Source organism: Prosopis cineraria, unplaced genomic scaffold (assembly GCF_029017545.1).
Source record: "Prosopis cineraria cultivar Desert tree isolate PC_DT_omini unplaced genomic scaffold, ASM2901754v1 PC10, whole genome shotgun sequence".
NCBI lineage: Eukaryota > Viridiplantae > Streptophyta > Magnoliopsida > Fabales > Fabaceae > Prosopis > Prosopis cineraria.
In genome coordinates, this window is record NW_026555341.1 from 12,640,336 (window position 1) to 12,712,039 (window position 71,704).

The 71,704-nt window shown below is 30.7% G+C and overlaps 4 protein-coding genes across 11 annotated transcripts; 2 read left to right on the plus strand and 2 right to left on the minus strand.

The window, feature by feature from the left end:
• Positions 1-14,367: 14,367 nt before the first annotated feature.
• LOC129323154 (polygalacturonase 1 beta-like protein 3) lies at positions 14,368-22,168 on the plus strand. Of its 2 annotated transcripts, XM_054969737.1 has the most exons (3): positions 14,368-14,382; positions 19,745-19,843; positions 19,947-22,168. In XM_054969737.1, exons 2-3 carry the CDS (start codon positions 19,796-19,798, stop codon positions 21,795-21,797), a joined length of 1,899 nt encoding a protein of 632 aa, XP_054825712.1. In that variant the 5' UTR covers positions 14,368-14,382; positions 19,745-19,795; the 3' UTR covers positions 21,798-22,168. The 2 variants fall into 2 exon arrangements, with proteins under 2 accessions (XP_054825712.1, XP_054825711.1); XM_054969736.1 differs by lacking the exon at positions 14,368-14,382 and having other exon boundaries at positions 19,693-19,843.
• A 15,108-nt stretch (positions 22,169-37,276) lies between these two features.
• LOC129322815 (uncharacterized) lies at positions 37,277-40,242 on the plus strand. Its single transcript, XM_054969220.1, has 4 exons — positions 37,277-38,216; positions 38,502-38,711; positions 38,907-38,998; positions 39,269-40,242. Exons 1-4 carry the CDS (start codon positions 37,446-37,448, stop codon positions 39,987-39,989), a joined length of 1,794 nt encoding a protein of 597 aa, XP_054825195.1. The 5' UTR covers positions 37,277-37,445; the 3' UTR covers positions 39,990-40,242.
• A 4,908-nt stretch (positions 40,243-45,150) lies between these two features.
• LOC129321950 (RNA-binding motif protein 25) lies at positions 45,151-51,680 on the minus strand. Of its 7 annotated transcripts, XM_054967963.1 has the most exons (10): positions 51,541-51,678; positions 51,090-51,241; positions 50,908-50,983; positions 50,666-50,713; positions 49,929-50,188; positions 49,625-49,777; positions 47,799-48,207; positions 46,929-47,600; positions 46,245-46,846; positions 45,151-45,562 (listed from the first exon to the last, which is right to left on the minus strand). In XM_054967963.1, exons 4-10 carry the CDS (start codon positions 50,688-50,690, stop codon positions 45,311-45,313), a joined length of 2,373 nt encoding a protein of 790 aa, XP_054823938.1. In that variant the 5' UTR covers positions 50,691-50,713; positions 50,908-50,983; positions 51,090-51,241; positions 51,541-51,678; the 3' UTR covers positions 45,151-45,310. The 7 variants fall into 7 exon arrangements, with proteins under 7 accessions (XP_054823938.1, XP_054823937.1, XP_054823936.1 ...); XM_054967962.1 differs by lacking the exon at positions 51,090-51,241 and having other exon boundaries at positions 51,541-51,680; XM_054967961.1 differs by having other exon boundaries at positions 50,666-50,983.
• On the minus strand, positions 51,613-52,107 carry LOC129322414 (vegetative cell wall protein gp1-like). Its single transcript, XM_054968742.1, has one exon. The coding sequence runs from the start codon at positions 52,105-52,107 to the stop codon at positions 51,613-51,615; it is 495 nt and encodes a 164-aa protein (XP_054824717.1).
• Positions 52,108-71,704: the final 19,597 nt, after the last annotated feature.

A 71,704-nucleotide genomic window follows, 5' to 3' on the forward strand; every position in this document is an offset into this window, starting at 1 on the left:
ATTTCACGTCCAATTCCATTTCCCTTTTCACAATTCTGATGTACCAAACATGGCCTTACTCTTTTTTCTTTCTTTCTTTCTTTCTTTCTTCCCTTTTTCTTTATCTGATATCTCTGCAACTTTCTCATCTTTTTACATGATTTCACTATATTTGTATGCGAATAAAATGAAGCTTCTCAGTGAGAGATAACTGTGAGTCAAATATGATAGGGACAGAATATATAGAAGATGAAAAGAAAAGGTGAGTGAATAATAATCTAATAGCTTTTAAAGCAACCTGTCAAATAATTAATGGGATTCTGAGAACTTGATCATTTTCTGCTTTAACTTTACAGCACTGTTTAAGATAACAAACAAATACATACTAAAGAAGAAACAAAACATGCCGATATTTCTCTCTAGCTCGCAAGGATACTCATAGGTAAGCAAAACGCTAAGATTGATCAAACATGAGTAATCTGTTCTTTAACCTAGAAATTAAAGAGATTATGCATGTGACGTCACATGAGGTTAAGAAGAGCTCCCTCTCTCTCTCTCTGTGTGTGTGTGTGTGTGTGTAAACATGAAGAGTCAGCCACATGGCATGGAGGCTTATATACTGAGCAGTCGCTTGCAGAAAAGAAGCATCATCATTATCCTTCACACGCCTGTATGTTGTCATTTATAATAATAAACATGACCACCAGAAGTTTGATGATTATAGGATCAGTTATCTCTGCTTAAAAAATATTGACCATTTAATTATCATTCAGTTGCAGAATATATATGTGTGTGTGTGTGTGTGTGTGTGTGTGTGTGTGCACGTTTCTCTCAGAGAAATTGGACTTGCTTTTTTGATGTACGTGAATACCTAGAAGAATCTCAGTTTTAAACAAATAAATGACAGTTGTCTTGACCTAAATATGTGAGATTAGGTTTATGATTAGTTATTTTCACTTGTATACTCATTCATCGTTTTAATTCATTATTCAATGTGTTTCTCCTCACTCATCATTCAAATTTTCAAAACTTGTATTAGTCAGAAACAAACAATCGAGATAAAGAATTTGATCTGTTTGAAAAATGAATGACTGTTAGTTATATATTGATCCGTACATATATATCTCTATTTTAGTTTACACGTCTGAAAGAGATTCCTATCTCTCTAGATTCGTTACAATAGAACTGAACATGAACACATTATTAACACATGAAGTATCAAACATACGCTTGTTAATCATGATGATTAACCAGTACTTTATTTTATGAATTTAATTAATGATCCATATCTAGAATCTAATCAATCTCCGCCATGCATGCAATACGGCTTGTGGGGTCTAATTAAACACACTGCTGTTACTGATATGGTAACTAAGAGCTTTCTGTGCATGTGAAAATCGAGCAGCTTCCTTTTTCACGTAAAAAATAGAGTTTCTGGGGACTATAACCTACAACTAACTCTATAGGACGTGTGATTAATTTGCTCCATGAAAGCCCATAAACAAGAACTGAATTAACATCAATGCATGCATATATATGCAGAAATTAAAGCTATATTTTGCCCTCATCGTGCATGTGTGGTCCAACACTAATAATGCTAGACAGAAGATGCCTTTCATTATTGCAGAGTCTATATATTCAAAAGTATCACTCCACAATATATTAATAATGTGATTCTCTATTATCTCCATCAGTCTCAAGCATGTTTGGTATGTGGGGTTTTTCACATTTCCAAATTTGATATGGGCACGAGAGAGGGAGAGAGAGATTTGTTTGGAGGGAAATTATAAAGATGTGTAGAAGAGGCATGGGAAGGTACTATCATGAATGTTTATCTTCAAAGTTAGCTTCTCTTTTTGCGTATGGGAAAACACTATGAAGCTAGCAGGACCATTATTCATATTATTGTTTGGAAAACACAGTTTCTGATGAAAAAAGTGGGAATCAGTAACGCAGAAATATCCATGATGCTCGCCACACCCACAGACACAGTCCCAAGTTGTGCACTTGAGAGTAATCCTTACGTTTGCAGGATCACATTGTGTTCTTGCATTATTATGTGTCCCACTCGTATTGAATGATCATAAGTTTGATATCATTGAATCTCAGTAGGATACTTGAAAGTCTAAAATATCATAACATTATTTAACGTACTCTTTTTCTGAGGTACTTGAAAGTTGAAGTAAAAAATTGATGATACAGTCAATATTTTATTTTAGACTTAGGTTAAAAGATGTTATGCCAATTCTTTATGGTATATAAGAACCCTTTATTTTTTAGGTATGCGGATATATATATATACATATATATATTTCTCTTCCACACACAAATATCTCGGACATCGTTTGACATATATTCAAGAAATTATCACGACCGATCAAGATGACGGTATATTTATCTGTAATTTCAAACATTGACTGATTAGTGCTAATCTCAGTAGGTTTTGGTTAAACTTAAATCTTTTGTTGTTTTCTGTACATATTTCTCTTTCTCATGAAAAGATAATCAGAGCTATACGTAGCAGTAAATGAAAACAAATAGAAGACGACTATATATCTATATATATCAGTTGGTAGAACTACCTTGTGAATGAAACAAAATTACAATCCAGCAACAAGTCGAAAATGAAATATAAGGATCCAATAATACAAGCTCTCGTATCTTAGTCGGCTGAAAAAAAATTATCTCAAACCTTAATATACGGATATATATATATATATATATAAATATATAAATGTATGTACGTCGTGGTCTTATTATAATGATGACCAGCATGGGGCAGCATTTAATTTTTGATAACTGAATCTGTGTCGAATTTATTCTGCCATGTGCACCTTACATACATATACTGATACACATTGATTGGTGACTACCATGAAGGTTGTTATGGTTATAGTGTCCTTTGACATGAAAGGTTTCGTCATGATGATACATTAATTAAAAGTCTTTTTCATAGTAAGTTTCAGAAAAATGGACACATTTTGTGTTAATAATGTATTTTCAACGTCTAGGAATTTCTCCACTTCCCATGTGCAAGAATGGATAATTTAAAATGTAAAAAATGAAGTTAGCAGTCTGAACACAAGAAGAATGCTTTGAAAGAAACTCTTCTCCCATACATGTTGGAACATATAGAAGAAAAGATACAGAAAAATCTACTCTGAAGATGATTTCCAGGATAATGACATTGCTTTCTTCAGCACTCAATAGATAATCAATAACTTTAAGCTTCAGTCTAAAACTAGATATAAAGTTAAATGGAGCCCTCGAGCAGTGAGATGGGTTAGACTCAATATTGATAACTCTGCCAACATCAATGGTGCTGTTGCATGTAGAGGTGTCATCAAGGATGAAAAGGGTAGTTGGATCAAAGGATTCACCAAATATCTAGGATGCTATCTTAACAAGAGAGCTGAGCTAATGGGGATTTTAGAAGGCATCAACCTCTGTTGGAGTGCTAAACTTTAGAAAGTCAATATCTACTCGATTCAATGGAAGCCATATCATTCATTAAACATGACTTCTCTTAAAGATATCCATTTTTTGACATCATTAGGAATATTAGAGAGATTATTATGAAAGACTGGGTAATTACTTTCAATCATGATTATAGAGAAACTAACATACGTGTCGATCTACTTGCTTGACAGCCATCTTAGGACAACTTAGACATTACGATTCTTTACCATCCCAAGCCTGAATGTAGAAACCTTATAGTTCTTGACATAACTTAATTTTTATCAATCCTACACGACTACTTTGTCGTGGCCTTGTGTATTCCGAAAAAAAAAAGGTGTACCCTTTGTTAGATGTATGTATTAATAAATATGGTATGGTATATACTTCAGATCTTATTAATTGTGTCGTAATTTCCGTGTCAGGATGTGGGGTGAAAGAAAACTGACTCTTAATTAATATTCAGCAACTTTAATATTAAATATTGAATGATGGCTTTCTGTTGTTTTAAGGTTTTCTTCCTGCAAATTACGATTGGTTTGAGGAAGCTTAGGGCATGCTCGTTTTCTGTTTTAAAAACAGAAAAATTTAAAAATTTATTTGGATAAGTATTTTTTTTTCTTTAGTTGTTTTTAAAATTGCTTTTATTTTTTGATAGAAACAACTTAATTTGTTTTCATTTTATTTTTTATTTTTAAAATATACTAGATTTGATTATTAAAAATTATAGTTACCTTGATCAATTTTTATTATTAATCACCATCATTAATTGCCTATAACTATTACTATCAGCCTATTTTTTAATTCTAAAATTATTTTTTAATTGACATAATCAAACAAATTTTCATTTCATTTTATTTTAAAAAAATTTAAAAACTATATTACAAAACAGTTTTTAAAAATAAAAAATAAGAATAGAAACCTAACAGGCTCTAAGTTTCCATGTGGGATTGCCTGTTCCTAGGAAAATATTGAGAATCAAAACTTTGGCCGATGACAAAGTTGGTTAAAGATATACTCCCTACCGTCTAAGTTATAAAATACTTTTAATTGATTCAATTCATACTCCCTCTGTTTTCTAAATGTATGAGAAAATAATCGTGTCATACTATTTTAAAAAAAGTGGTTAATTATAATAATTGTGTTTGGAAATAAAGAACTTGGATTAAAATACCATTGTCTTTAATTAACATAATGTTGCAATAAATGTTTCTCATGACATCAAATTATCAGTTTATGAGGGGGAAAATTACAAAATTTGTAATAAATTCTTATTAAGAAATGTGTTTTTTTGCTTATATAAAAAAAACAAAACAATTCATGATAGTTTCTCCTATATTTAGAAATGGAAAGAGTAAGAATTGAAAAAAAGTAGTTAAAAGTATCACCAACTTTTAAAATTTACTCCAAACCACAATATAAATTGTTGTTAATTAATTTATGTTTCAAAAAAAAATAGTTAGTTAAGATTTTGATTTTCTAAAAAATTTTACTTTTCAAATCATGCCCTTAAGCATGATAAATATAATATTTGATCTATTGAAAACACTTTCATTAATTATTTAATAAAGTAAAAGTGTAATTAAACGTGTGTGTAATACTTATATAGTGTCTTATATTTTGAAACAAATAAAATTTTTAAAAAACAATTTTAATTAGGTCATGCATGTAGATGGAAAGGGTCGCTTTCTGTAAGGGATTGTTGTTCTAATGTTTATGGCACTGCCAACTCATGGAATCAATCATGTCCCAAAATCAATCACCTTGTATTCTTTTATTTTTTTTAAAAAAATATTACTAATTTGAAATTAAAAAAGACTCAATTTTTATAAAATATACCCCAAGTCTTAATTAGAAGACATCTCTAGTCAGTCTTTATAAACATATGAATATGCTAAGCATACTTTATATGCTTATTTTTTATCAATTTATCTAATCTCTTCTTCTTCTAATTAATACAAAAATAAAGAGAGCCCAGAGGAATCCGATTCCTTTAAAGGAAAAATATCGAATTCTCGGTCCTTTTAAGCAAATTATATGCCAAATATATGCGCTTATATTTAGTATACCCTTTTTTTTGTTTCTTTTGCGTGAGCTCCACTGTCCTAACTCTTTGACTCTAACTCATCTGATTGGCAATCGAGAGCACCTCTCTAAAAGCATACTTCCTGCCAAGAATTTAATCACTACTGTATATTCAAGGTTAGAACTTGAGATCACTGATTAAGTTGAACCAACCCCTTATCAATTGATCAAAGTACTTGGTGATTATATTTTAAAATTTTTAAGCAAATTAAAAACCGCATATCAATATTAATATAATAATAGTAGTCATAATAATAATAATAATAATAATAATAATAATAATAATTATTATTATTATTATTATTATTATTATTTTTACAATCATTATTAAAGATGAGACAGGATCAGGGAGAGTGAGAAGTCATGCACAATTAATGAGGTATCTCATGAAAAAACCATGAGCCATCAAAAATTTTAATTCTGCACGTCTTGACGATGATTTTTTGGGGGTAAAAAAGGAAAATTTTGAATGAAATTAATAATGGTAATAGTAGTAGTAAAATAAAGTGACCTTTTGTTTTACTAAAATTACAGAGAACTTCCTATATTTTCGAAACCTATACTTCTTTAAAAAAAATTAAATAATGTTGAAGTTGTTTGTCGCTTATTCTTCCATATTCCAATTTCAATTACTAAACAAATACATTTATGTATAAAGAATTTAAACCATAAATAAAAAAAGTAAAAAATAAATGCATTGATTTTTTTAAATAAGGTGAATTTTTTTAGACAACATATGTATTTTATTTAAAGAGGAATATTTTGATTTAATATATATAATTTAACAATCAACTAATAATTAGATGGATAGAAATAAAATTTTAAAAATAGAGTAAATGTTTATGTTTTATAACCATTCATACGAAGGTGAAACTCATATAGGTTTCAGAAATGGAAGATAAAGGTAAAACAGAGAAGAGGTCAAGGTATTTTACTCTAATAATAATGAGTTTCTAAAACTTGCAAAGTTAAACATTTTTAATAAAGTTAATATGCAATTTAAATTTCAAACTCTAAATCTAAGGGCAATTTAAATCTTAAATTTTTAAAATGTACATTTTAAATACTAAACAATTAAAGTTAGGGTAATTTTATCCCACCATTAAATTTAAATAAACATCCATTAAAATAAGGCCTAACGTGCAATTTTCACCAAATAAGGGTGGAGAGAGAGGGAGAGTTGAATTTGATAAAAATTGCACATAAAGCCCCAATTTTTAAAAAACTAATAAATATTTGTTAAAATTTAATAGTTGACGCAAAATTATCCCAAATTTTATTATTTAAAGTTCAAATCATCCTGGATCTACAAATTCAAGATTTAAATTGCATATTAACTCATTTTTAATACTGAATACTTCAAATACATCATTTATAAATTACAATAAAATTTTTTTTAATATTTTCAGCAAATTATTAAAAAAATCAACAAATTAAAGTCATATATTGTATTATTTATTCTTATATATCAGTAATAATTTACATACAACATGATAAATATTAACAGAATTTCAAGTAAAAGAAGCACCAGAGAACAAAGTGAGACAAAAGTGGACAGAAAAGGCACAATTGTGCTCAAAAATTAAAGAAAGCTCATGAATGAACATGAAGTTTGGTGTCTCATTTACCAAATCATGTTTGTCACACAATTATTTGACGTCATGCGTGTTATTAATAAATTAATAATTAAGGGATTGATATTATTCCTGACATTTCTAAGTTATTATCCATAATTTTGAATATATATATATATATATATATGATGTTTTCCATATTGTAAGGATGTTTTAATGTTATAATTTTATAAAATATAAGTAATAATTTTGAGAAATACTGATAAAAATTTCAACTAAAAAAATTGTGTGTTCGTGTAAGACAATCGAACTATTTAATTAATTATCATCCGTGAAAAGTATTTTAACCTTTGTAATGAAATTTAACTTAAAGTTACAAATTCTTTAAATTTATTTATTTATTTATCAAATTTAGGTCATTATGGATAAAAAATTCCTGATAAAAATTGACTAAAAATAGGGTGCATCTCACATGTGTCCTAATTGACAAGACAAAATTTTCCCAATCATAATCTTTCCCTTTTGTGCCGTCTCCTTTGTCGTCTTGCTTCTCACAGTTATTCCATTTTCTTTTCATAAAACTAACATATTTACATGAATTTGAATTCCGTAAAGGATCTAAATATCACTTAATGCATATCTCAATACAATTAATAAATTTTGTCAATATTTAAAAATTATTAAAATATATTTTAAAAAAAATTAAAACAATTATGATGATTAAAGCACTCTTTACATATGTTGTCCCATCCAAAGAAATGAGATTTAGTACTTTTTAAGTATTATTATTTGAAAAAATATTTTACAATCAATAATTGTTGTTGTGCTACATGAAATACCCATTGAATGAGTAAATTTAAATCACATATGTTATATTTATTTATATGATTTTTTATAAATCTTTTAAAAATTTATATTGTTACTAAAAATACATGTTTTATCAATATATTTTTTAGGAATAAAAAATAATAATTAGGTCATCTTAATTTAGACAATAAATTAAACTCTTCCAAATTTACTATCATCCAAACTTTGGACTTGATGTAATTTTCATCTCCACATGCTCAACATGATTGCATTAGTCAGACCAAACGCTTATTAGACGACCTTTGTTTACCTTATTATGTGTAATTAAATCATATTCGTGCACTTTAATCCACTGCATTTAAACTAACATTAATATTATGTTTTTGAACATGTTAGATCAATATTTATAACTCTTATCAATATAGGTTTAAAAATTATTAATTACATTGGCATAACTCAGTGGTACAATGTGTGATTTTTAATTTCATGTTCTGAATGTGATCTCTGACCAGAATTTATTATTTGTTGGTAATTAAGTTGATGCAACATGTAATTTTTTTTAAAAAAAAATAAATCTTATTCTAGCATGCAGCATTAAACAACTTAGGAACATAGAAGTTTGGTCACAATCGTAGGCGACATAATTCAAACAAAGCAATTCAGCAACAGCAAGTAATTGACCCAAAATCATCCAAAGGCATAAAACGCAGCCGTATGAAATCCCTAAATTGGCCTTGTTCGATGCGCTAAATTACGAGTAGTGCCATTTTCACGAGCCTTGTCCCCGTCCCTCACGATAATAAAAGCCTTGTTGAAAAGAGCGAGGCGTCACGAAAAGATTTGTATTAGTAGTTACAAAACAAAATCATTAGCGGCTAAACGCGTCTAGCTCTGCATTAAGTACAACCCTCCAACCAATGCTTGTCTGACACGTGTACGCAAGTGACATCTCGTATTCAGCGCAAAGGAAGCACCGCTTCACTAAAAGCCACACAAATTGTCATTGACAAATCAAATAATAAGGCGTGTCTTCGGTCATACTCTTATAATCTTATTTATAAATTAGAAAAAAAATTTAATTTTATTTATAAAATATTTTTTAATTTTTATTATATTTTTTTATATTTTTACTCTTATTAAATGCATTGAATAAAAATATAAATAATAAAATTTAAAAATATTTATTAAGAATAAAGGTAAAAACTTATTAAATTTTAAGATAATGAGGTTTAAGATTTTTATTGATTTTCGTAAAACGTACTGAAAGTGACTTATAAATAGGATCAAAAGGAGTATATTCTCAATATACTCCCTTTGTTTCTATTTATAAGAGAAAAAAATTGTATCACGTAATTTTAAAATTAGTTAACTATATTAATTTTGTTTGAAAATAAAATAATTAGGCTTCAACACCCTTTATTAATTATTAATTAAGTCTTTATTAATTGCTTCTAATGACTATGAATAATAAAATTATGAGAGATAATTTATTACATTTGTAATAAATGTCTATTGAAAAATTTGAAGTGAATTTTTTTAAAAATTATATTTATAAGTTACATAAATAATTTTTATTAATTTTGTTGACCTTTCATCAAATACTAGTGAGAGAAAGAGAAACTATATTATTAAAACATATATAGAATTTTTGATAGAGTTAATGAATTTTAATTTAATATATTTTATTAGTTACAAGAAAAACATAGACATTAGAAGGGAGTTGTAAATAAGAATATAAAAGTAAAACCTTTTTTAAAAGTCATATTTAGTCTAGGATATTATATACTCCTTTAGTTTTATTTATAAAATAGAGAGTATTTATTATGGTCCTATTTATGAAGTACTTTAATAAATAATATGTCCATCTTAAATGTTAAAGTATTCTATTTTAAAAGTATGTATATTTAATAAAGTTAAAATTGAAAACTTATTGAATTTTTAAATAGAATTTATGATATTTAAAGTTCTTCTTAATTTAGGTAAGAAGCTAAAAGTGACTTATCAATAAGATCAAATAGAGTAATTTTTATAAATATTTGCCTAACTATATGCCTACTTCATTTTACAATCTTTTTAAAAGAATGATGTATTTGAATTTCAATCATCATTATTAAGTTATTTATATAATTTGATGAGATTATAACTAGAAAGATGTCAAAAAAATTTAACAAATCAAGGTTTTGCTAAACTTTTGTTGGGAGTTGTGAAGTAGTTTCCAACGCGTTTTATTGTGGTCTGAAAGAAGTGAGTGTGTGTAAATGTAAATCTATGTCTATGTTATGAACAGTCCAAATCTTTACTTACTACTAATTTCGATGTTGATGACTGTGCAAGTGTGACGGATTTGGCATGAGAATGAGATATGTTATATATAGAAATCAAAGTTGGTACTCGTATTAATCAGACACGAAAAATTGTGAAGGATTCACAAACAAATGACTCAGCTCATATACATGCTTTAAATAATTAAATATATAATTATTTGTCAGATCAATAATTTAAAAATAATAACCACCAGTCAAGATGAAGCGTGTGAGAATGCGAGAGAAAATGATAAGGGCAACTAATATATTGCTCATAGATATCTTCGTATTATAAATAATTTTATTCAAACATGGTTTAGGATTAAATGTTGGCACTTTTTTCGATAAAAATTTAAACTTTAATTTATCATGTTCTAAAAGATTAACCCTTTTTATTAAATCCAATTCTTATTAGTTCAAATATAATTTTTTATCCATGATTACAAGTAACTCACGATGAAATTAATCAATGTCAAATATAAAATTTAGAACATGTCATGACACTTATAAATTATGAATAATGTACTTTACTATAAAATTTTGTACAATAAATAGTGTCTAGTTGTTAACTAAATACCAATGTATAACATAAGAGCTTTAAGTGTCTAGTAAGCACAAAATTGCTGGTTCAATCCTCCATATAGGTGTAGTGTGCACGTGAGTTCTTTTTGTTGGGTGAAAGATGACAAACACACACACACGTATATAAGAATTTTAATTAAAATATTTTATTCATAAATCATGAACAATATAATCTAATGAAATAATTAAACTTTTTAGTCATTTAAGTTTACTTCGATTATCAATTTACTCCTTCAAATTTAATATTTGTTGATTTGATCCCTTACATTTTTTTTAATTTATCACATTAGTATTTTAAATTTTAAAATACAATTGATTCTTAGACTAATCCAATATATAAAATATATTGACGATGTGCATGCATACATATCGCCTATTTTGTGTTTATCTTTGTTAACAAGATTGAATGTATATAGAGAAATAACAGAAAATCGTATTCAAAAATTATGAAACAGTAATAAACTTACAACAACTTACATAAAATCATTTAAGGCATAAAGCACTAATAATCCCATTATATAAAAAGGCATAAAGATATAAGAATGACTTTTTAATCATAAAATCATTTCTCATTTAATTTTTATTTCATGAAAGTTTACCACATAGTCTTAGTGGTTTTATTTAATAATACCTTTTCAAATTAAATCTTCAACAACGAGCCTTAATTCAATAAGTCATGATCTACAAAAATCACATAATATTATTAATATGCTCTATCAACAATCAATTTTTCACGGAAAAACACAACACATGAGATTTGATTGATTTTAATATTGATTGTTGAGTGCCTAACATATATAATTATCATTCTTTGTTCAGCAAGCTTGGGATTGGTCATAAAGCATAAACGAGATGAAAAATTTGCCATATATCAAACAAATTTTTTAAAGAAAAAGTATTAATATTTGTAATATCTATTATATTCTAACAAAAATTCGCCAAAAATTTTTTTAATCAAAGTATGAATTTTATTTTTCATTCGCAAAATTATAATTTTGTTTTTATATGTGTGTTATGTTTCATTCTGTACATTGCAAGAAGTCAAGAACCCAAGTATTTATGTAAATTTATTTTATTAATAAAAAGTAAATTTTAATATAAATCACCCCTATACATAAACAGCATGATGGATTTCTTATTGCCGCACCAAAAAAACATGATTTGGAGTTCTAAATGCACAAAATAAAAAAGTTGCATGAAAATTGGCTTTTTGCCTTACCGACACGTACAATTGACACATTTTTAATATATATATATATATATATATATTCCATTCATTAGAAATATAAAGTATTTTTTATAGTTATGTTCAAATATACAAGACTTTTTCATTATTTTAAGGTGTAATTAATGTCTTTTTTAAAAAATACTCATAATAAATAAATTATTTTATATTTATTTTAAAGTAAAAAGTCATATTAAAAAGAAGTGAATATGAAAAGATGATATTAATTTAAAAACAATAATCTAATATATATATTCAAAAGGTATACACACAGCCCAACCAGAAAAAAAAATATATGAAAAGTTGAGATGAACAATAATTTTTCATCAAATCTATATCACCAATCTATTAAATTTTATTATATTATATTGATATATGGCATAGAATTAATCTTTGCTTCACCTATACCAACAGCATATATATTTTAATGTATAAACATTAGTTAACTTGAAAAATAAATATAATTTAATTAATTCAAAAATTCATCATAAAAAATAAATAATGGTATATTCAAAAGAGAACAAAATAACTAAGGGAGTGAAGATGGGCAAAAGGAGCTAGAAAAGCGATGTAACGTATAGCGTGTTTGGTATTTTTTATGCCAATTGGCCTTTCTTATCTTTTCATTTCTTTTATTTCTCATGAGAAAATGATTGATATTGATGTATTTGATATCAAAATTTTATATTAGTGCTTTTTCTCTCTGGCGCATATATTTTATTTTTCTTTTTCATTTTTGGCTAATCCCACTTCTCACGAGGCCAATTGTGTTGGTCTATATATAATATTGTAGCTTTTTGATATGAGAATCCATGATGAATTTCAAAGTTATAATTGCCCAATCCATATCTATGATGTGATTTGAAAGAATTGGAACCTTCTTTCAAGCAATCCACCTCTCAATTTACTATCCTTATTTTAGCATAAACGTTATGTAATTGTCGCGGCAGAACCCAAAAAAAATTACTAAAAAAGATCTAGATGATAGAGTGAATATAATAATTGAAGAAAAATTATATTTATGTGTGTATTAACATAATATAAATATTTCAATGTTATAAAAAATATGTATACCTTTATTTTTTAAGTTTTACTTATTAATTTTTTGTGGCATAAGAATAATTAATTATTACGTCTATGATAAAATTTTTATCTATTTCTTTCTCAATATGAACTATCATTATTCATATAATAAATTTTAATAGCTTAGTTATTATAGGAAAAATAATTTTTTTAGAAGAACATATATTAATCATAACCTCTTAACTTTTGGATAAGTCATTTTTATGGTAAATATCAAGCATATGGCATTCAATATATTTTAAAATTTTTATTACAGTGCTTGACAAAATTTGTTAATAGTAATTCTCAAAATTTATTTTATCAAGTGTAAAATGAAATTAAAATCAAATGATATCAATACTTTAAGAGCAAGTGTATCATTATCTTGTTGAAAATAAATAGATTATATGATAACTATATCTTCAAGCTATTGAAACAGTTAGAACATATATGCATAAAAGACCTCATATAGAATTAAAATGAGAATTTTATATAGTGTCTCAAGACTTCTATGATGTGCCAACTTTGGAGGATCAGAAATATATAACTCCTATATTTTATTCAAAAAAATTAAAAAATTGGGGAGTCATGGCCTTTGCATGTTCCCCTATCTTCACCTCTAGTAATTGCATTCCACCTCTAGTAATTGCATTCCTAACTATAAATGGATTCCATGAATTGTAGAGTTAAAACAAGGACTAAACATCATTTTTATTCTTGAAGTATTAACAACCAAGAGTTGTAAACTTGATTGAGTCATTTTTCTCCTAAACATTTAAAAATGGGCCAATTTTACCCTTGTCGTTGATTTGATTGCTAGTTAACAAATTGCCTAGTGTTCAGGTTCCTAGTCATGAATTGGATTTGATCCCAATTCAACATGCGATCTAACATGGTCTTTGAGAGTCGAGGCTAATTAGTATATTGAGTATAACTGAGCTTATTGGGTTATAGGTATGTTGGATTCCCCTCTCTACGTCAGCAAATGGAGAAATCTTTAGATTGTCTTGATGCACCATATCATTCATAATTCATTTAATAAAAATATAAAATTAAAATGACATTAAATATAAATAATTTTGACATTACTGATAATAGAGAGAGAGAGAAAATGTAAGAAATTAAATAGAAATTCTATTATAAACATAAAATCATTAAAAATAGTGACACACAAGATTTTATTTGATTGAATCAGTGCAATTTTATTAAATATATGGACCATGGATGACATACTACATTGGGTCTCTATCCATGAAATATAAAATTGTCTATGCCTTTTTCATTGCAAAGCTTTTCTTCTCTCTCTCTCTCTTTGTTTTTCTCAGGAACACTATGAAGAGGACATTAGACATAAAAGATGACTCTTTATTTTTTAAAAGCAGAACACTAAGTTGGAATCTATTATCTGTCATTAGATTTTCACCATTTTCAAATCTCTTCGTAAATCAAATTTTTTGCAGACTGAGTTTGATTCATTTTGGACAAATGATTATGTATTTTTTGTGTTACTTATCTACGATACTACATCATTGATATATGTATGTATATTAGTGATAAATAAGTTTATATTTGATTGTCTAGTTATATTGATCTGCGATAATATATCGGTGATATACAGCAGTACATCAATGATGTAGTATCATAAATTAGTAATACAAAAAACACAAAATTATTTGCCCAAAATAAATCAAACATAGTCCATAAAAAATTTTAGACTCTTAGTTTATCACAGAGAGTAAAATATCTAAATTAATAAAATAAAAAATCATGAATTTGTAGCTCTATTTTCCCATCGACATGCTTCATTCTGTCAAGTATCATTGATGTATCTCACCTTGCATTTGTCTCTTAAGATTGTGACTGTGGCTTGCTCACACTACTGTGCATTCTCATGTTCGTTTGTCGCATCTGGTTCCATCTTCTCTCTTGCATTCATCTCTAAAAAAGATCATTTTAAATTATATATCTCGTATTCATTGTGTTTAGTTCTAGAGATTTCTTGTATTTTTAATCAATTTGTATTTTTAATCAAAAAAAAAAAAGATATTAAAAGGGTAGTTTTGTAAATTAATTATAAACTATATATTAAAAAGGCCATTTTTAAAATTTAAGAAGGGATAGGCTATTTTTTTAGTTGATCTTATGATATGAGTTATATGTGCAAAAGTCCCTATTAAAATGGTCAGAATCTATATTAATCTATAATTAGAAATTACTTGGTATCCATGGAATAAAAAAGAAATTACTTGTTATCCAAGTTATACAATTATCAATATATTAACTTAACTTTCCTACACGTACTATAGTATAGATTGGCACAATATTTATACAATTAGAAAGTACTTGTCGTCCAAGGGGATAGGATTTTTGGAATAGGTAAGTAATGAGTATGTAGAATTTTAATTATGTTAACATTCATTTAATAGGATTCAAAATATATATTACGACATTTTTTCTAAGTTCCATGTTTAAAAATATAAAATATTTTAATTCTTTTAAGATGTAATTAATAAGATTTAATTAAAAAATATTAATCAAGGGATGTAGTTAACAATACTTTTCTATATTATAATATAAATTTTTGTTAATTAATAATTGATGTTTTGAAAAATGATTAAAATTTTAATTTTTTTAAAATTTTCACATTTTTTATATTATTGAGTGAAATAAATATAACATTCAGCTTATTTAGAACTCCCACTTTAATTTATTGAGTTGAATATAATAAAGGGTATGATTGAAATATATATATATATATATATATATATAAAATACCTACAACAAGCATTATATTTTGAATTAGGCAAGACTTTTATGAAACACCACATATCATGGTCAAGAGAAGTATGGCTTTGTAATTGAGTTATCTTATTAAATAAAAGTAAATATAAAAAAGTCTCTAATTTTAAAGACAACTGGCTAATTTATAAAGGTGTAATTCAGTTAAAATGACTTAACTATAATATAATGCATAGAATAATCGAGAAGTATTTACTTTAACTGATTGAAAAAATTAAATTAATTTATCTTAAACTTTTAAGTTTAAATCTTTGAATATACATTACATTGAATAAATATATTAAAAGCATTCTTAACATACTTATAAGATTTCGGTTGATAATAATATTTTTACATAGTAGAGCTTAAATTGATTTGAGTTGGTTTATATATATATATATATATATATATAAAATATTAAATAAATAAATAAAATGACGCGTGCATGGACAGTTGTGTTGCGTTGCGTTGCGACATTTATTGCAGTATTGTAATAGCAGGTGAGAGAAAATGTATCGCAGTTGAAAACGCGTCATCCGGGTTCAGACTCAGCGGGCCCATAATAGGCCAACACTTTAGGCTCTGACACATTATTATTATTTTCCTTAAAGATGTTATGTTAATTTTTAATACAGAACATTCTAACAAACAAATAGTTAAAATACAGGAGTCGGCTTTTCTCTTTTTTTAAAAAAAATTAATTTTTTAATCTATCAATTTTTAACTCAATTGTAACTCAATCTCTTAACTATGACTCGTAGTGATTCAGTCTCTCAATTTTTGATTCACCTATAATTCTTATTTTTTAATTTTTTAAAATTCTTATCAAATAAGAGGGATAAAAGAAATGCTCATATATTATTCTAAAATACTCTGATCTTGCTTATTAATGTGAGATCTAAGCTAACATAAAAAAATTAACAAAAATTTAGGGACTAAATTGTAAGTAATTTAAATTTGAAGGACTGAGTCATAGGCGAGTCACAGTTGAGGGATTAAGTTACAAGTAAATTAAAAGTTGGAGGACTAAAAGATTAATTTTTTTCAAAAAAAAACTACTTTGCCTCTCTTTTGACGCAATAGCATAATTTAGATTGTTCAAATTTAATATTTTTTTACTTTTAATTTATATTTTTAAAATAAAAAATATAAAAATTATAAAAAATTTAATAAATATATTTATAAATCTAACAGTTTAAATTTAATATAAATGCTTTAAATTTAGTATTAATTTTTTTAATAAATTTATTGTTCTGTTTAAAATATATTTAAACTGTCCAAACTATGTTTAAAAAGTTAATTTAATTTTTTTATATTAAATTTAGAGCATTTATGTTAAATTTGGGCTGTCAAATTCATAAGTATATTTATTAAAAAATTTAAAATTTTTATATATTTTTATTTTAAAAATATAAATAAAAAATAAAAATAAAAATATTAAATTTAAATTGTCTAGATTTAAACTCTGTCTCAAAGGAGAGACAGAGAATGATTCTCTCAAAGGAGTGGAGAGAAGCCGACTCTCAAAATACACTAGTATATGATTGGAAATTATAATTTGTTTCCTAAGTTGACAACTTGACATAGTAATAGCAGTAACACTGGCAGTGGACTAATAATAATACAATAAATATGATATTTTATTGTAATATTAATATATTATTACCATAATAATATAATATTATAAATATGTAAGTTTTTACATACGGTATTTTCAAATTGGCACGATATTTATATAATTGGAAATTTCTAAAGATACTATTTTTTAAGACACAATCATATGTAAAGATACACAACCAATTTTTTTGAGTAAAAATATAATTTTACTTTTAAATTATAAATTTAAGAGCATATGATATTTTAAATTTGTTTGTACAATTTTACCCATTAATATTTGAAAACATTACATCCTCTCACATTAATTATAAAGTAATGACTTTCACAGGACTTGGCTGTCAAAGGAGCTTAACTAGAGGGAGCACATTATGACATTTTAAATGTTAAGGAACGAAATTGTACCAAAAAAATTTTAGAATTTCAAATGCTCCCACCATAAAATTTAAAGATAAAATTGTCCATCACACCATTACCATATTTTGATATGTGTGAGCATTATGGTAATAATAATTTTTTAATGTATTTTTTATCCTCTTTATAAATTATTTCTACCAACTTCATCAATAATTTATAAAAAAATAAAAGTAATAAAAATATATAAACTTTTAAATATACTCTTATATAACAAATATAAAAAATGATATTATGTTACTTTATCTCTATTATGAAAGATAAATTTAAAAATATTTTTAAATATTATTTGAAAGAATATCATGATTTATAAATAAAATTAAATAATTTTTTTAAAATATATTTTATAAATAAGATCAATGAAAATATTTTGATTTGTGAATACTTATAGAGGGGCAAAGAGAGGAAAAGAAATTAATGAGACAAATGTGTTGTTTATTGGGAGAAGATTCTCTCCTCTTCACTCCCATCCTCCTTTTTATTTATAATCATTACATCAAGATTTGCATGGTCAAGATTTGCACTCTTATAAAATATTTTATTTTTTATTTTTTATTTTTTAATTGTCGATATTAGCGTATTTGTTGGAAAATTGGTATTGATGGAGGAAAGCGCGTTAATAGGGTATGGAGATATATATATATATATATATAACCCCTTTTTCTCTCTTCTCTTTTTCATTGAGTCAATCTCCTCATTAAGTTTATTTCCTTTTTGGTTTTTTGCTCCATTATTCAGTACGCACAAGAGATTCCTATATATCATGCACTGTTAATTTATTTTTTTTTATATTTTAATATATGCACAATCTACAACACACACAAACACATTTACATTTTCATCCCAAAAAAATCTAAATTTATTCATTTAAAAAGTATAACTGAAAAAACCTTAAATCTAGGCTAGTCAAATTGTTGTGGAATAGTATAAATCAATTTTGTTTCTTCTAAATTCCAAACTCCAATTACAGCTAGCTAAAGGAGTCTGAGTTGGATCACAATATTTTTAATTTATAAACATTTATGTTGTTATACATGCTTAAAAGTTACCCATTGAACTACTTTGATTGGCTCCTCAATATCTCAACTTATCGTGCATGAAATAAAAGGTGAAAAGTCCTATATTACAGATTCACAATACACATCCAAAGAACCCTCCATGCTTGGTTAATGCCTTACAAATATTTTACCCATTTGATCTTATCTACAATTTTTGTTTTCAAATAAAAAAGGGTAACTAATATGCAGCAAATACCACATGAGAATTGACAAGTAAATGTGGGCATAACCATCATTAGTCATAACTCATTGCCTCCAATTTATGCATGATTGAGAGAGAATAAAGGTGGAGTTAAAAGAGAGACTAGAAATAAATAAATAATAATAGCAATAGTAATAATATAATATTAATAATTTTTTTGTACCACTATCTAACTCAACAGTATTTTGAGTATTGTTGTACTCAATGAATATTTTGAGTAAAAGTTCATAAGTAACTCTTTTTACTAATATCAATGTTCGTTTGTTCAAGCCTTTGATTTTTTTTTCATTATATATAAATATTCTTTTATATAGATAATTTATTCTAAACAATCTTACATTAAATGTGCGCATCTCAAGAATTTAAATATTATTTATTATATTATAAAAAACTAACTCTTTCTATCAACTTCAACTCTAATCGGTTAAGTCATCAACATATTTCACAGAAAAGCATTGGAGTGTCAAAGTTGAGTTTGCACACAGAAGAAGATTGAAGGCCCGATCCCATCTGAAATCGTAATTTGCTTCACTTTCCTCACAGTATAAATTTGCGCTTACAACCCAACAAATCCACCAACATTCTCGACCCTCTCCTCCTCCTCTTCTCTCTCTCTCTCTCTCTCACAAAATACTACGCAAAACTAACTCAGCCATATGAGGAGTTCCTTCTTCCTTCTCTTTATCCACTTATCATCCTTCTCTGTAAGCTCTCACACCATTTACTCTCACGCTTCTTCTTCTTCTCCTTTCCATTTCTCTCTTTTATTTTTTGATCTTTTATGGATGATGTCATTCGCTAATGCAGGCTGGCTTTGCCGGAGCCGTTGGAACCTCCGGCGATGATGTGGCTCGGGGTACAAACCCATTCACTCCTAAGGCATTCTTGATTCGGTATTGGGATAAGGAGATCCGGAACGGCCTGCCTAAGCCGGAGTTCTTGCTCTCTAAGGCGTCCCCATTGACCGCCGTGGACTCGGCGGCTTTTGCCAAGCTCGCCGCCAGCAACGCTCTTTCCACGCGCCTCCCGGAATTTTGCTCCTCCGCGAATCTACTCTGTTTTCCTGATTTGGGTCAGAGCCTGGAGAAGCACTCTAAGGATGTGAACTTTGCTGTGTACCGGAACAAGAACTTCACCAACTATGGGACGGATCGGCTCGGTGGGTTGGACTCGTTTAAGAACTATTCCGAAGGGGAGAATATTCCGGTGAACGATTTCAGGAGATACAGCCGCGACTCCACAGGCCATAAGGACAATTTCCTCAGCTATGCGAATGATGGCAACGTGGTCGACCAGGGCTTCCACACCTACGGCGCCGCAGCAACAGGCGGCGTCGGCGAGTTCAAGAAGTATGCCGATTCGACCAATGTCCCCAATCTCCAATTCACCTCCTACTCTGATGATGCCAACGGGAGAGAGCAATCGTTCACTAGCTACTCCGAGAACGGAAATGCTGGGGGCCAATCTTTCTCCAACTATGGAAAACACGGGAATGGGGCTGTGAGCGGTTTCTCAAGCTACGGGACGAACTCGAACGTCGCCGGGTCGGGATTCTCGAATTACGGTGAGACTGGGAATGCCGGGAATGAGACATTCAAGAATTACGGTGTGAATATGAACAATCCCACCAACACCTTCAAGAACTACGCCGGCGGCGGCAATGGAGCCACTGACAGTTTCGCTAATTACAGAGACCAAGCCAATGTCGGAGAGGATTCATTTCAATCATATGCTAAGAGTGCAAACGCAGCTGAAGTCGATTTCTCGAACTACGGCAAATCCTTCAACGAAGGGACAGATAAATTCACCGGCTACGGGAAGGGAGCTAACGAGCATAAAATTGGGTTCAAAGGCTACGGAGTGAACAATACCTTCAAGGACTACGCGAAAGACGGCGTCACATTCACAGGCTACACCAATGTGAGCACCGCTCTCAGTGCTTCCATGGCAAAATCTGGTTCTGCCATCAACGGCAATATGGTAAAAAGGTGGGTGGAACCAGGTAAATTCTTCCGCGAATCGATGCTGAAGCGAGGGACGGTGACGCCGTTCCCGGACATCAGAGATAAAATGCCCAAGAGGTCGTTTCTTCCCCGATCTATCATCTCCAAATTACCATTCTCGACCTCGAAAATCTCAGAGCTGAAGCAGATTTTCAAAGTGTCTGATAATTCCTCCATGGACCAGATCCTATCGAGCTCCCTCAGCGAGTGCGAGAGGACTCCGAGCCCCGGCGAGACCAAACGCTGCGTCGGCTCCATCGAGGACATGATCGACTTCGCGACGTCGGTGCTGGGGCGCAACGTCGTCGTTCGGACCACCCAGAACGTGAACGGGTCGAAGAAGAACGTGGTGGTGGGTCGGGTCCAGAAGATAAACGGGGGCCAGGTCACCCAATCCGTGTCGTGCCACCAGAGCCTCTTCCCTTACCTGCTCTACTACTGCCACTCCGTCCCCAAAGTTCGGGTCTACGAAGCGGATCTATTGGACCCGAAAAGCAAGGCCAAGATCAACCACGGTGTTGCCATCTGTCACCTGGATACCACCGCGTGGAGCCCCACCCATGGCGCGTTCCTCTCCCTCGGATCGGGTCCAGGTCGGATCGAAGTCTGCCACTGGATCTTCGAGAATGACATGACCTGGACCATCGCGGATTGAGTTCGGGTTTGGCTGCTTCGTTCCTTCACATGCCATAGGCTAAGAAAAAACTTAGCAGGGGCAACGCTTGAAATTTAATTTAAATCCCAAATATTTAAGTAATTTTTAATTATTATTATTATTATTATTATTATTAGTTTTCCATAGAAAAGTAAGAAGTCAAGTGACGGGGGGGTAATATTTTACATTATTATATATTTTCATCATATAATTGCTCAGATGGTGATCCTGCATGAGCCTGGATTTCTCTGTAAAAGTGTCATCTCTCTCTCTCTCTCTCTCTGCCCTTTTTAATTTTCATTTTCCTTTTATCTAATGGGTTCCCTAATAATTGGAATAATGGGTTTGATCATAATATACATTTTGATGCATTGTGTTAGTTTGGGTTCAATAATTGTGTGAACTGATTAGACACACACTCATAGACACATAAAAACACACACGAGAATGCATTCTGTGATCGATGAGACAAAAAGGAGAAAGATGATGGAGATTCTATAGGCTGAGAAAATTTTCATGGGAAGAGAAAGAAAATTATAAAAGAGAAGGGTGGAGAGAGAGAGAGATAGAGAAAGGGAGAGAGGGAACAATAGCTAACACAGAATTGGATTTTCCACAAATATACAAAGCCATGTGAACAAAAGGATGAGGTGGTCCTTAAACCACCAAAATTGTGCTCCTTGTATTGGTGTGAGAAGGTTCACGAGACAGCTATTGTTGGCCAATGTTTAAAAAGTATTTTTTTTCCCCACTATCATTTTATTTATGATATTTTATAAATATAAAATATTTTCACTTGCATTGGCTTCAGTCCTTTTATGAACTCAAACATTTATGAGAAATTGCTGACTTTGTTGCCTTTCTAGATGTCTAGTCAATTCCTCTCTTTATTTAGCTGTGTGGGAGATGCAAGCATATATAATCTTTATTGAAAACCGATGTATTCATTGAACTGGTTAAAATAATGTTTTAAAATTATAATTAAAATTATAATTGAATTGTGAACAAATAAGTTATAAATAAAATATTTTTTTAAATTAAATAAGATACTGATTTAATAGCTTATTTGATAAATTTGGCAAGCTGACCAGACTTCTATATTTTATAAGTCAGAATCCTAATGCTTTTTTAGACCCAACATTAGGAGAACTTTATCTATGTTATTTTAGGGAAGCTTTTTATTAATGAACCTGTAAAAGCATTTTATTAATTAAGTGTTATGTGAATGATGTTAACTTTGTTTGTTCTAGTTCTAATCTCGGCACAACAAGAAGTTTAATTAAATCAATAAACTATGTAATCATTTGTTATTAAATTACCCTGGAGTCAAAAGTGATCATTCATGTTGTGGTTAAAAGTTGAAAATGAGCCAACTCAAATTGAAATATATGTCAAGGGAGGATCCTGGTTTCTTCAACAAATAATTGAAGGATTGATTCCTAACTGTTAAATGTGTGGAGAAAATTTAGTTGAGAAAGTCACCTAAAGAGAGATTATTCTTTGTTATTAACAGATGACGCTCCTTATTTTTTTAAAAAATAATTAAATCTAGAATTTGAACTTATAAGAGGAGATGATGAGACATGCTAATAGTATTGTCTCCCATAAGAAATACTCTCTCTATTAAAAAATATAAAGTATTTTTAATCAATTTTACATCTCAATAAAATAATTATTTATTTTTAAATTAACCCTATCTTTTCATATTTATTTTTATTAAATAAGGTGTTTGATCCTAAAATAAATATAACATAATTTAGTTAGTAGAGGTACTTTAAAAAAAAGACAATAATTATATCTTAAAAAATTAAAAATATTTTATATTTTTTAATATCTAATCTCTCAAAAAATATTTTATATTTTTAACAGAGAAAATATTTGCTTACTGGGACCATAACAAAATGGATAAAGTGAAATAGTATGAAAATAAATAATTATTAAAATTCAATTTTTATTAAAAAGTTATTCCTTTCAAATCATGTTCCCCCCACACACACATCAATTGATATAAAATATACTCCTTCCATTAAAAAATATAAAATATTTTTAATTAAATTTTACTTCTTAATGAAGTAATTAATTATTTTTAATTTAATATTTTTTTACATTTACCTTTATTTAATAGAATGTTTTACTTTAAAATAAATATAAAATAATTTATTTATTTACTATATGCACTTGGGAGATAATAAATATAAAATAATTTATTTATTTATTATGAGCACTGGAGGGGACACATTATTTATAAATGCGAACCCTTCAGTCATCATCAATTATCAATTATTCTATAATTTTTGTACAAAGTTAATAGTTTATATATGAATAGTTCTCATATATATATATATATATATATATTTGAATAGTGATGGGTCATGGGATCTAATAAGAATAACTTGTCTGATCTTCCATGCCTTGTTTGTTTATTTTATTTTTTAAAAAATAATTATTTTATTAATAATTGTAATTAGTAACATTAATTAACCCCACACGTGTGAAATCACATACATAAATCAACATTTAAAAGGCAATTGCATGATACCAAAGGTGTTTAATTCAACTTGTAGAAAAAAATTGAATTAACTTATTCTAAAATTTTGAATTCAAATTTTAAAATATGCAATTATATTAAATAAAAATATCAAAAATATTAAAAATAACGGTTATACAAAACATGAATTAGCATTAGTCTAGATGAGTGACAATAATATCTTAAATTTTTTTGGTTTTCAGGAAATAAAATTAAAAAAAAAAACTTGCATGACACAAATACCAACCCATCAATATAAGACATCCATGCAATAACATGCCAATTTTCACAAATTGGGGTAAATAAATACTATATTTCAGATTTTACCCTGTCTGAAAGTGAATAGGGTAAATACAGAGCTGATAAGGCAAACAAACAAACAAAAAATATTGAACCACAAATGATTGAAAAGTGCCTGAGATGTGATTGTGAACAATGCAGTGCACACACGTATGCTCCTAATTGGTCAAATAACTATTACACTTCATTGTTTGCTTACCCATTCCCTGCGCATCGCAAGTGATGACTGATGAGCAGCGCATGTTTATTAGGATCAGGAACAAATTTAACTCAATTTTAACCCTTCATTTCGATTCAAATCAATCTTTATTATTCATTTAAATTAATTTTTAAATATTTTTAATATTATATTATAATATAAAAATATAAAAAATTTAAAATTTTAATAAATATATTCATTATCAATCTAATTAGTACAGATTTAATTTAATATTAAAAAATTTTATAATTTTATAATTTGACTGTTTAAATAAATTCTGTATAATTTAAATATAATTTAGATGATTAATTTAATATTAAATTTTTTATATTCACTATTTAAATGTACTTTAAATAGTACAGATTTAATATTAAAAATTTTTATATTTTTTATTTTAATAAATGAAATATTAAAAATATTTAAAATTAATTTAAATAAACAACAGGGATCAATTTGAATTGAAATGAAAGGCAGCATTACCCTAGCTCTAATGAGCATTTGGTGATTACTCCTGTCCTTGATGAGAGCACCAACATGCTCATTCCCTTGGGAGATTGAAGTTTCTTTCTTTCTGTTTTGAGAATAAATTAATGTCTTTATCATAAAATAAAAATTTAAGTTAACCTATATAATTCATTTAGTAAACTGTTAAATTAACCATTGTCTTGACAACTTAAAAAATATGCTATCTTTATGATTAATTTAATTATAATTTAACTATAATTTTGATCATTAATTTTTGAAATAATGTTTTGACTAGTTTAGTTTTTAATGCATTATAGACTTTATCTTTGAAATAATGTTTTCTTCAGATTTGGTTTATTAATTATTTTCTCTCAATTAGAATATCCACTCATCATATCAATTAATTAACATGCTAATTTTTATAAAAGAATTGACATCTAATTAAAATAATATAAGTAAGAGTTCATGTGATTATTAGTTGATGTGGAGTTGTCATTTTCTCTTAAATAATATCATTTTTCTTAATTTCTAACGTCTTATTACACTTGGTGGATTTTGAAAAATTAGGCAAAATGATTTCAATCGTTTTCGAGATTCAATTGGTGGATTTATATTTAGACAATTATTTTAAAAGAGAAGTGGTCTTTTAAGGATTAAGGTTATATTTTAGTGCATTTTTAGCAAAAAATTAAATGATATAATTTTAATTTCAACAATAATATCATTTCTCCATTTTATTCGTACTCAAACAGATATTCTCCATCATACCATTTGGAAGGGTTAAAAAAGGGGGAAAAAAAGAAAAGAAAACAAATGAAAAAAAAAACTTTTAACCAAGAATTTACTCCAAACAGATTATTTTACTCCCGGTCATTTCATGGTTGGCATATCCAAAACACACTAAATCATTAACTTACTTTTAGATTAACTTTAAGATACTTAATTCTAATTTCTTCTATTTTCAAAAGTGAAAATCTCAAAATACACACTAAGAATTGAATTGGTTTCAAGTCTCCCTGCTTTCTTGTTCTAATAACATTGTTAAACAAAAGTTATGGCAAACTCTCTGAATCGTTGCTCTCTTTTATTGTATCTTTATAGCCTTCTCCCTAGCACTCTCTTTCTCTATTTTTTTAACCGGAACATCCAATATCTTGGACTTGTTCATCATATTGAGGTGACTTTAATGAGGTTCAGATTAATTGAAATTGAATTAAGATGGGACCCTTTCATGTAAAAGCTTTACTATCAATATTGCTACATTTTCAGAACTTGAATTTGAAACTTCTACTTAAATTAATATGACTACTACTTCGTTGTTAAACCAAATGTTTGATGGTCTCTCTCTCTCTCTCTGCACCATTTCATTGTTTTTGGGGGCTTATATTTATGAAAGTTTATCATCTTATCACATGTTTCAATAGATAGGATAAGAGAGAGCACATGATGAGATAGAATTAGGAGAGAATCTGTTGCCTACTCGCCATGTCATTCATATGCCCTTCACATATAAAGAGGATTGAAGAGGAAAAAAAAGAATATACTTTAATAAACAAAATTAAGTTATTTGATTTGGGCTATTGTCACTAATTAAGAGTATAAATGACATGATTCTTGAATTTGAATTCGAGTTCAAATTTTAAGTATACAGTTGTGTTAAATACTTATTGAGAGTGCTTTGTTGTCAATATGATTTTATCTAACTCAACCTATGAATAAAGAGTAATTGTATAAAAAAAATTATAAATGACAAGATGTTATGAAAGCATTTTTACTCCCTCTTTTTTTTTAACCTCAAGGGTAAAAGACAAACCGACCCCACTCCTAATTAAGTTTAATTATTGCTCTGCATGTAAGAATTGAGATTTGCATTTCTAATCAATTGCTTAAGAGATGAGAGTACTTTCACTCACGATAATCTAAATTGGTATTTACTTTTTTTTTATCCATTTTTTAATTTTTTACATGTAGATTAATTAACAAATATAATTAATATGTTAGAATTAAATTTAAATGATTCCTTAATTAAGATGTTGATTAAATATAGTAATTTATAATGTCTTAATTTTTCAAAGTTAGTGAAAATAAAAATATAATTGAAAAAATAGTAATTAATATTTTTTAAAATTTAAAATAGAAAAAAATAAAAATAATTTCAAAGGCATAATAGTCTTGAAAAAAGGGAAAGACTAGAGTAATAATTTTTTCTTGTCATATAGTATGACAATTTATGAAACGTTGGGTGATTAATAAGAAGGGTCATCAAATGAAGCATCAACGACCTTATCTTGGATTCGTTAGAACATTATTAATATTTGTCTCAGATTCCATAAATCCTAAGTCTTCTTTGATCTTTTTAATCGTCGTTGGTAAAGATGCTCATCATGTGTTTGGTTTCCCTTTTGTCTTATTCTATTAATCCGTTGGCCAAACAAAATTCTATTAGTCTCAAAGCTCTCTAATATTATGTAATCCTCTCATTCTCTGAATCCAAGAGATCACTCTCATATGGTAATTTGTTTTTTTAAAAATAAGATTACAAATTTTAATAAGTGTTTATTACAATTTTTTTAAATTACCGCTCATGAAATCATAGTTTTCATTCGCAAGACAAAGCATTAATTGAGACTTATTTGATTAAGTACAAGAATATTTTAGTTCATTTTTTATTTTCATATGTAATTATTTCACTTAAATAATTAATTTTTTTAACAGTTTGAGTTGATTATTTTCTCTTATATTTAGAAATTTCTTAAAACTCATAATATTAAAATAATTCCAAACGTTGTATAATTCTCTTCGCAAGTGTTTCGATAAATAAAAACATCCTTTACGAGTAAAACCCAGGAAAAATTACAACACACTTATGTCTTATAGTATCATGTCATTTATATATTTTATGACTAATATATATATATATAGATTATTGATTATTGATATTTGAGCTGCTCATTTTGCCGTTTGAACTTTGAAATCTTGATTACTGACTTTACGCGACGTGCATGTGCATCGTTGAAAGCGAAATCATCACAACGGTTCCAAATTCTACTAGCTTCGTTGATCATGCAATGTTGAATGATTATATATATAATTTAATGAGAAATAATGGTTAACGGTTTAATTACATAGTACTACTAACTACTATAATTTAATATGCAAATAATATTGAAATGGTTAACGGTTTTTACATTATAACGGTTTAATGTTATGAAGAGAAACTATATCGTAAGACATTGGATATTATCCGATATATGATTATAACTGTTGTGTCAAATGATTGATTATAAGTCAAACTAACTTCACGTGTTAGAGTGAGACAGTATCTAATATATAATTGCCAAGTGTTAAGTCAAGCTGGTTTTTTTTTCAAACAATTTTAAAAATTAGAACTTTCACATTAATTGTACTTCGAATTTTTCAAAAATTAACCATCTTATAGATGAGTCATCAAAAGTATGTATGCTGAAACTGAAACATACATCCTTAATTAACTCACTGAATGTTATAGACCTTTTTTGATTAGCTGAGAGGGATTTTTTTTGAATATTTTTTTCATATTCTATAAACAATTATTTACAATATATATTTAAATAAAATGGTTATTAAACTTTCATGTTCAGGTAATTAATGAAAGTGACTTACTACAATATTTTGGCCCTTCTCTCCAAAAATTTTAGAAATACAAAAAATTGCTTTTTCATGTGAATATGAGAATACGAATATAGTAAACAGATTTGCTATTTAAAATGTACTTTACTGTTTAAAATGGTTTGCCACGACTCTTAATTTTGTAAAATAATATTTTTTATCCTGATTTTTTTTATAATGTTTTTCAAATGATTGACATTTCATATTTTCATATACTCTATAATTCTAATTAAATAGTCTTATTTTAAATAATTTTTATTTACTTAATGGTGAAAACTTGAGATTCTATTAAAAAAATGTTTGAGTATTAGAAGATTTTACAGATGATAGATGCGAAAACTGACAATTTCATTAATGAATTTCAAATCTAAATTAACCAGTTAATTAAAATCTTTTTTTTTTCAAATGGGATCCCAAGTTTTCATCATTACATAAATAAATATTATTTAAAATAAGAATAAATTAGAGTTATAAATTACATGAAAGTATGAGATACCAATTATTTGAAAAATATTGCAAAAAATGGACAAAAAATGTCATTTTATAAAATTATGGGTCATTCACCGTGGCTAACGATATATTTACTGCAGGGAATCATGCTGAGGCTAATTTGGTCTATATAATAATAATCATTTTACACATAAATAGTGAGGGTAATTTGCTTTGAATTTTAAAATTCAAAATTCAGGATATTTACTTGTGTAATAGTTTAAGATCTGTGGCGCTCATTAAAAATGACACATCAATAAGGGACTGTTGCATTAGCATTTTGACTGAGCTCCACTTGATGAACAGTAACAATGTTAATGGTGAGGTTTAATTTGTTATGAATTTATAAGTTTGAGGTCCATTTTACACATTTTAAGATTTCAAAGTCCAAAGCTCTTTTTGTGCAATATTTTAAAGTTTATTTCACTCATTAACCTAAAATTAAAATTTTACCAACACAAGGAAGGGCTTTCGCACCCTAAATAAATAATTAGAATTTCGATTTCCCACTTTAATATATATGTGTGTCTATCATTTGCCCCATATAGAACTAGTATATATATTTCTTTTGTGGCCAGAGTTAAACTACAATAGTTTCAACATTGATGTTTAAGAGTTATCATATATTTATCACTATTTTGATTTCATGAATCAACATATTGGACCTTTTAGATCAGACAAATTATCAGTTCATAAAAGCGTTCAAAAATTACAAACCACCTATTCTAAAATCTGAGATATTGAGATCTGTAAGTTGATGTCAATATTTCATATATTAACCTTTTTTTTTATGCAATATGCGAGTGGTATATCGATTAAAGATGGCCATGTAATTCGACCACGATTAATTGAATGATCAATCATTAAAATTAAAAATACCCGTTAAAAATTTTAAGATATGTTTATAACCAAAACATCAGTGTGGAAAAGATTAAATGATCAATCATTAAAATTTTAAAAATACCCTCCTCAGTAATAAATGAACAAAATAACATGAAGTTCAATATAAACGGTGAGGTGTGTGGAAAAGATCTGGGCTTCAATTTTATCCGTACATACAAGAAACATCATTCATTTTTCAACTGCACTCAAACATCGCAAAACTTGCTCTCAACAATTTTTTGTGTGAATTCTTTTTTTTTTGGCCTGAATTTTTTTTTTTGGGTGCCAATTCAAGTAGCCATTCCTAGTACAACACGCAGGTCTATCGTAATTGAAATATAGTACCGTGGTACAACATTTCTGGGGACAAATTTATACTAAGTCATTAATGTTTTGTGGTCTCAGAATTATGGTAAGATATATACGTACGACCTCCTTTGAATCTTGATTCGGACTTCAGCCCCACCTAACACATCACATTAAATGAATCAAACAAACTAACTACACCTCATTCATCATAATTTGCTTTGTTGCTTCAGAAGTCCGAAATTCAAGTAGGCTGAAGTTATTTGAATTGAGTTTATTTTAAATTAAATTTAAAGTATTTTATTTTTTTGAAAAAGTTTATATAGCTAAACCTGACCATAATTTATTTCAATTGGATTTGAGTTGGCCTGTTGGACTTGCCCAAAATTACTAACTTTGTATACATATAGAGTCAAAAATTTCAAATGTCAAGCTCAATTTGTGTTAGACTAATTTAGATCGAGCTTAAAATATCATACCTTATTAAAAAGCTCATATAGTTAAGTTTAATCCTAACTTTTTTCGAGCGGGTTTGGGTTGGCTCATTGGGCTTAGCTTGGATTACCGGCTCTAGTTGTTTCATCTCCAGAGTTGCAAGCAAAGTACCAATGTGAATTGGGTTTTGCAAAATTGGTTAGTCCATCACAAAATAATAAATTAGGATTTGAATTTCCAGTAAAGATGTACTTACATTTAGCATTTGACTATGCTTAAAATATGAGTGTTTCTAATAAAAAATACTTGTAGAGTTGAAAAAATAGGTTGAGCCTGTAGGGCCAACTCATTTAAGTCCAATATATAATTGCCTGGAGTAGACTTGAGATCTAGGGCTCAAAATATCAAGTAAGCTCATAAGGCCAACCCTAATAGGCTTAGAGCTTGAATAAGTCAACCCTTTAGAGTTGAGGGTTAGTCTATTTAGACCTTATTTATTTATTTATTTTTAAAAATATTTTTGATATTTTTTACATTATTAGCAATGCTTCAAATATTTAGTTATTATTGTATTAGTTTTTTAGAATTGAACTTTGCATGACGCTTTGGATTTTTTTCTTTTTCAATTTTAGATCATGATTTCTTTTTTTGAACTTTAAAAAATTATTTGATTTAACAATGTCACCAACCTCAAGCTATTTTTAAGCCCTTTTATACCAAAATTTCTTATTTTTAAAGTTTGATCTTTGAAAAATACAAGGCTTAAAAGGACAGTCTACCAAACTCAACCCTTATTAATAACTTTTGTTGGGCTGTCCTGTTTTCTCACATGTAAGTACCTGTAAGTAATTAAAAAAAAAAAACTACAATATGATGAACTACGTACTAGATCTGAATTATTATTATATAAAATTTGCAGTACGTACGTAACTAAGTTAACTAATTTGACTTGCAATAGTATTATAATTTGAAAAAATATATATTTGACTTGTACTAAGTTAGCATGCGTTTCAATATTAATCATTATACAACATAATTTAATGAGAGGTAAGAAAGCTCTCCTAATACAGCTTTTGTAATTCATCATAAAGATAAAATTTAAAACCTCATTTAAGGGGGGGGGGGGTATATACATCAAGTCTCTTCTATTTGACATAGCTATTGTTAACAAATCTTCTTCTACTGAAAGAAGACTAGCTTGTACAAAGAGAGCAGCAAACAATTTCTCTTTGGAAGAAAAAATTGGAAGAGAAACCTATAAAGGAAACAAACTCTTTCACTAGCTACCTACCTACATAAATGACAAAACCAACTGGTGAGAGGAAGGAAGAAACAACATTCTTCTTTGCTAGAATGTAGAAATGTTTGGGAGATCTTTGACATTTGTAAGGAGCATACTACTCCTATATTTTCTTTTGCATGTGTGTTTGTTGGTTACTATTCCTTTTTCTTTAGTATCAATCTATCATTTTTTTTTTAAAAAAAAAGAGCCTATATATTAGAAGAAGAATTGATCAAAAGCAAGAGGAAGAAAAGAAACATAACATATAGCTCCCTGAGCTAGCTGGCAAATTCCTTATATAAGGTGCCTTCTAATGAAAGCTGATATTTAGTCAGAATATTAAATGATATTTCCCCTAAGTATCTTATTAAGAAATCTAAGTCATTTTAAGTTTTTTAAGATGCAATTAATAAAGTTTTTTTCAAAAATACTATTTATGAAAGGATGTAATTAACAATATTTTTTAATTGAGATACTTTATTAAATAAAAATAAATATAAAAAATGTGTATAATTTTAAAAATAATTAATTAATTCATTAGCAGGTGTAATTTCATTTAAAGTGTCTTATATTATAATATTAGACAGATGGAGTATAATTTTAGTAGCTTTCTTGTAATTTGAGCCGGATATGGCCATATGAAGTTCCTTTTAATAATTGAAATATAATGCTGGGATATTTTTGAACAGATAAAGCAATATAATAATTTTTTTGAAATTTGCATGAAAAATGTCTGAAACGTGTACAGTGATGAACAACATGGTTGATGCATGTAAACAGGTAGGGTTAGATGTATAAATGAGAGAGCACTGAATAGCGCAGCCTAGGTAGCTGGGGTGCCGTGTTGTGTACGTGTAGTAAATTAAAGAGGTATGCTCTCTCTTTTCATAACTTCATATATATGTGTGTGTGTAAACAAATCCTATGTATCGATAAAAATGATTTTTTAGTTATACTCACAATAATACCATAATTGATATTACAATAGTGAAAAATAAAATACACAATTAATATTTCATCTATTTTTAAAATAAGAATATAATTATTTTATTATTAAAAAATATCACGACAATCCTTACATTTAAAATAAAATTATTTTATATATAAAGACAGAATGGGTAAGTGGTGCCCTAGAATGCACGAAAAAATGAATTCAATAGAGATGAGTGCTTGTAAGTTGAGACAGAGGCAGTTGAATGGTTTTCACAAGTCAATTTATTACTTCATATCAGCTGACTTTCCCTATCATCATAATGTTCTCAATTGATTCTATTAACTTCACTCACCAAACCCATCACACCACTCTTCATTCCCCTCCATATTCCTGTTGTTGTTATTATTATTATTATATTATTTAGTTACCATGAGTTTCATTGGGCTTGAGAATACATTCACATTATTCATAGATTATTGTTATGTACTTATATTACTTGTACTTATAGAATGAAATATCTATTTTCAATACCTTCGTCTAGAATGTAAAATTGTGGATAAAATTATAAGTATGATATGTAAAATTTTAACTTTACTATTTTTGAAATTTTGTACCCTTGACTAAATAAAAATATTTAGGCTCATAAACTTATTAAATATGTAATTTCTAGCTCAAACCCTATAAATTCAAACCCAAATTATCAATGAAAATTGAATCTAGCGAAATGAGTTAATTCTTCACAACATGATGGATTAAGATTTAAATTTTAGTTGAAAGATATACCTACATTTAATGTCTGACCATACCTTAAACATAATTGTTTTTGATAAAGGAAACCTGTGGACAATAAAAAAAAAAAATCAAACCCAAATTATAAAATTATTAGACCCAAACATTAATAATTTTTTATCATTAAAAAATTAGCTTAGTCTATGAAACCGAATCCTAATAAAATTATCATTTTGAATGGTAGTTTTTTCCTTTCAAATAAAAACTCCATTAACCATTTAACTTGGTGATCTCATTTTACCATTGTTTAAGGGATAATATATTATTGTGGATAACTATTTCTTTTTATTTTGAGCATTTATTATTTAAAACATATTAATTTATTCATAATCAATTTAAACATGATTCAACCGATGCTTGAATCATAAACGTGTGACTCAACAAGATCATGATTTACAAATAGTATAGCTTATTAGATTTTTTTCATATGATGTATAGATAAATTCTCTCTTTTTTAAACAAATATTTCCATATTTTATTCGTAGAAATACAGTAATTTCACAAAATGAAGTATTTCCTCTCATACCTGGAAGAAGAAAATGTTCCGTATGCTGGATTCATCATAGCAAAGTGAAAAAAAAAAAAGAAAAAGAAAAAAGAAACCTTTACAAATTTTACGTTTTATTTGTTTTGATTTTAATTGAATTCCTTTTTGTGCTTTTTGGGTCTGTAAAGCTGAGCCTTCAGGCCAGACCCAAGTTTTCTATTGGTCTTTTGAATGAAAACAAGGCACACTGCCTAAGAAAGCTTAACATTTAACGTCTAGGTCTGAGGCCTACAAATTGCACTATTCATATCTCATACTCGTGAGGTACAGATTTTACATGCAAATATATGTATTTTTCCTATATATAATTTTTGAAGATGATAAAATTTTTAATTCTTCACATTTCTCTTAATTATTAATTTAATCTCTCACATTTAATTTTTATTAATTTGATATTTGATATTTTTTTAAATTATCATGTGAATACTTTAAATTTTAAAACATATATTGACTCTCAAAATAATCTACCTATAAAGTATATTGATGATTTGACATGAATATATAATTAAATGGGAACAAATTAATTTTCAAATTAATATAATTTTTATCAATAAAATCATTTACACTGTTTTTTCCTTTTTTTAATATTTTAGAGTATTTTTTTCTTAAATAATTTTACTTCATTTTATTCATTACGCATCAGCAAATTCTAATAATATAACCTTTTTTAAAATAATAAAGACTAAATAAATAATCACAGTACACTTTCGAGATTAAATTAATAAAAATTAAATTTATAATATTAAATTGATACTTAATATAAATTTAAGATATTAAAAGTTGCATTATTCTGCTTTCTTGTTTTCATCCACCTTGATTAATATATTATGCTTTTTTTTAAAAATGTGTGTGTGTAATCAAATGATTCGGTGGGACCATACTGAATTCATGGGCACGCCAAGCTGGATTCATCATGACTTGAGAATGCTTATCCATATCACTTCACTGTTATGAAATAATATATATGTTCCTCATGAAATGTAAAGAAATTATCCACAACTGTGGAATATAAAAATCCAGATCCTGCTTCACCTTCTATCATTCAATATGTAGGATCATCTATTAGGAATTTATAATTATATATATAATATATATACTTAGGGAAAAAAAGTAATAAGGAAAGGCGCTCCAATTATACTATATTACAAATTAGAAATTTTTCGTGTGAAAAAAAGGCCAAAATTAACCCTAAGCCTCAATTGAGAATATCTACATTTTATTAGGAAAATTGTAATTTTTTTTTTTTTGGGTTCTTTATCACAGTTTTCCTGAATTTTGGTGGTATAATGCAGAAGCAATGCTAAACGTGAAAAATGACCAAAACTTGTAAAGGAAAGGAGGTCAAATTATTTGCACGAAAGGGCAATTTCCGATTATAGTTACCGAAACTTCAAAAGAATATTCACTAAGCATGGTTAAAGCTTGGAAGCAAACTCGAGACCTAGACATAAGATTTTCAGAAGCTTAGATTTGGGTGGTTCAGATAGACATGGGCTGGGTATTCAAATTTTGGGCTAAAAACATATGGGACTAATATATATGGGCCAATAATTTAAACGGGCCTGATAAATTCAATTAGACCCGGCTCAATTAAGAATTTGTGCTATAAAGATGCCAGACAGAACGTTAGTAGCAGGATATTGTCATTGTTCCAAGTTCCAACATTATTCATTTAGCAGCAAGAAGCAACCCAACTTATGAATGATCATTGCTCGATTGATATCTGGAGGATAAGAAATCCTCATACTAGCACAAAGTTCGTGAAACTCTCTCTCTCTCTGTTTTTTTGATCACTCATAATGACAAATATTCAAAACTTGATTCGTTATGTTGTGTGAGATGCTAACTTGGCTCAACCATAAAAATAATTTTTTTAATCCAAAGATTCCAAACCGAACTATTAACAGATTTGGTCAATGATGATCTAGTTGAGTTACGATCGTCCGAGATCTGGTCCAATGAGTAGAACAAAAATACTTGGAGTGATGGCATGCAAATTGACCTCCTTCAGGTAGAAAAGGAAGGAAAATGAATTATGATTAAGAAACCTTGCACTCATCGAACCTTTCAAATATGCTTTTATTTGATAGATCAGACGTTGATTATTTCCCACTTCTCAATCACTACACAAAAAACATCCGAGGAGATCCGTTTAAGATTCAACCTTCGGATCCTTTTCATTTTGAAAATTATAAAACAAAAATAATTGCTACTTTGCTGAATCACCCTTGCCACACCACGCAAATATCCCCCTTACTAACATATTTAATATTTGGTATTCAATCTATCGATCATACATTTCAAACAAAATAAAAAAAATATCTTAAATTATTTTAACGTAATGCATTTTGTTGTATTGCAGCCATTTTCTTTTTTTGTTTCTCCCCAAGTAGATTGACGGTACCCTTGTAAATAAAGGCCCAAAAAAAGAGAAACATTTTCGACATCTCAACAAAAGCATAGGGGGTTGCATCATTTTGGGTCGATTGGTCGGTGGCTAGGGGAAATGGGCCGGTCCAATTCAGATCCCTGTTTTGATGTGACGCTACGGCAAAATATGACCGTTAGCCCCGTCGTCCTTACAAAACATGAAAATATATATATATATATATATATATGAAATTCGAAAAGGCTCCCTACTTACCGTTACCAACGGGAAGTTCCTAACTCGTGAAAAGGACCCTGAAAACCCTGTGAACATTAATTAACCTTCTTTCAAAAGAATTGGAAGAAAGATCAAAGCTCACTTCTTGCTTCCGCTTCTTCAACTATCTTTGATTTCTTTACCTTCTATGCCTTGTTGACATAATCAAGCTCCTTTTTTTTTTTCTTGTGCCTTCTTCAAATGGCATCACTAGCACCTGGGATTCTTCTGAAGCTCCTCAATGGTATGAACACCGGAGTTAAACCCACAGGCGAGCACCGGAGCTCGCTTCTGCAGGTTACCGACATTGTTCCGGCCGATCTGGACGAGAAGAACCTCTGGCCGAAGCATGGTTTCTACATAAAAGTATCGGATTCATCTCACTCCATTTACGTCAGTCTTCCCTCCGATCAAGATGATTTCGTTCTCAGCAACAAAATGCAGCTGGGTCAGTTCATCTATGTCGACAGATTAGAGCCAGGATCCCCTGTTCCGGTCGTACAAGGCGCGAAACCGCTCCCCGGACGACACCCTCTTGTCGGTACGCCGGAGCCATTAATGGGTCTGAGACAAAAGGGAGTGAGGACCGAACAGAAGCCTTCCGATTCGGCTCCTCCGAGAAGGGGGTCTTGGGGAACAGGAGGGAATGAAGGAGATAAAATTTCATCTCCGATGGTGTTTAAGCCTGTGAATTTGGACTTTGATCAATGCACTCCGGTGAAAGAACCGAGAAGTTCGGCGAAAAATAGTAACTTTCAGGCAATGATGTCTCCGATGACTAGAACCACCCCTGCTTCCGGTGTGAGAAGCTCAGTGGGTGGAGGGCTTTTGGCGAAGATGACGGATGTTAAGGTAGAAAGTCCTGCCTTGCTTAGAAAAAGCTGTGTGGTTAGCTCTGCTTCGAAGTTTCCTAGGAGCAGGAGTGTGTGTGGACGAGAACCTCGGATACCCATAACCCCCTTCAAGTCATCTGTAGGTACATTTTTCCTTCCTCTTTATGATATGATCCATGCTTGAATGGACATAATTGAATGTACATTCTTGGCGTTTCATGTCTTTATTGCAGCTATTCTAAGTGGGTATAGAAATTGAAAGATAAACTCTAGTCCTTGAAATATGATTTTAGTATTAATGGGCTCTATCAAAGTCTGGTCAAATTTTGAATCCTTCTTTTGATTTTCAAAGGCTGTAATGAGGTTGAAGTCTTATGTATGATTTCTGAGGTTGTTTTGTGTTTGTGGTATAATTCACTTTCAGGAAAAGAAAAGTGCGACTCCACCACCAAGGTTAAGGAGTGCTGGAGTGGCAGCTTCTTCGATGAGTGTAGCTGGAGATGCAGAGAATCAGGACTCAAATATGACTCCTCACATGCAAATTCAGTCAACCAATTCTGCTTTTGATAGTAATAATAGTAACAATCTTAGCCTCCCCATGAATTTACCTGGAAAGCTTAGCTCACTGGGAAAGGTAGAATTTTGTAACGGTCAAATTAGTGTGCCTTGGTCTCTAAGTTTATTTACCTTTATGAGTAGGTCCCTGAAGTTTGCTCTGCGCCAAGTTCATTCTGTGTACTGAATATTTTTGTCATGTTAGTGGCCGAAAAGAAGAATTCAACCTTTTATCACTGTACAGAAAGTAATCTTTCTTCTTTTGCTTTGGCAGGAAGCTGTGCAGCAACGAGAAGTTTCTCAAAAAATTGCCCTTAAAGCATTAAGAGATGCTTCAGCTACTGAATCAGTAGTCCGGTGTCTCAAGTATGAAGCACTTCTTTTTATTATTAAACTGGCTATAAATCAGTCTCTTCATTGTATTATATTTGCATAACTTAGTCTTATAAATTTAATGAATATACCAGTTTCGTGCGGTTAACAACTTCTGTAGAGTATAACTAAACAAGTGAACTAGTAGTGCAGAGAACGGCCAATAAAAACTAATGCAGAGATGATTCTGTTTGTTTAATGTAAACTTTCGCGAGCTCAATCTTGTCTTGATGAAAAAATTGTTTTCCTTTTGTTGTGTCAAAGGATGTTTTCCAATTTATGCAAATCATCTCGAGCCGATGCACCGGCTGCCTGTTTTGAACGGTTCTTAGAATTCCATAGCCAGATTGTACAAGCAGTTAGAGAAATGGTGTCCATTGAAGCAGCTACTTCAGCTTCAGAAATGGCTCAGAACTCACACAACAGCAAACAACACTCTGAAGAAGATGATAATGAAGAATCCTCAGTTTTGAACGAAATTACACACAATTCATTGGGCCAACGCAGGAATTCAGAATCAAGCATGTCAAAGAGAAAGAAGGGTTTGTACAAGTCAGTCTCTTCAGCAAACATGGGGGAACTTTTAAGGTCAAGCTCTAACCAAAAAAATATTTTTGAGAGAAAAGGTCCCACCTTTGTAAAATTCCAACTTGACCCTATTGGTGAAAATGATGAGAATAAGAAACAGCAGCCGCCGCCGCCATCATCATGCAACAACATAAGCAATACAATAAAGCTGGGAAAGCAGATTGAGACAGAAGCTGGGAACTGGTTTATGGAGTTCATAGAGAAGAGTTTGGAAAAGGGTATGAAGAAGGCTAAGGGAAAAGAAGACGGTGGGGATGTAAGAAAAGTTCCACAGTCACTTATTCTCAAAGTGATAAACTGGGTTGAGGTTGAACAGTGTGATAGCAACAAGAGGCCTCTTCATCCAAAAGCAGCACAAATAGCTCGCAAGTTAAGGATCAAAATGAAGAATCCTTGAAAACAACAAACACTGCTCGTATTTTTCAATTCAGACGTGTGCTGTGTCTATTGGACAGAGAAGATTGAGATGTATATTTTTTAGTTTGAAAATTCTTATTGCGTGCAGTATATATTGTCTTCTCGGTCCCCAAGGATTTTAAGATTGAATTCGCCTGCTTCCTATATTATTGGTTACCTACCATTGAATAGTTGGCTTTTGTATAAACTCATTGTGCAATGGAAATTAGATAATTGTTCAAGAGATACAAATATGCTGGCAATCCTCAATCATTTTTTTCAATTGTTAGTGTCAGAATCATGCTTGCCTTTTTCGAATCAATATTTAAGATAATGTCCTCATGTGATTAGAGTGAAGGGGCTTGTTGGAGAGGAATTATCTTGTCTAGTCATCAAAGTTTTTGTTGGAGAATTGGCCCTAAGGTAGAGACTCTCCTCTCTAGTTAGCAACATGTGCTTAATGGTCCTTTGAACCTTGATGATACAGTTATACTGGTTACCTTCCCATATTGTTGACCAAATCACCAGTACTCTTTGTCCTAGAGAGTTGAGAGTCGAAATGAGTGATGAGAATAAGCTTATTTGGAAACCATCCATTGACAATTCATGTACCGTTAGATCTGCCAATGATTTCACTTTCGCAGGTACAAATGAACGCACAGAATAATCTATTGAGTCTCATCTAGGACTTGAATATACCAGAGGAAAAAAAAATGTTTCTTTGGTTGGTTGCAAAAGACAAGCCACACACAACGGATCTCAGATCACAAAGAGGTATCTCTGGAGACTGTAACTGTCCTCTTGGTTGTGTTGCTGCTGAAAACACAATGCATGTCGTAAGAGATTGTGAATCTGCTTTAAATTTCTAGATTCAACTTGTTAAACCAGAATTTAGAAGCAGGTTCACAAGTATGTCTTGGATTGTGGGGAAGATACCTTGGAGTGTGCTCTTTTCATATACTTGCTGGGAGATTTTTGGAACTTGAGATGTAAAATGGTGTTTCTAAACTGTCACCTTGCCCACCTGTTATTGCTGAAATTTCTGGTATAGCTAAGAGCGTTGAGTTATGTTGGGAGAGAGGTTTTTGAAAGACCATTGTTTATTTTAATTGTGCTGAAGCGATTAATTTCAAGAATTTAGGCAAATAATCACCCTTTCAGAGATGTTAGTAATTCCTCTTTAGACATTCTACATAGAGATTGGAATGTTCATATTAACTTAAAGCCATAGGAATTGTAATGGCAAACCGGACCTTTTAGCTAGAAATAGTCGTAGTTTGTCTCACGATCTTGTAATCTTAGAATATCCTTCCACTTTTTGTCCTTAAAGTATTTATAGAGAAGCAATTGACGCCTGGCACCTTTAGTTTAATAATGTAGAAACATGTGGCATCAGGGTGTTACATGACTTGTTAACTAACTATTTATTAATAAAAAAAATTATCAACCTGAACTAATAGTCAATTAGTGGTGATGCAACTTGTAAGTTATATTCATATATTCTGAGTTACAAATCAAGCACTAATTGATAGAAAAAAAAGTGTGTCAATCCGCACTTACTATCAGTTAATGATGTTATAAATTATATTCCCTCTATTAAAAAATATAAAACATTTTCAATCGAAGCTCACTCTCAAATGAAGTAGTTCCTTACTTTCAAACTAACCCTATCTTTCTATATTTATCTCTATTAAACACTCTATAATAAATATAAAGTCACTATCAATAGGGACACTTTTAAAAAAAAAATGATTACACCTTAAAAAATTAAAAATATTTTATATTTTTTAACATTCAATTTCTCAAAAAATAATTTATATTTTTAAAAGGAGGGAGTATATATTTATGTATTCTAAGTTACTAGCCAGGTACTGGCTAAGTTATATAACTTAGCCAGCTCATAAGTTATATTTGTGTATTTTGAGTTACTAACCAGGCACTCATTGATAGCGGGGAAAAAGTTTGTCAATCTTCAACAACTATATATGACTAACAAGCTCTTTTTTATACAAAGACCTATATAACGTGTGTCAATATAAACATATATGACATGTGACAATATTTTTAATTGATTCTAAGTCTGGGTTGATATATTTTGTATTGGTAAATATCTAGTGGGCGATCCATAAGACACCCTAAACATGATGTCGTTTGTTTTGATCGGGAAAAAAAAAGAGTTTAGGGGTGAAAATGTTGTTTAACCATTTTTTAAAATGTCATTATCTCTTCCACCGTTTAACTTAAATAATGACTTTAATTTAATTAAGAGTAATTTAAAAGTTGTGAAAAATTTACATTTAAATAATTTTATTATTCATGTCTACATATAATATAAAAATTCTATAATAAGCCTTGAGTTATAAATATTATAACTTATTTTATCAACGAGTGTTTTTTAAATAAAAAATTATTTTTTTTGAAAAAGTGACAATTAAGAGTTTGTTTTCATTTTAGATTCCATATTCATTGAAATAATTTTTTTAAAAAAATAAAAGTAAAAAGCTATAAATTTAGACTATTCAAATTAGATCTGATTGGTTTTTGCAAGCATTTTACCATTAATTTATTTATTAAAAAACACTCGTTCAAAAATTATAAATCTAGATCATGAAAATATATTTGAAAGATTCAAAGACGATGAGCTCTTAGATGAGCACTGAAACTGGTTGTAATACAAGACACTTTCAACTACTTCACATAAATTAAGAAAAATAATAAAAAGTAGTATGTACAATTAAAATTGTCAAAAATTATCATTACTTTTCAAGTTACCCAATTAAAATCAATCTACCTTAATTATTTTTTTATATCATTTCTTTGAACAACAAAATTAATAAAGACATTTATGGACAATGAGAATTTAATGTTATTTATTTTTTACAAAATGTCTTATATTTAAGACCATAGAAACCCTCTAAAATGCATCTCATATTAAGGATTAGAGAAAGTAACTACTCCCTCTAGTATTTTTTGAGAGGTTGGATGTTAAAAAATGTAAAATATTTTTATTCTTTTAAGGTGTAATCATTGTTTTTTTTTAAAGTGCCTCTATTAAATAAATTATTATATATTTATTTTAAGATGAAACACCCTATTAAATAAAAATAAATATGGAAAGACAATGTTAGTTTGAAAATATGTAACTATTTTATTAAAGATAAAATTTAATTAAAAATACTTTATATTTTTAATGGAGAGACTATTAGATATACCACTCCAATCCTTAACACAAGTTACTTTTAATTATTTTACACAAATTAAGAAAAACAGTTAAAAATAATTTGAATGATCAAAACTATAAAAAGAAATTACTATTATTTTCCAAGACTACTCTCCAATTAGAATCAACTTATCTTAACTATCTTTGATTTCCTTGTTACACAATTTCTCTCAACCCAATTAACGAGCACACAAGAAAAGAAAGAATTGTTTTCGTCTTCAATAATGCAATCAGAAAACATTTAACACTTTTATGGGCTGTGACAAAACTAAACTGCGCGTATGCATAGATCCCAAATGCTTTTTACTACCTCGATCAAATGACCAACTCAAATAATGGGAAATAGAAATTTACTTGTGTAAAAGAATTAGACAGTGCATGTGATGTAGCGCCAACATTAGGAATCCTCTTCCCTGCTCATCACCCATAAGGTGATTTGGACACTTCATTTTTTACTCCAAATGATCTTTGTTAATTTTAATTTTTTTAAAAAATATTTTTAATAATATATTTATCAAAATGAAAATATATAAAAAATCTAAAAAAAATTAATATTAAATTTGGAATGTTGTTCATACTTATTAAAGGATGAATCTCACAGTCGTTATCACCTCTGATAAAACTTCAATAGTCTATATTTAAACTTCTTATTTTTATTTCATATTCATTCAAATAAAAATATGTAAAAAATATAAAAATATTTAATAAAACCACTAATCACTAATTTAACCAATATAAATTCAACCTAAATAATCCAATTTGATAGTACTTTTAATTATTTTTACAGATTAAATATTCAAATGTATTCTTTACAGTACAAATATAACTTGAAATGTTCAATTTACAATATATTTGTATTCCAATAAATATAATATTAAATATATTTCAAAATATAATTTAAAATCAATGATGAGATTGTTTAAGAAGAAAATGAACGGCTCGAATCACTTTTTAGGGGATGAGCATGCGGTGCTCATCAATGCAGATCCCAACATAGTTGGGTTAGTACAGTAGAACACTTGACAGAACCATCTACAAGCTTTCTCTAGGTTTTTTCCCTGTAATACTTTACATCAAATTCCAATTTTTAACACACAACATTCTTAAATTAATAGAAACACATTTTTCACTCAACTGTATTTTACCCAAATATTTGAGTTTTTGTATTATTGAAGAGTCAACAAGGCTATGGAAAAACGCACTGTTGTTAGTATGGATCTGGATCCCATCAATCCATAAAATAAAATGGCCATCAAAAGTAACATACAGAATATGACTAATTCTTAAAACATAACTTTATTTTCCAACTAATCAAGTGACAATCAAACTAGAACAAGAAATAAGAGAATCTACAGCAACCACCTAATAAGACGAACCAATATACAAAGCATTGTCAATAATTCCATCAAGTTTACGAAACCTCAATCTATTTCTATTCTCAAGCGACAATTATATCGCAAGAGAATTTAATTCGGTACTGAAAAATAATACACTTGGACAAGGGCACACTCTAGAATTTTTTTTTGGCCAATAAGCAAACAAACGGAGACAGTGTTCTGCCAGAAACCAGCAACAAAAAGAACGCAAAAAATCAAGCAAACACATTAAGGTTCCAAGGAACAGAAAAAAAAACTACGAAATAGACTTCCCAGCCTCCATCAGATATTTAGCTAGGAGAATTTCAAGAGGGGGAGGGGATTGAAACACCCAATCTTGCAAACTACAGAATTGACATTAAGAGAAAATACAAGATTATAGCAGGAATCAACAACTGATACAAGAGAAGAAAATGAGTATCAGCGCTCAGCAAACATCAACGTACAAACTATTCACATCTCAAAGGATAAAACCTACAAAATTTAACCTGATCTTCACCAGAACCTCAATGGCTAAAAAACACTGCCATTGCAAAATATGAGCTGTCTAGACATGTGATGGAATCTTGAAGCAATACAGAATAAAATATTGCATTAATGCGTTGATGATCAGGCATTCCAATGTACACTTTTTGGGTTAAGACATAACCAACTAAGGGCATTGTGGGGAAAAATTCGGTCCAGCATCAAAAAATAGAGCATGTGCATTAAAAAAAATATATAGAATCAAGATTTTGACCTCAAAGCAAGGCCTGTCTCCACCTTCTTTATTTCAAAAATAAGCATCCTCCACATCTTGAGAACGAACATTTCAGCTTCTTCATCTAAAATGGATTGGAGCAGCTCCAGCATCTGCGATGCTTTCACATGTTCCTGTGTACTTGAAACTATGTAATCTACCAATGTCGTTTCTTCTTCCCCCAAGAACTCTGTGATCTTCTTTGATATCCACGGTCTCATTCTTTCATGTAGATGGTGCTGTAGGAGCAAATAATATGAAATTAAAATTTTTCCAACAGGTTGAAATAGTCAACAACTAGCTTTCTTTTAATTAATTAAAAATAATTTTAAAAAAGGAGATTCTCGGGGAGCAAAGACCCAAAAAAACAAATAAAGCATATCAGTACATGCCGAAAAAGTTCAATCATTTTCAAAGCCAAATTTGTAACCTAACCCTAATCATCAGAAACTCTTACAGATAAACATTGTGAGCATCAATAATCAACAAGTCAAAAAGGCTATTCTTATTGAAATTAAATTGTCAACAAATATTTAAATATATAAATTAAAAAACCAAAATATAAGTGAAGAACCAATGAGCTCCTCTCTAGACACCATGCATTTAGCATATTTCATCCAATTTTATCTTTCTTTCAATTCCAAAGTGAAGAAGTTTAATGAGATTCTTCCATCACCATTATTGAGAAAAAATTTTACGGATTCTAAAAGATTATAAAGAATACAAACATTTTGCTCCCTTAGTTCCATAAAATAGTGCCTCTATATGCAAACAGCTACATCTAACCAGCCACAAAAAGATCCCCACATATCATCTGGCACCATATGCTAATCAAAGCATCAGTCATGATTTATGCAATCAGCTTCATTACGTTAGGAGTATGAATTGCACAAGTGAATTTGCCAGATTAAGATCATTTACCTTGTCATACACTGCCCAATTTATCTCATATGAGAAGAGCTCATCTTTGGTCTTCGGTATCATATCAATCAACTGTTTCGCATCTAATAGCTTTTTGTTATCTGATGTCTTCAATTTCTCCAACCCACGATCTCGATCCCTGTCACGATCAGAAATTTTTTCCCTGCTTTCATCTTTGTTGTGAGAGCCATCTTCATCATTCCTGTCCCTATCTCGGTAGTTAGACTTCTCACTAGAACGCCTAATTCTATCCCAATCTCCATCTACCTTCTCTTCCTTGATATTGGCATTGGATAAGCGCTTAGCAAATTCCGCTGCTGCAGCCAAATTTGCAGGTGGGGCCCCAGAAACAGTTGATTGAACAGCCTGCAGTTCTTCAGTTGAGTAATCAATTGGAACCAGAGGCCTCATCTTTTTATCCTTGCGTGCATCATCCTCCTCATCCTCATGGAAGACAGAAGGAACAGTAGTTCTTTTCCCAGAACCAACCAATCCAAAACCCAACTTCTTAGCAGGGACATTGCCACTCTGTCGTGCATCAGAAACAGCAACTGATGCCATGGTTGATTCATCATTGATGCCATTTAGCGGATTACCATCACCTTTCATGAAAAGGAAACCTGATCTTCAATACAAAGAAAGTATAAAAAATGGATAAAATGAAAACATAATTTTGAGAATTACCTATATGGCCTTCATAACCATGGTCAGCAACAGTGTCTTGTTGAGGAACAATATTTTTGGCCTGATTAGTCATATCCTCAGTAGCCATACTTTTTTCACCACCATTGACATGCTCAGAAAATAGCCTCAGTGCATCTCTCTGCTGCTTCAGTTGTTGATCCTCCTCAGCCCTCCTTTTGGCATCAGCAATTTCTTCCTCTTCCTTTTGTCTGTCAGCCAGGTCCTCTTCCTTTTCCCGCATTCTTTTCTTTCGTTTCTCATCTAACGCACTTCTGCGCCACCTCTTCCTTGAATCATCATCATCATCCTCTTCGTCATAAAGTATCTCCTTTCTACGTTTGCGCTCCCGTTCTTTCTCCTTCTCCTTCTCATATTGACGTTCTTTCTCTCTCTCTCTTTCCCTATACTCCCAATCCTTCAAACATGTTTCGTACTGGCGCTCAGCCTCCTCAATCCTCCTCCTCTGTTCCCTCTCTTTCCTAATGCGTTCCCGCTCTGCTTCTCTTTCATATCTTTCAAGCTCCCTATCCTTTTCTCGTTTTAGTTCTCTATCTCGGTCTCTTTCTCTGCTCCTCCTATCATGCCTTCTATCAGGGGTCTCAGGCTTATCATGTTCACTGGTTGCTTTGTTCTCACTATTTGTTTCCTTGTCATTTCTATCATCACCTGCTTCTACAATTTAAAAAGTAAAGTTGTTGGTTGGACTATTTCTACAACAGTGCACGAAAAGAAAGGGTACTATTCCTCCAAGGATAACATGTGTCCAAAAATATTACAAATAAATAAACTGTTATGCCAATAAGTAGAAAAGGTCAACGGATGACAAACATAGCAAAAGGAAACTTCCTTCTGTCCGCTTTTCCAACTCACCATTATTCACTGTATCTGCATCAGAGTCTCCATCTCTTGCCTTTGAAGGTTGTTCCAAAGCTGAGTTTGCAGCGCCATCAGGAGCTGCCTGTGCAGGAGGTGGAGGTAAAGGTCTTGTCTTCAGTCTCTCCTCTATCATGTTTGTAATCTTCTCCAAGGCCTCTCTATCAGCTTCCCTGTCTTCATCAGTAATGATACCAAGATTTGTCGCATTATGATTTTCCTTGTTCCCTGACTTGCTGTCATCTTTCTTTGAGTCATCTGGCTTTTCATCCTCTTTTGCATTCGAAGGTGGTGCATTCTCATCATCTTTGTCAGATCCAACAGCCTGCGTATCCTTTTGCAAGTTCTCATTTTTCTTCTTAACATACTTCTCCAGATATTCTTTCGTAGCATCATTAGGATTGACCTATTGGCCAAATGTAAAGAATGACTCATCAAACCAAGGATAACAATGTCAAACAACCGTGCAATTAGATCAAAGTAATTTGGTGGATTCTTTGGTACAAGATAGATGTTCTATACATCCAACTCCAAGGATAAGCTCCCATGGCACTATTTTTAACTGAACAGCTAATTCAAGAATATACAAAACTAATCCCAATACAAACTTATTGAAAAAGCGAAAGATGAGGGAGACAGCTCAAAAACAATTTTTCAATGAAAATATTGTCTCAATCCTGATTAAGCTTATGTTCAAAGTACGATGAAGAAGCACTTTAAAAATGGTATCAACCAAAGTTCAACATCCCTGCTTAATAAAATTAAATCACTTCTTTTGGGTGCACAACTCAAATCATAATTTTACGTACTGTTTTTGAAACACTGGTCTGGTGCACAACTCAAATCATAATTTTATGTACTGTTATTGAAACACGGGTCCCCCACAGTAGAAAAACTCCCCAACATTGAGGGGAAATGCCTAATTAAAAACACTAAAAAAACAGACATTCATTCTGGTAATTCATTCAAAAAATTGACTAGGTTTGGAGTCTACAGGGATTGATAAAAACAAGGCTGAAACAGCCATAAGAAACTAGTGCAGGCTGCACCCAGATTTCACAGATACTGTCATGTTTAATTATTTGGCATACTGCAAAAGAACATGCCATACAGTATATGCCAGGACAATTTAGCTTAATATGATCTTTGGCATCCACAACAAATTGTATAGTCTTATTTAGCTAAGGTGTTCTTTAAGCAGTCACTGTATATATCACAACCCAGGGCAAACAGAATTACCTGATGATATAAGGAGTTCAAATAAAATTTCTTTTTTTCTTTTGGCGGGGGTGTTTGCCCTCCTTTCTTATTCGTCCCTATCACCATTTAGCATGCATTTCTTTCTATTGTTTTATATATTTCTCAACATAGACATGCTTGTAATTTCATATCATGTTACACAATCCATTATGCCATACATTATGTAACAACACAAGATAGTATAGAGAAATAGGATGAATAGCTTACACAATCCTAGCACTATTCAATGCTCCTTATACTAACAACTTATGTGGCAAGGCATGGTTTTTTTTTTTTAAAAAAAAAAAGAACCCTAAAATCATGCAGAAGTCCTCGTATCATGTCAAAAGGATTTCAATTTTTTTTATTTCAAATAGCACTAAATCAACAGAAAGAAGGCAGCAAACAGTTTATAACATCTCAAGAACTTAATTAACAAGTAACTCAACTGCCTGAACTAAAGTCACTAAAAATTTCATCTATAACATGAAAAGTTATGTTCACGCTTTTTACATCTCATAGTAAAACAGATAAGTAAAGATAGCTCTAATGCAAGGATTTCTAGAAAATATAATTGAAGATACCATTAATTCTTGCCCATCAACATTCAAATTATTGAGCAGACGCAATGCACGGAGAACGCCTTCAGCAGAATCAAACTCCCAAAATCCAAAGCTTAAAGGAGTTCCATTTGTTGGATTTTGAGGACGTTTCCAACTCTTGATAGGTCCACATAACTACAAGAAAGAACATAATCTACATATCAAAACTCATAGATTTTAAGCCAGATTTTCAAGAGCATTTTAGGAACTTTGGGACAAGAACTACAGAAGTAAGCCCAAACAAACCTGCTCTTGAACAGGAAACAAAGAATTGTTAAAAATTTACCTGAAGTAGTGAAAGCATGAATTCATTTTCCACTGTTGATGCAATCTTTCCAATATAAACCGTAGTTTGTGGTTTATCAGCAGGTGTAATGTTAGGAGCAACCACTGGTCTAACCACAGGAGGAATGACAGGGCGAACAGGAGGGATTCCTGCTACGGGTGGGCGTGATACAGCTGGAAGCACATTAACAGCTCCAGGTGGGCGTGGAGGAAATGAAGGACGAACCATAGTTCCATAAGGGTGTGGAAACCTGGGCATTCCTGCACAAATTCAAACAGACACTATGCAGATATGTCAGAGCATGGTCATGAGTGGATTGTAGCAAGAACTATTACGAATGGCAATCAAAATGTGTCAAAAAATGCAACAATAACAAATGAATGTTGTTACCACACATCAAAAGCATAATATAGATGGCAGCACATCCAAAAATCACCTTCTGATATGACACCTGAAGCAGAAATTAAGAAGTACCAACGAGTTTGTAATTCACAGTTATGTAAAAAGCGCTTACCTTTGTTTGATTACTTGCAGCCTCTTCAAATTATCCCATCCACCAATTGCAAGTAACATGAGACTTCCAACATCTCATGTATGCAGAATTTAATAAGATGAAATTCTAGTTGAATTAATTATTCTTTTTATACATATCAGTTGTCAGCAACCCAAGATGCACCAAGAAAAAGAAAGAATGGAAACCGCAATAGAGAAAAAGAGAATTGAAAAGATTGCAATACCTTGGGACACAAGGCCAACGTGCATTCAGTTGCAAATACGGTCGGCTTCTGGAATTCATAAAATCATTGAAGGAAAAGTACTTTTATAACTAGCATAAAGTAGCCCACTATGATCATGACACAACCACATATTGTTTAGAATGACAAGATAACATAATTTTTCCACTGTTAATATCTCTGTGTAAACTTTGTTCCCAACTTTAGCAAAAGACAAGCAAGAAACCAAGCAAATACGTGCATACCAAGAAAGAGTTGTAGAGGGAGATCTTTAAGCAATATGAAGCCTTCCAATCTTTCTCAATGTATTCAATCAAGACACTGTAGGAGAAAACATCCTGTCATCGATACCCCTTATCTAACCAACATGAAGTTTCTAAATCTCCGAATTCAACTAAAACAAACTCTTCCCCACTATATAACATACCTAAAAGTTATCATAAAGATAATAGCATTTTAACAAGGCGTTGATTCCTTCTGTTTAGCCAATACACAATAATCTTAGTTCTTAGAGCGCCCAAGGCTAGAAGCAAGAGAGTAACGTATGTCAGTCAGTCAAGCACACTTGGGCCCTGCTACCTGATGATATGAATAATAGAAGGATTGGGTAGTTAGTTGGATTTGTTTGCCTAGCCACTTTCTCTACATACACAACGTCCCGAAAGAGAGGAAGGAAAACAAGTATGTTAGTTAACGGAGACTCTTTTCATCTAATTCTTTCTCTTCCTCTCTTCTTTCATCTCCCTTTCCAATTTTTCATACCAGTGGGGAGGAAAATACAAAGTTTCTAATGTCGAAACCAATCTGAATACGTAAACACAGCTAAAAGCAAAAGAAAACAACCGTAATACACGGATGATGAATACAACGTAACCCACCCGGTGGAGGCATGGTCCCTTGCGGAGCTCCTGGTATGGCAGTATAACCATTGGGCATTGGTGCAAAGGGTCTCAAGGCCGGATTTGCAGGCTGACCGGGGGAATCTGATAAGGAACCATCATTGGCTGCATCTGCGCTGGCACTGAAACCGCTCCCGCACTACTAGCCACACCGGGAGTCATTGGGGAGGCAGAAGTTACACCGGGCGGCTGAACAGCTGGGTTTTGATAGTTGAGAGGGTTAGGTATGGGAGAAAAATGAGGAGTCTGCGGAGCTACTGGCCTGAACGATGGCACGACGGGAGGTGCAACGGCTCCCCCAGAGACTTGGGTTGCCGCCCCCGCCGCCGCATATGAAATTGAAGGAGGCGGCGGGGGTAGTCCTGATGGGCTCAAGTTAGGGTTTACTGCCCCGACGGGCGCAGAGGATGATGGCAGAGGTTGTACTGCCGGGGGTGCGGAGGGAGGAACCGGATCGGGTTGATTCTGATGAGAATTGGGAGCCCCCGAGTCAGCTCTTTGCGGGTTGGGTTCTGAAATGGCAGGAGAAGAGGTGGAATCCGCCATGGAAGAACTCGGTGGAAGGAAACGGAGATCAGTGAAATTGCGATTGAGGGACGTCTGCTTACAAGTGGCTCTTGATTGATGATTGATGGTGCAAGTTAATCGGATCGTTTTGTGCCCTAGAGGTTTTGTAAGGAGAGAGAAAGAGTACGTGTGTGATCGGAGGGAGGAATCTCCTGGTTCGCTATATCTTCCATAAACCCTACAAAACTAGACACGTTTCCCCCTGGGGGACTTGGGCAATAGTGATTTCGCATCTGACGGAAACAAGTTAAGCCCGTTGGGATGCAAGAGTGATGAAATGGAAGCAGCATTTCCATTACAAAACAGGAAAAATCATTGCGTGGAAGCATTCAAAATACATTAAAATTTTATGAATTCATCAAATAATTATCAGATCCTAAGGGACTTAAAGGTGAATAAGTATAAAAATAAAATTATTAATTTGTCCTTTATCATTAAAAAAGAAATCTTACTTGAACACAGATCTCACGAAACCCATGATCAGCGAGATTGAAGATTGATGCACATCCATGATTGTTGATCACGGTAGGATAATTTTCACTTCCTCATATCTATGATTACTGTCATTATCTTCATCTAAGCGAGGTGAGAGTGTTCATTCACGACTGTAGTATTTCATCACACGACATAAAACAATACAGTGATTGTTGAACGAGTAAACGATTTCTCATGCGTTAATAATTTCATTATTGTTTAAGGGTAGGATAATGCTTTCTGGGTATGCCTAAGATCATTTGATTTGCATAGCTAATAGGTATGGATTCATCTGGTGCGACATTGATACGTTGAAAAATATCTGATACGAACAACTCTACATGTTGTCAATAGTATATTCTTGTATTGTCAATATGCTATCGATAGTTGTCGATGCACTGTATTATGCAGAATGACTTGTAAAAATGCTTATATCACCGAAAAACATGTATTATATTATTTTTTTTCATATAGAGGACATTTTATATATTACTCTCAAGCATGTGATGCAAGCTTTTTTTATTGCAAAATCTCTATTATACCTCATAAGAATGACTTGCGGTGCAGGATTACCTCTATAAAAAGAAGATAGAATTTTTATGGTGGCTATTGAGTCATTATAACAATGTGAAGGAGCACAAAGCCATATCCTTGTTAGAAAGATCCTAGGAAAGGAAGAAGAGGAAATAGAAGATTATTGATAGAACTTTAGGATATAACTTTATTGATAATTATGTCCTTTTATATAGTTAGCCTATTTCGTGTAGTTAACTTAAACAATGTTATTATGAATGGAGATTATAAGTTTGTAAATGTGACAAATAGTTTGTTTTATTAATTAAATGTTGACAAGTGGCCAACTGTAATTGACAAGTGGTTTTCTCTTTATTAATAAGTTATGCATTCGCTATTGATTAGTGCTGATACATTAGGTGCTATTATTCCTTTTAAAAATCAACAAACTACAAGAACCTATTGATTACTTGCTGTTAGCAATTGACAAGTGGTTATCACTATATTGACAAGCTATGCATTCACTATTGACAAGTGTTGATACTTTAGGTGCTGTTATTCTCTTTAAAAATCAACAAGTTACAAGTTGATTATTTGCTGTTGGCAATTGAGAAATGGTTATCACTATATTAACAAACTATGCATTCACCATTGACAAGTGCTGATACATTAAGTACTATTATTCTCTTTAAAAATTAACTAGTTATAAGAATTTGTTGACTACTTGCTATTGGCCATTGACTGCAAGTTATCACTATCTTAACAAACTATGCATTCGCCATTAATAAGTGTTAATACATTAAGTACGGTTATTTCCTTTAAAAATCAACAAGTTACAAGAACCCGTTGACTACTTGCTATTGGCCATTGACTACAAGTTATCATTATATTGACAAGCTCTGCATTTTTTACTGACAATTGCTGACACATTAAGTGCAATAATTCCCTTTAAAAATTAACCAGTTACAAGAACCAACTGACTACTCGCCATTAGCCATTAATTATAAGTTATCACTTCATTAACAAACTATGCATTCTTCGTTGACAAGTGCTGATACATTAGGTGCAATAAACAAAAAAATAAATTCCAAATATATAAACAAAAAAGTACACTTGTCTCTGATATTTTCTAGCATGGATTAGGATTTTTGCAAGTCTTGGAGATATGACCAGTCTTATGACATCTTGCACAATGATAAACTCTTTTGTTTTGGATTTAAGATTCCCTTCTTTTACGCTTTGGCCTACCCAAAGGCTTTATAGTCATTGGTAGCTTCAAGCAGGTTTGGGTTAATAAATTTGTCATCGTCAATGCTTATAGACATGGATAGTCATGTATGGCTATTAGCCTCATGTTGTTGGCATATATCTTCTATTGAGTGGTAAACTTGTAACATTCATCTACAAAATTATACACATTGCCATAAACTAGCTTGATTGCTGCACATGCATGCACACAAGGTATTCTATTCATTTGCTATGCTAAACAAGAGCATGTATGTGCTACTCATTTGATGATATTATTCTTGTCAACTCTTCATACGTTGCCCGCTCCTTTATTGTTCTTGTTCTAACACTCCCCCTAACATATTGCATACTTCCTTGGTCATAATTTTGAAAATGTTCCCTACATGGAAAAAAATATAATATATGTTCTCCAGAAGAGCTTGCCATCTTACAGGTCAACCAACACTACACACAGTGTATTGACAACTATACATAGCATAATGTCAATGCATTTATCCACTATTGACAAGAAGCAATGTTGTTTCATAATAGAGATTTTTTAACAAAAGAAGCTTGCATCACATGCTTGAGAATAATATAAAAAATGTCCCCTATATGAAAAAAAAACATAACATAATACATGTTTTTTGGTGGTATAAGTATTCTTACAAGTCATCCTGTACAATATAGTGCATCGATAACTATCAATAGCATATTGACAACACAAGAATACACTATTGACAATATGTAGAGTTGCTCGTATTAGATATTTTCAACATACCAATGTCGCACTAGATGAATCCATACCCATTAGCTATGCAAATCAAATGATCGTAAGCATACCCAGAAAGCATTATCCTACCCTTAAAAAATAATGAAATCATTAACGCATGAAAAATCATTTACTCGCTCAACAATCACTGTATTGTTTTCTGTCGTGCGATGAAATACTGCAGTCACGGATGAACACTCCCACCTCACTTAGATGAAGACGACGACAGTAATTATAGATATGGGGAAGTGAAAATTACCCTACTGTGATCAACAATCATGGATGCGCATCAATCTTCAGTCTCGCTGATCATGGGTTTCGTGAGATATGCGTTTAAGCAAGATTTCCTTTTTAATGATAAAGGACAAAGTAGTAATTTTATTTTTAGACTTATTCACCCTTTAGTCCCTTGGGATCTGGTGGCTTTTTGATGAATTCATGGAACTTCAGTGTATCCATGGGACCTTAGAATGATTTTCCCTATGAGATATTTTGGATGTGTTTTGAAGTTTTTTTATGATTAAATAAGTATCATAAATATTTTGTTTTTGCTATATTTCCTATTTGTTTCTGAAATCTTTGACAATGGAGAAATTGTGATTTCTATAATTTTGAATATAGGGTTGTTCTAACTAATTAATTTGTGTTTAAATATGTTAATGTGGGTTGAATTAAGTATTTAATTGGTTTAGAATTGATTGTTTGGATTTAAATTGAAACTTGGGAATTTCAGAGGAACCCTAAGTTGTAGAAATTTAAGATTGTGATTTTTGGAATTAATTATTATTTGGAACTTTAATAATTAGTTATAGGTAATATAGAAATACTTGTTAGAAACAGGTTGTGTAGTTGAATTACAAATTTAGATAGTTTTTCTAGTTATTGATGAATTACTGAGAACTAGATGTGGAGGAGTAAGAAACATGATACATAGAAAGTCATATTAGAGTGATGATACTTAACCCAATAGAGAAATCCACAAATAGTTTAAACACAGTAGAACTAATTAATTAGAGTTGCATAGTGAAGATGTGATGAATGAATTGAGCAAATTAACATATGTATGAGGATATGATGGCTATATTGGGATACGATATAGAAAATGATAAAAGTGGATTGTAAGTTAACTAATTTATTAAACCAATTTTTCATACTAGCCAATTCTTGGTTAGTATAGCTATATGATAACCTCTAAGGCCATAGTTAAATAGCCTTAGTTTGTGATCAAATCTTTTAACCACAACCTTTCTACTCCCAAACTGATAGATTAGCTACTAGGAACTTGGATGACAAATAGTTGTCCATTTGTCAGAGTTTTTCGTTATCAATGATAAGGCAACACCACCAAAATAAATGCAATATGGTTAAGTTTAAACTATAAGGAAGTGTAATCATGAAGTAAACATGTTTTAGATTACCCCATATAAGGCATTATGGACAAGAATGTAAATCACCTGTGTTCAATCAATTTAAGGAAGAAGGGGCATTATTAGGCCAAAGCTAGTAGATTAGACCACCTAAAAAATTGACACAAGAGTGAAAACTATAGTGGCTACAATTAGATAAAAGAGTTCTATAGATAGATAGAGAAGGCTGATAGAGATTTATGTAGGTGACTTTTATGTTTTAGAAGGTCATACCGATGATTGGGAATTAGGAGGTCAAGTTGAGGCACAGATTTTAACTCCCAAATTTGTTGGTCCTTTAAGATCCTGGAGAAGATTGGGCCAGTCATCTATTAGGTCACACTACCACCTCTTTCCCTGGGGTTCATAATATTTCCCACGCATCTTAATTTAGGGAGTACTAGCTAAATCCATCTCCAATCTCAAACTATAGGAGGTGGGTTTAAGAGAATTTGTTTTATAGAGTAGAGTTAGGACGATAATGGGTGTAAAGGGATAACAGTTAAGTAGCCAAACTAGTTGATTAGCCAAAATCATCAGGGAGGGAATGACTTTCGGTGGTGCTACTTAGGAGACCGAGGATGAGATGAAATAGAAATTTCCCACTTATTTTCATAGGTATGTTGCATGTTGGTTTATTGAATTTTAAGGGAAAAATTCCTAATGTGAAGGGAGAATTATAATGTCATGAATTTTTAAAATTTGGAATTTCATTAATTGGTGAGGGTAAATTAGTTTATTAGAGTTTCAATTGAGTTAATTTCATTCCCAGATGGCTAACAGTCTTGTTGGACTTTAGTTAGCCTTCAAATCATGCTAGAATGAGTATTAGGCCAATTGAGCCCAAGTGGATGGCCTAGTTTGTGATGTAGGACATTGTGCCATTTGCTGCAGCTCAAGCATTGTGCGTCATAATGAATGTACATTTTTAAGGATAATCCATATGTAAAAATGCACCTAAAATAGAAGGAAGGGGAGGAGAACATGTGAGGAGTAATGGAGGAACTTCTTGGGGCTGTAAGGCTTGGATTCTTCAACACTTTGAAGGGTTTTTAAGTTAGATTCAAACTAGGTAAGCTTCGCCTACCTCCTTATGCAAATTTCTTAGAGTTTGGATATTAGGAGATGTTGATTTTGTCTCTTAGAATGTTTTGTCCAAACCTATTAGGAGTTAATTTAAGTTTCTATACATATGTTTAGTGATTTTATGATGTTTTGAAGTTAGGTCCTAGGATTTGGAAGAACTTGAGGCTAAATTGGGACTTTAAGGGCAATATGGACTTTGATCTAGCATTGTATGAGCATGTGGAAGCTAAATGAAGTTAATGGAACATTGTTAGGGTGTTAGACTGGTCAGTGATAAAGTTTTAAAGTTATAGATAGCTAAATTGAGCTAAATGATAGCTTATGTTAGAATCAATAATTAATTATTAGTATTTAATTATGTAGATTTTAGTTGCTTATAACCCTTTTGAGCTTATAGAGGCTTGTGAAGCTTTGGTATTCTATAGGTAACCCTTTTCAATAACAAAAAAGTTGAGATAATTGGATAGTTTACTCTATTTATTGGCTTGTTAAACCATTGATGAGATTTTATGAAAATGAAAATAATAGTTATGTATTATATATGTAAGCATGTGTGTGTGTGAGTCAATTTTAGAAACATGTGTGAAATGGGAAAGATAATTTTAAAAACAATACTTCATTTATATGCTTTTATGTAATCATGTATATAAATTTGTGAACTTAATATATGATAATAGTGATATAAGCATGATAATCATGATGTGATAATGGAGTATGCATGATGCATGATTGGGAATATGTGAGGGTAGGAGATTCACCCTAGGTGAAGAGTAGTGCAAAATCATATAGTACATACTGACATCGTGGGTGGCCCTAGTAGGCATGCAACACCTTGACTATATGTTATGTAAAGGGGGAATTCATGGTCTAAAAGTAAAATGTAGCCTTGGCTAAGTTGCCTTCCCTATTCGATGATCTCAGGTCAGTTTAGTCACATAGACTTTGGCCCAGTTATGTGTTTAGCCCATAGATTCAATTGTTAGCATTAAGGAGGTTCAACTAGACTTAGAATCATGCATGTGTGAATTGTGAATTGTGATACATATGTACATTGACATATGCATTGATTATGTTGATATATATGACATCCTAGAAAATTCAACCTTGATAAACCAAGCCTAATTAGGATAATTAAATAAATCAATGTGGTATGTAGTCAGAGAGGTCTAATGGATGTTTTTTGTTGTAATTTCAGCCTTAAATTTAGGCCCAAAGTAAAGTCGGATCACTCGAACATCAAAAAGTGAGAAAAATAAAAAAGATTTTATATCACATGCCACAGTGTGAACCACCTCCACCATAGCGCATATGTGTGAGTTCACAAAGCTTCGGCCTCTTTATGCTATGTTCTATTGCATATGCTGCATGCGTCGTATCATATGGTCAAATTTCTACTATTTTGTTATTTGATCAAATTTCATCTTCATCATGGTCAAAAATTAGAAAAAAGGAAAGGGAGAAAATGAAGAGCACATTATTTGCCCCACTAAGGCTCGAATTTGAGGATCATAAAGGATATTTTAGAGCCTCTAAACACTAATAGTAAGTCTCATATGCCCTTTTCCTTCACCTTTCTTCTTGTTTTTGAAGAGTTGAGTTAGGGTTTGAGTTAAGGAAGTGCTCTTCAGCATATAATGGTTATAGATCCAAACATATTAACTTAAATAGAGTTAATGAAAGTTATTTAGATTATTTAAACCTGATAAGTTGTTGGTTGGTGGGTGACATAAATACTCGAAAATAGCTTTAATGAAGGTGGTTAGATGAGTTTAAATGCCATTAATGGTGATTTAATAGTGTATCAAGCCCATTATAAGTTAAAGGAAACTAATAGACCTATTGGTATGTTTAAAAGTGAGGGGTTATTATTTTATTAGTTGAGAGTAGTAAGTTAAGTGTTGATATTTATCCTAATGAGGATATTAATGATTATTCTTATGATTAAATTATAGACTAATTAAAATTTGCACCATCTAAGCTTGTGAGCTGTGCAAGTATGTGTTTTAAGGGGTAAACATTTAACCTTTTAAAGATTTGAGGTAATTAGAACAAATTTAGTTTGTGCATTTGTGTGTTTAATTGATTAGTATTGAAAAGATTTGATTAATAAACATGTGATATTTGAAAAACTAAGTTTTGATGCAAATGGTGGCGAAACAAGTTTTATGTAAAATGTGTAAATGTGGTTGAACTAATAAAAATGCTATATCAATATTTCTGTGTGTGTGTGTGTTTTTTTTTTGACTTTTGAGCTATTGAGTAAGTATGATGGGATAAAAATTATGAATTGAGTTATTGTGTGGATATGATTGTGTTAGGAAAATGTGGATTTTGTTATCATGAAAATGATATCAATGATTAGTATGTTATTAACGAACAAGAATGCATGCTACTTGTTGTATAATTATGCATGGCATGATTATATGAGGCAAGAGTTCACCCATAAAAAAAGGAGTAAATGTTGTAAATCTATGTGGTATTAGCAGCTTATCATTAGAATCGAAAGTTAACTTGACTTCTAACCGTTGGAATTGTCATTGTCCCATTATTGTTGAGGGATTGTCTTACTTGTTCTTTGAGAAATTCAAATCTAACTAGTCTCCGTCAATTCATGAGGAGGCTAGCTTAGGGTTATAACACCTTATAGTTTTTATTATTAAGGGAAATCGTGTCTCACAAGTAAGTGTTGTAACATTTCAAATTTTAGTGCTTGGATTATTAAGAAATTAATCAAGTTCAATTGTGAAAATTAAGTAATTTGATGTGGCGTATGGCCAAAGAGGTCTAATATATGTAATCAATTGTGATTTCAGCCATAATTATGGGTACAAAATGAAGTCAGGCTATAATAGTCACACCCCCTTGAGCCTACTACTACGAGTGTTGTGCTACCTCACGGCAACCCCAACCGACTTTCCCCATGGTAATGCATGGGTAATTCCTTGCACCCACTGTGCTAAGGGAACATCCCCAGGTTTGATCCTTCAACCTTCTATGGTAGTTCATGGTTGTTTAAGTTTGTGGTAAGTTGAGATAATAAATTGGGTCATTATCACATGTTTGTGTGTGTTGTGGCAATGTACCTTGTGATTGAGATGAAAATGAATTAATTGGGAAATAATAATTTGTGTTGTATATGTTAGTGTGTATTTTAGAGAATCAACTTCAACCTTATATGTTTATTCAATTGATATGCAATTACATAAGGTAGGCTTACCTTGGTTACTGAGTGTCTAAACTCATCTATTTTCTTTAAAATTTTATAAGCTTTAGCTCTGGTACAGAAAGAAAAAGGTTTCGGAGGCTTAGGAATCTGAGTATTCCTATTGTATGCCTCTTTAATTCATTTATTTGTCGTAATAGATTGAATATTGTTAATTAAGATGCATTTTGTTTAGACTTATACTATATAATTGTTTGTGATGTCTGAAATGTATTTTAGACCTTGAGATATTGTTTATGATAAATTGTAAATGTTGATAAGTCCAAAATACTAATGTAAATGTATGAATATTAATTTGATTATAATGTTGAATATTATGTTGAAATGTAATGTTAAAACCTCTCCCTTTTGTTTTTGGTATAAAAGGGGTTAAGAAGTAAAATTTTGATATAATGGTGTATTTGTGCATGTGGTGTATTGTATTGTTGGTCCTTAGTCTAATGAATATAGTCTGGGTGTTAAGAATTTCTTTTGGCACTTATATAGGGTTTTAGACATCCTTTTTGTTGAGAAAGGTGAGAAAAATTGTGAAAATAAACTTGACTGTTCAACTTCTTGGTGTGATTTGATTTGAAAGTAAAACTCCTGCCGTTAGCTAGTTTATAAAAAGAGCTTTCTGTAGATACCTAAATCATCTCATTTAGATATTGGATGAAGAAATAGGGCATACCAAAAGTTGCTTGGGTATGTTATCAAATGACAATAGAATTGCTATCATAAGCTGTGGCGTACAAAGAGTGAAAATCAATGGAACATGTTTTTAGCAGCTTGAGATTTTTCAACTATTTTCAATTCCTTTCACTCCTTTGAGGTATCACATGCTTTCGTAACAGTATTTTACTCTGATTAAAGGTCTAATGAATGGTTTTGACTTTTTTTAAATTATGAAAACTTAGATCTCATAATTTGAAATTACAAACTTGGTAATCCTATTATTTGTTAACCCCTTAATTACCTTAGTTTTTGGAGTTAATCGTATTTATGAAGGAAAGATATTTCAAGTATAATAGCCTTGGTTAAACAATTCTTCACGAGTGAAAGGCTTAGGTAGTTTGAGTTTATGGACATAGCCCACTTTATAGTCATTGGTTTTATGTTGGAGATATCAGGAGGGGATAAGGATGGCATTGATCATGCATATTATAAATTGACCATATGGTTGTTACTATTATGGTCTGCATATTTGATAGGGGCACATGATTGTTATATTGTGATCCATGTGTTTTGGTGCAAAATGTGGATATGAATTCTTATTATATGTTTATGCCTGGCTGCATGGTTGTTAGTATTGTAATTGTGATAATATTTTGAAAAGTAAACATACTTGTGAATATTTTGTAATTGTCATTTATAGCTATAGTTAATTGACATGCATTCGTATATGTTAGATTAACCTTGGTTATCGAATGGCTATACTCATTCTTCTTTCTTCAATATTATAGGGACCAACTTATTAGAATAGGATTGAGGGGAAAGATTAAAATTATTAGGTTTATCAGTGATCCTAATAGTAGGCCTATTGTAGAATTTTAATTATGTGTATTTTATTGATAATTTGCCAACTAGGTTATCATGCGATTATTGTGACTACTTGTACTTCGTGTAAAACTGATTAAAATCTGTATTTTGTGCCATAAGTTGTATGTATTGTGGTTGTAATGTTTATATAGGGCCAAAATACTAGTACAAGTAAGAAGTTGTATAAATGTAACGGTATTATGAACCATGTGATGGTTAATGAGAATTTAACTAGCCTTTATGTTTTTGTGATCAAAGAATTGAGCATTAAAAATGTGATATATGTGTGAATGATTGGCTGTGATGTGTTGCACAAGTTCGTTATAGTCTATTAAGTGTGGTTTAAGGTTTGATGTGAACTTTTAGCGCTTAGATTGAGAATTGGACACTAGGTTGTGTGATATTGTTGAAAAAGCATAAGTTTGAAAATGAGTGTCTAGCTTTTGATAGAAAAGTGATGTAAATGTGGAACCAGTGCCATTAGTTAGAGCTTAAAAAAATCTCTTTGTAGAGATTTAGATCACTTCAATTGGACATCTAGACAGAGAAATGGAGCATGTCAAAAGTTTGCCTCGGAAGTTGTCATTTGGCAACATACCCAGATTGTTAGATTGATGCAATATGTAACATCCTAGAAAATTTAATTTAAAGTTAATAGGTTAATTAAGGATAAATTAAACAATTGAGAGTTAATTTAGATTAAAAGATAATGTACGAAAGGCTAATGGTTTATTAGACCCTAATTAGGGCTCAAAATTAAACCTTAGGAGGTATTGGGCCACATTTAGGCCTAATTAGATGAATCAGGTTTGAAATGTGAATTTTTGGTCTTTGGCTGTAGCCGAAACTTGATTTTTAAGATTTCAAATCCATATTTCAACTCAGAAAATTAAAGTTAAGCGGGGGTCCGAAGGTGAACGAAGATAGCTCTATTAGGGTTTGTTGTGGGCATCCAATTGAGTCTATTTGCAGCTTCTAATCACTTAGGTAAGTGTCTACAACCTCTTCTTTCCCTCTTTTATGCATTTTCATCATGGTTTTTGGATAGTTCTTTGGGAATTCAACAATGAGTTGTGAGTTTGTCTAAAATTCTAACTTCAATAGGATTAATGAGAGTTTATTTAAGTGTCTAACCTTTAGATTATGGTGCTAATGAAGTTTAGAATTTGAAAGTAAGGTTTGAAATAAACCTTAAAGCTAATTAGTTGAGTTAAGAAGGTTATAAGTTATTAATGATGTTGATTAGGCTAATGGGAATCTAGGTGAACTAATAGAACCTAAAAATGGATTTGATTGTGGGTAGATGACAATAATGAGATTTTTAGGTTTAGGCCTTGATTAGAGTTAATTAAAGATAATTAGTCATTAATGACTATTGATATGTTTGATTATAGATTAACATTATTGGTGCTATTGAGCTTCTTAGAGGCTTCATTGAATATTCACAGGTACTCTTAGTTGGAAAACTAAGAGTTGAGGTAACTGAGAATTCAAGTATAGTATATCATTGTGTTTGCATTTACATTTTAAGCATTATTATGGATGGCTTGAAATGAGCTTATGGATGAATATGTTGATATTAACCTATCACCCAAATATGAAACATGACTCATTGTGATGAAGAATTTAGTGATCATATTTATATAGATTTTATTTGGTACTTGAAATATGGATTGGGCTTTGATTGGATGTGAGTTGATTATATAACGAGCCATTGTAAACTATAGTGTGGTGCAAACTCCGATAAGCATACAAGTTCTAGAAATTATGATGATGATGAATCACTATTATATGCATGAGTTTAGGTTCACATATGTTGATTGAACTTGTATGATCATAATAGGTGGAAGATCATCGTAACATAATAAAAGGATTATGATAGAAAATCCACGTGGTGTAGCCTCTACTGAGTTTGTGCATAGTAGTTGGCATACTTCATTACTATATGTGCTTAGTATTGCTAACAATCTAGGAGTGTAAGGTTGGGCACGATGCTCAATATCACCAATCCTGAATTGGATGGTGTAGGTCGAGCACTTATGACACCCTAAAATTCGAGTAGGGAGAATCCATGATTCAAGAGTGAGTATGGGAGCCTTTGGCCGAGTGATCCTTCACAATTGGAGAGTAGGGCTAGTCCAATCATATGGGCTAGACCTATATAAGATAATAATTCATGGATTCGGTTAGATGATATAAGGAGTGGTATAAGGTGGTTGCATTTGATTATGTGAAACACATTATAAAGATGCATTGTGAATAATGTTGGTTTGCCTTATGTGATATTAAATGCTTAATTGTTGTGATTGCCATGCTTTAATAAGCTTGATTAAATTACTTGATTATTGAGATGTTTATCTCACTCCTGTAGTTTAATATTTACAGGCAAGGATTAAGCTAAGGGTAAAGGAGAGGCTTATGAAACTAGAGACTAAGTAATCAATTATAATGTCTTTAGTTTTATCTTGTATGTGTAATTTGAATATAATATTTGCCAACTAGAGGTCTTTCATATTGACTTATGCTTGTTTGAAGTTTACTTGCATTTATAGTCTTCAACATTGAATTTAGTCATTTTTGAATTTTCTTAGCCATGGAAGGGTCCAAACCCTAATCTGACTATGGTAGTGTGCCAAGGTATTTTGAAAAAGTATATCTTGACAAGTTAGATGGGTTTAGCATGTTTTGAGTGATTATTTAGCTTGAATGCAAATAATTTCATTTTCACCCTGTTATTATGCCCTTTATGGTGGTTGGGTGGTCAACTCTTGTAGTAAAAGTTTTTTGATGATTATGACTATTCAGACAAGTGTATTAGGACTTATTGAGTGTGATTTAAGTCCTTGTGTGGGCTAATGGCTTATGATTTGAGATTTGGACACTTGGTTGATAGTTTAGAGGTAAAAATGTGAAATTATGGTTTCAAGTGTCCAAATTCTTTTTTTGATGTTGTATTGAAATGAAACTAAAACCATTAGCTAGATTATGAAATTTTTGACATGTGGGCGCTTGAATCACCTCAATCAAAGGTTCGAGTCAAAAGTTATGCACATCGGAAGTTCATGATTAGGAAGTTATCGTGACAGTTGTTGTCTTATCTTTGGTCACGGCCAATAGATTTTTGGCTGCAGCCAAGGACTTCCTGAGAGCATTTGGCTACAGCCAAAACTTTTTTGGAAGTATTGGCCATGGCTTAAAGTTTTTTGGCTGCAGTCAAGTACCCCTGTTAAGCAAAAATGAACCTTTTTATCTCATTTTAACTTGTTTTCAATCCTAATTATTTTTTATGCTTCTCAAACACTTTAAAATTTGATTTATAATGGCTAAATGATCTTTTAAGCTCAATTTTGAGATTTAATGAATTATGGGAACCCATCTCTATGGAGTTTTCTTACTTAGCTTTTTTTAAAATTTTTATACAGTCAAGGTTGATCTTTTACTTTCCATGACATCTTTCATTATTAAATTAGTTATAATTATCATGGTAGTTTTACCTTAAGGTTAAGTATATGCTAATTATGTTTTTAAAAATTGGAGGTTTTCTTACTTAACCCTATGAGTTTTTAAACAGCCAAGGTTGATCCTTTTATGCCATGATATCTTTTATTGTGGATTAAATTGGTTGTAATTACTATGGTAGTTCTACTTTAAGGTTAAGTGTAGGCTAAGTAAGTGTTTAAGTGAGGTTTTACACAATGCATTACAGCTCATAGCACAGTGGCAAATAAGTCACAGTGCATTTACAGTAAGTTATGGCATATCACAGTGTATTGTGCTGAAATGTGATTTTTCCAATGCAAATGCATTTGTTTTGTTACAAATAAATATCTCATACTTCTATGAACATTTTGTACTTTGGTTTAAGAATGATAAAATTTTATAACAGTGTTTTTAATTTTGAAAACTCGGGATCCCGTTGAAAATTGTACAAACTTGGTAATCCTTTTTAGTTATCCTCATGATTACCTTGACTTTTGTAGTTAAATGTAAATTAGTAAGGGAGATCTTACAATGTATATGCTCGCACACTCTTTTACTCTAACATTCTTGTTTATGTTTTAGCTTGCTAATAAATACTGTAGTTTATTTGATTATTGGGACTTTGTCTCACCTCTTAATTATAATTTTATAGGTAAAGGCACAGATAAAAGCAAAGGGGGAGAACAAGGCAAGAGTAGACTTGTCTCTCTTGTATATACCTATTAACTTTTAATTATGTGTATTAATGAATATGTGTGTGTTATGTATTGCCCACTAGGGACATATCATTATTTTGTGTGTACTTGCATAATTATGGTATTTGATGATATAAATTGGCCGGGAATTGTATGTTTAATGTGGAAACAGGGGTGTGAGACCAAATTACCTATGCAAGTGCATGTTTATTGTTATTAACCATGTGGAATGGCCTAATGATGATTTTGTGTGGCCAACTATTTTTGTGTGATAATACTCCTTTTTTGAGTGGAAAATGAGGTTGTTATGGCTATTTAATGCCTGAATTACGTTATTGATTGTATAATTATTTAATTAAGGACTTTGTCAATTCATTGGACTTAGTTCAAGCCTCATTAAAAGTTAATGGCATTTGGTTTGAAATTAGGGGCACTTGGATGTTTGTGAACTTTTGAAAAGTGATCCTTTTGGATCTAGGTATCCACTTTTTAACATGTTATCTTTTTAAGATGAAACTAGTGTCATTAGCTAGATAACTGAGTAAGCTTTATGTGAACACTTAAATTACTTTAATTGAGTGTCAGACAGTGAAATGACACACGTTGGAAGTTGTGCTTTTGGTGCTATTATAACAGCACTTGGATGTTGTCATGACTATGTTGTGCACCTCAGCACATGTCACATGCACCGCAACACATAACATAGTAAGGGCATTTTTTCCTCTATGTTGTCAGTCACAACAAATGTGTCAGAATTAGTTAATTTGACTGTTCTAGCCCTCAATTTGATAAGTAGTGCCTATGATTGATTACATGCTTTTGTACTTTTATTTACTCTGATTTTCAATCATTTGAGCTCAAACATTTTTGAAAAAAGTTTTTTTTATCTTAAACTTTTGAAATGTTTTCTAAATATGATTCAAGGTTAACCATTTTCTTATTATAGTAATCTAACTATAGATTTGTTAAATCTTAATTACTATGATAAGGTTGTATGTGTGCTATAGTTTTGGTAATGTGACATTATAAAAAGCAAGATTGTTAAAGCAAAGTGTATACCTACTAGACATCAAATGGTATATATTCTCACCAAATATGTGGCACATCCTAAGTTTGAAGAATTAATAGGTAATTGAGAATGAAGAATATTTATTCTCCAGTCTGAGGGGGAGTGTTGGAAGGCTTTTGGCCTTGGCCCAATAGATAGGCTAATTCATTAATCTTATCTATTTAGTATCTACTTAATGCCTATTTAGTTACTTTATTTGTATTATTATTTCTAGATTTAAGGGATTTGAATTTGATTTGAAATTTGAATCAGATATCAAATCATATTAGTTTTTAAATTTATTTATCATTGTAACCCTAATATGCCCTATATATCTACATGTTGCAATTGATAGTATTATGAGCTAAGAAAATATTTTTTATCTCGGAAAATTACAAGGATGAAAAGTAAATTTTTAACATTATATATACTTAAACATTATTCATTATTGTTATATATTACTAAGTTTAAAAATTACTTTAAAATATTAATGATAATCATAAAAAAGATGTTACCTAAAATATCTTTAAAAATATGATATCATAAAATAATTAGTGTAAGTAAGAGAGAGAGAGAGAGAGAGTGAGTGAGTGAGTGCGCGTGCGTGCGTGCGTGTGTTAGACTAAAGTTATGTGTTAGATTTTTTAATAAACTTCTGTGTCTATCTGTCTCTATGTGTGTATGTGTTAGACCAAAGTTATATGTTAGATTTTTTAATAAACTTCCCATGAACTTTTGAATCATCTAAATTAGATTTGTGTAGCTTAAGATATTACTTGCCAAGTTTGCTGTCAAACATTATCATTCTAAATATTATAGTTTTGAGGCTATGCATCATTGATAACCTATAGAAATTTAAGCTATTTCAACATATTTTCCCATACTTTTATTATTCTTTTGTTCATATATGTATGTTTTGGATATACATATAGAAAAATGGGCTTTGAATTGTTTAGGCATTGATGATATAATTTATCAGCATGATTTGTAAAAATCTTGCCATGACTTCTCCTTTGGAAAATCTCACATTTGTTTCTTTTGTGTTAGCTAGTTTCTAATGGTCAATCATACTAATAGATAATCAAATAAAGCTTATAGAAGAAGTTGGAAGCAAATGTAGTAAACATTGGATTAAAAAAAGAGAACAAGCTCTTTATACCATGCGTTGCAATGCATGTACAATCTATCCCAACACATGATATAAAGAATGACTTATGTACTATGGTGTTGGATATTTTGTTTTGATGATAACAAAATTCGAATAAGGTTTTGTTTGTATATATTATATATTTATTCATAACAAAACCATTTAAAAAAAACATAGGATCAAGATCAAGAGAAATTTAGTTTATAGGTTTTTAATCTTTATATTTCTCTTATTTGTTAAAACCTTGAAATATGAGATATTACATGTGTATGGTAAAATGTTTTGAGAGATATGTCTTAAGCTCAGACACACTTTAAAACTCAGTAAATGCCTTAGATTATTATTTGGGTGTTTCACCTCATAGTCACGAGCATTCATGTGTTCCCTCGCAAGTTTTAGAGTTCCAGAACATCACTTATTCTTGTGATGCTCAAACACGCAAGTTCTAATATGGCACATGTGAGTTTTAGAGCTCTAAAAGATAAGAAACTTCTATAGTGCTTGAACTAATAAGGGCATAGGTTATGCCAACATGAGGTCTTGATCTTTATAAGGGAACTTGGCTCTAAGTGCTTAAAAGACACGAGGTCTAGTTATGACCCACATGAATTTTACTATGTAGCGTAAACTAGGGTTTTTAGCCTTTTATCCTCACGAGGTAGAAGTTCTAAATCATAGCTTTTAAAAAAGGAAGAAAATAAATGAGATTTGGTGGAATTAAATTAAATTAAATTATTTAAGATATTTTCAACTTAACATATTATAAATATTTCAATGTCATGAAAATTGTATCCAAACAAAAATATATACATAGCTCAATCTTTTGCATTTAAGAGAGTAAAAAAAAAGTATTAAAGCAAAACAACAAAGAAAATAGAAAAAACAAATGGTAGGCTATTTGGAATTAATGGGCCACACCCCATTGGGAGTTTGCCACATGATTCTATTCTCTAGCATATTCATTTTCGGCATTGTAAGAAGAGAAACAAAGTGAGTGAGTACGCGAACGTCTGGCAGGCAAAATTTTTTGAAGGCAAGTTTTATTATAAGATGATTTTATTGTGATTTAAGAATTTTTTAGACTAGATAAATTTTCTAAATATTTATCTATGTTTGTTTCTCTACTTTATTTTCAATTTTTTGATAGTTGAAAATTTGAAATTTCCTATAATTATGAATTTTTAGTATTTTTGACTATGATGAAAGTTTTGGATGAAATGAAATTGTTAGGAGTATATTTTTGTTGCCAAGATAGTGGGTATGAATTATTTGGATATTTTATTTGAATTTTTGTTGATTTGAGCAAACTTTAAGTTAGAAATGGGTAATATGAGAATTATGTTAGTGGTTAATGGGTTTAGTTAATCTCATTATGCCTAATAAAGCTAATAGAACTATTAGATAACAAGGTTACCCAATAAATTGAATCTTGGAATTTTTGAGTAAAAATGGTAATTTTGGCTATGAGTTGATGATTTTAAATTGTCTAATTGTAGACTCAATTCTTCTTGGCTTTTAGAGCATCTAGGAGCTTGGAATTTGATTGAATATCTATGGGTGATTTTCTTGAGTGACTTAAGAGATAAAGGTAACTGAAAACCTAAATTTTTTCATATGCATATTTTAAGTATTTCTAGTGTTGTGAAAATTATGAAATATATGTTATATGTGTAGATGCAATTTTTATTTTTTATAAAATGTATAAAGTGAGTATAAGTTAAATTGTTGAAAAATGTGGGTGAACCAAGTAAACTATTCTTTATTGTAAATTATGAGAATAATTGAGAACTTTTTGAATATAAATTGTGAAGTATGTATATATGGATGAAATTAAGCATGTTGATTAGAAATTGTGATTACTTGGAATGTAGAATTGCATTATAATACATAATTGGAATTGTGATATGCTATGGAATGTTTAAGAAATAAAATGGGTGAGGTTCACCCTAATTGGAAAATTATTATATTGTATGTCCACATGGCATGGACAACACTTGGATAGCTCCCAGTGTTGGATAGCTATGGTACTAACTCTGACTCGAGTTTAGTATAGTTTTGGCTTAGCCAATGATATTCACTCTAGAGTAGGTATGTATTATTGGCCATAATTATGATACCTTGTGGGAATTCAATTAGCAAAGAAATCCATGATCTAAGTTTAGGAGCGATGATCTTTGGCCGAGTAGCTTGGGTTAGTTCAATAACACATATTGGTCCTATTATAAATTGTAGTTCATGGACTCAGTTAGGAGGAATAAAGAGATGAGGGGAAAATTAATTGATCTTGCATACTTAAATGTTTTATTATGATTTAATAGTATAGTTTATCTACTTTACATGCCCTTAATGCTAATGCCTATACATAGTAGAAGTTAGGCTTTTATGGTTGTTGAGATGTCTATCTTATCCTATGATTAATATTTACAGGTAATGCTTCAGGTAATGGAAAAGAAAGGATCTAAAGGTTTAGAGCTAGATTGCTCCTTGTATAGCCTCCTTTATCTTTGTGGAGTAAAACACACACACACACACACACACACACACATATTACCAACTTATAGACATATTATGCATCTATGATTGTAATAGCTTTTATGACAATGGTTTGTTGCCTACCTATTATTTTTTTGAATCAAACTCATGAAAGTTTATGTTTAGGCTAGTGAAATTATTGTGGATTAATTATTATGCTGAGATATTATTGAATGTGGGATGTTTAGCTATTTTTGTTAATTCGAGCCTTATGGACTTGTGATAGGGCTAGCAAAATTGTGATTGATATTTATGTATGATTTTGATGGTGATGTTCAAGATTAAACTACAGTTTGAAATGTGCCATTTGACTCTCAAGAATTACTTAGTTGAATTGTTAAGTTGGGAGATCAGCTATAATATGAATGCTTAGGTTTTCTAAAAGAACCAATTTATCTTTGTGTTGTGGTGTAATCCCTACTAATGAGTTATATCTTACTTCCATTTGTTGATAA

Bases quoted from the DNA above. Each gene is read 5' to 3' on its own strand.
- LOC129323154 (XM_054969737.1), top strand. From the start codon at position 19,796: ATGAGGAGTTCCTTCTTCCTTCTCTTTATCCACTTATCATCCTTCTCT. The intron at 19,844-19,946 runs GTAAGCTCTCAC...TCGCTAATGCAG, and splicing joins TCCACTTATCATCCTTCTCT to GCTGGCTTTGCCGGAGCCGT.
- LOC129322815 (XM_054969220.1), top strand. From the start codon at position 37,446: ATGGCATCACTAGCACCTGGGATTCTTCTGAAGCTCCTCAATGGTATG. The intron at 38,217-38,501 runs GTAGGTACATTT...ATTCACTTTCAG, and splicing joins TAACCCCCTTCAAGTCATCT to GAAAAGAAAAGTGCGACTCC. The intron at 38,712-38,906 runs GTAGAATTTTGT...TTGCTTTGGCAG, and splicing joins AGCTTAGCTCACTGGGAAAG to GAAGCTGTGCAGCAACGAGA.
- LOC129321950 (XM_054967959.1), bottom strand. From the start codon at position 51,598: ATGCCCAATGGTTATACTGCCATACCAGGAGCTCCGCAAGGGACCATG. The intron at 49,778-49,928 runs GTAAATTTTTAA...TCTTTCTTGTAG, and splicing joins TCATGCTTTCACTACTTCAG to TTATGTGGACCTATCAAGAG. The intron at 46,847-46,928 runs GTAATTCTCAAA...TTTTCATGAAAG, and splicing joins TGGTTATGAAGGCCATATAG to GTGATGGTAATCCGCTAAAT.
- LOC129322414 (XM_054968742.1), bottom strand. From the start codon at position 52,107: ATGGCGGATTCCACCTCTTCTCCTGCCATTTCAGAACCCAACCCGCAA.